Source organism: Leucopleurus acutus (assembly GCF_964270905.1).
Source record: "Leucopleurus acutus genome assembly, chromosome: 19".
NCBI classification, from domain to species: domain Eukaryota; kingdom Metazoa; phylum Chordata; class Mammalia; order Artiodactyla; family Delphinidae; genus Leucopleurus; species Leucopleurus acutus.
Window position 1 is genome coordinate 19,469,580 of NC_139161.1, and position 58,421 is coordinate 19,528,000.

At 54.9% G+C, this 58,421-nt stretch overlaps 4 protein-coding genes across 6 annotated transcripts; 3 read left to right on the forward strand and 1 right to left on the reverse strand.

Moving 5' to 3' along the window:
* Window positions 1-399: 399 nt before the first annotated feature.
* Window positions 400-22,563, forward strand: RAB5C (RAB5C, member RAS oncogene family). Its single transcript, XM_082860227.1, has 6 exons — window positions 400-498; window positions 18,126-18,378; window positions 19,822-19,973; window positions 20,180-20,302; window positions 21,161-21,254; window positions 21,778-22,563. The coding sequence occupies exons 2-6, from the start codon at window positions 18,213-18,215 to the stop codon at window positions 21,891-21,893; spliced, it is 651 nt and encodes a 216-aa protein (XP_082716353.1). The 5' UTR covers window positions 400-498; window positions 18,126-18,212; the 3' UTR covers window positions 21,894-22,563.
* Window positions 22,564-23,518: 955 nt separating this feature from the next.
* On the reverse strand, window positions 23,519-23,982 carry HSPB9 (heat shock protein family B (small) member 9; the record flags this gene model as incomplete). The annotated part of the gene is given in 2 exon segments (XM_082860286.1): window positions 23,519-23,865; window positions 23,868-23,982. Coding segments are annotated over 2 exon segments (462 nt in total).
* A 1,334-nt stretch (window positions 23,983-25,316) lies between these two features.
* On the forward strand, window positions 25,317-33,279 carry KAT2A (lysine acetyltransferase 2A; the record flags this gene model as incomplete). 2 transcript variants are annotated; one of them, XM_082860555.1, is made up of 18 exons in its annotated part: window positions 25,317-25,670; window positions 25,810-25,933; window positions 26,268-26,413; window positions 26,516-26,605; window positions 26,921-27,102; window positions 27,193-27,384; window positions 28,232-28,338; window positions 28,536-28,646; window positions 28,736-28,875; window positions 28,970-29,178; window positions 29,395-29,521; window positions 31,387-31,497; window positions 31,819-31,962; window positions 32,218-32,332; window positions 32,424-32,460; window positions 32,543-32,606; window positions 32,740-32,824; window positions 32,923-33,279. In XM_082860555.1, the coding sequence occupies 18 exons, from the start codon at window positions 25,332-25,334 to the stop codon at window positions 33,114-33,116; spliced, it is 2,517 nt and encodes an 838-aa protein (XP_082716681.1). In that variant the 3' UTR covers window positions 33,117-33,279. The 2 variants fall into 2 exon arrangements, with proteins under 2 accessions (XP_082716681.1, XP_082716682.1); XM_082860556.1 differs by having other exon boundaries at window positions 25,332-25,670; window positions 28,739-28,875.
* Window positions 33,280-34,171: 892 nt separating this feature from the next.
* On the forward strand, window positions 34,172-43,378 carry DHX58 (DExH-box helicase 58). Of its 2 annotated transcripts, XM_082860811.1 has the most exons (13): window positions 34,172-34,199; window positions 34,445-34,613; window positions 34,824-35,025; window positions 35,409-35,599; window positions 37,177-37,290; window positions 37,895-38,021; window positions 38,174-38,365; window positions 39,042-39,304; window positions 39,844-39,993; window positions 40,086-40,247; window positions 40,965-41,155; window positions 42,445-42,541; window positions 42,837-43,378. In XM_082860811.1, exons 2-13 carry the CDS (start codon window positions 34,446-34,448, stop codon window positions 43,020-43,022), a joined length of 2,043 nt encoding a protein of 680 aa, XP_082716937.1. In that variant the 5' UTR covers window positions 34,172-34,199; window position 34,445; the 3' UTR covers window positions 43,023-43,378. The 2 variants fall into 2 exon arrangements, with proteins under 2 accessions (XP_082716937.1, XP_082716938.1); XM_082860812.1 differs by lacking the exon at window positions 40,965-41,155 and having other exon boundaries at window positions 34,194-34,613; window positions 42,837-42,963.
* Window positions 43,379-58,421: the final 15,043 nt, after the last annotated feature.

Sequence of the window (58,421 nt, forward strand, 5' to 3'; positions counted from 1 at the left end):
CATATTCATTCACACCATGTTTTTCCTTTCCCAATTCTGCACACACAGCCTTCTGCACTCTTGCAACGCTCCGCCAAACGCCTCCCCTCGGGGCGCCTGGAATCCGTGATGACGCGGTCGGCAGGCCTGGCCTTAAAGAGTTCCCGGCCGGGCTCCGCCTAGCCGGCCGCCGGCTCCACCCTAAGCCTAAATCCCAGGCGGCCACCGGCTCCTCCCAACGCTGCGAACTACAAGTCCCGCCGTCCTTCGCGCGCGCTCTCCCGCCTCTCCCGCACCCCACGCCGGGACCGCCTGTGAGTCGGCCAAGAGTGCCTCCCATTGGTCTCTCCGCCCTGTCAGTCGCCTGGGAGTATTGAGGGGCGGGTTGGAGGTGGAGATCCGGATCCGGAGCGGCTGAAAGGCGGAAGTGGAGGCCGGAGCCTGGGACACCGCTGGGGGGAGAGGAGCGGAGCCTGTCCGAGCCCCGGCCCCAAGTAACGCCGCCGCCCCGGAGCCGCCGTGAGTGTGCCTGTCCTGGGACGCAGTGTCTCGTTCGTGTTGAAGCCTCTCCGGGGCGGCCCTTCCTCCCGCCCAACCCTGGCTTAGGGGGATACTGACCCCTCCCCCGACCCGTAGCCCCCTCTTAAGGGGCTCCCCAGGCGTCGAGCCAAAGCGGGGGAGATCTTTTCTTTCCTTCCCTTCCCTGCCCTTCGTGAGCCTTGGGAAACTCCTATGGCTCTCCTCTGGCCTGTCCCGGTCCGGTTGTGGGAGGGAGAGACCCTAAGTTCCCCTCCCTCTGCTCCCAGAATTGGAGGAATCTTTGTCAGGTGTGAAGGAGCCTGTCCCCCTTCTCTTTTAGAGGTAGCCAGGAGTGTTGTCTGTCGCCTCTCTTGTCCCCAGCCCGTCCCCCCCACCCCGCCCCGCCCCGTCCCGTCCCACAAAAACAGTTGTCGCTCCAGCCCTAGAGGAATTTTATCTCGATTTCCTGGGGCTGGGGCGGGGTGGGGTGGGGGGGTCCTGGCTGAGACGGCTCCCACAACTCCTTAACTTCCTCTCTTTCCTCAAGCCAGAGAGCCACCCAGGATCTCAGCAGAGTTTAAAGTCTGGGTCACTCTTTTGGAATGAGCTGTCTTCTCCGTGCCTTGCCCCCTGAGCCCCCAGCCCTGTCCTCTGGTTGTGTTGTGTCGTTCTCTGAGTGTATCTCTGGCTCTTCCTGCCTCTGAACAATTTAGCTGAGGTTTGCTCGATCCTAGCTACAGATCACATAGATCAGGATAGATCTGCCCATTCATTATCATCTCTCTCCCCTCCTCCTCCCCCCTTGCTGGAGTCTCAGCCCTGTCCTCCCAGAGCCCGTGAGTGGTTCCAGGCTTTTTCAGAGGGACTGCTTCTCTTGGGACTGCTGTCTGTTGGTCCTTAGAGAAGAGAAAAAAGACCAAAAATAAGGAGTCTGGAACTGAAGAGTCCTGGGCTATCTCTTTCCCACCCTAAACACACATGCTCACCTCCCTGATCAACAGGTCACACCACTTTTAGTCCTAGGGTCTATCTCCATTCCCTTCTGGGCTTGATCAAGTAAGTTGTAGATTGCAGAGGATTAACTTGATGCCACTGTGGTGGCACCTCTGGGTCCTTAATGTGCAAATTTTTGTGGCCCAAGGAATTCCCACACATGCCACAAAGTGCTGATGCTCCCCACCTTTTCCGAGAGGCAGCCGGTACTGACATCTGATCCTTGTCCCTTGCTTGGGACTTAGGTGTGTGAAATGGCTGCTGTCTCAGACCAGGCTGGGAGGTTCTTTGTTATGTGGCCAAAGTACAGGCCAGAGACTGCACCTTAATGAGAGCAGCCTGACTCTGAGGCCATGACTGACCCTTGCTATCTACAGTGGAGGAAGGGAGGGAAGGCCATGCAATCTTTGGGAATTTCTGTATCTCTTCAGTGTTCTGGGCCATCTTTACTGCCCTTGGATGCTACTTATAAGTGTTAAAGTTGTTTCGTCTTGAGAGCTTTTTGACCTCTTCTGGACAATCACAAGTGTCTGACTCCTGCAAACTTTTGAGCTGGGCCTGGGATGCACTCCTTTCATTTTTTATGGGACAACAAAAAAAGTTTCTTGTCAGAGTCAGCAGTAGAATCACAAGCTCTTTCTCTGTGGACTTCTTTGGAGGGTTGTTGGAGACTTCTGTGGCCAACCTGGTTTCTCTAATCTGGTCAGTCTGTGCCCCTACTCACCGGCCATTGGTCTCTGACCAAACTTACCTCCTCAGTAGTGGGCTGTAGTTTCTGGAACTCTTTGGGAGTCCCAGGATGAGGCTGGCCAGCCTTCCGAGGGGACCTTCTTTGTCTGGACTTGATCTCCCAGCTCTAATTCTAAAGCAAGCTTTTGAAGGAGAAGCTCTCCCTTTCAGTGAGACAGGAAGGCGCCAGTGCCCTGACTGGTTAGGTGGCCACTTCTGGCATGCACAGATTATAGAGTCCAAGCAGAGATCTGCCACTGCTTGGCAGAGAGGGGGACGGCTGTGTGTGGGACAGAAGCCCCTCCCCTCTGATGCCCTTCCTCTCCTGCTTGCCTCTTACAACCAGTGGGTCTTTTTCTGCCTTTATACTATAGAAGGGTGGTAACAACTGATTTTTATAAATCAGTCTAAAGTTGCCAAGTTCTTTTCACATGTGTTCCTCACATGTGTTCCTGGGAGATTGTGGGAATTGTATCTCCACTTTAGAGTTGCTGCTGAAGGAATGGAAGTAGTTTGTCTTAGATCACACAGTTAGAAAATGGTAGAGCTGGGTCTTGGGATTAGATGTGCCTCATCTTGCCTGATAGCGGGTCCTCCTTTGGTCTGTTCGTGGAGGGAATGGACATGCGGGTGAGCAAGCAGTGGCGCAGGTGCAGATTCTTTAGCATCCTCATCAGTGGCACTCCTCCTCTGCTTCCGGTATTCTTCCCCAGCCCTACCGCACCCTCCTGTCTTCTTTCTCCTCTGCCTCTGGGGACCATGGCAGTTACGGGTCCCGAGTCAGTACTCTTCAGGGCCTGAGAGTTTGCTCACATCTGCATGCCATTAATTTCTTGGGAAACTGAAAGTCAGGATGGCTAGAAAATGAAAGTAAAAGTGAGTGGACTCAGGGGTCCCTCTGGGCAGGGTGAAGGGCACAGGGAACTGGTGGAGCTGGCCTCTGCTTAGCCCCCGCGATTCTCCTCTGGTGCTGCCTACTGCTTCTAGTGGGAAGGATGTGGCTATCTACCAGGTGCTCCTTTCACTAGAATTTACATGGAAACACAGAGTAAGGTCAGAAATTTAAATTCAGCCCCACCAACCAAGTACTTCTTAGACCCTTCTTCTTCTAACCCTTGCCTGGTAAACAGAGGCGGTGTGGTGGGGTGGAAGGCACGAGAGCCTTAGAGTCAACCAGGCCTGATTTGTCATCTGGACTCCCTCATTTACCAGTTGCGTGGCCTTGGGCTTGGTACTTGACCTCTCTGAGCCTCTCTTTCTTCCAGTGAAATGGAGATACAAAATATCTTGCTGAATTAGAAACAAAGGGTAAAGCTAGTCCATTCCCTGGCACAGGATAGATAATCACGAGGTCCATGGAGTTTTGAAGGTACATCATAATTCATCCCTAGGATTCTGATTCAACATTTCTGCCAGTTTTCACTGGGATGCTCGGTGGTTTGATGGATGGTTCCCATACTGTCTTGTTCCATAGATGGTAAACAGAATTGTTGTGGGTTCTATTCCCATTTTACTGAAGAGAACGCTAAGACCATGACTGTGCGCCTCCCGCTGGGGTTCTCAGACCCAGTGGATACTCAGAGCCACACATCTTTGCATCTTCTAGGCACTTCAGTCTTACTCGGTTTTCAACATTTTTATTCCAAAACAATCCTGGATCTGTTATAGATTGGAATGCAAAGTTTGCATGTATTTAAGCTAAAACAGGAAACTTGACAATATTTTGATTGCAGCAGGCTGCTTTGGGTTCGATTCCCAGATTCCTGGAAGTTTGCATTTTCTCTCCCCCAACTTGAGTCGGGATACTTCTGTTGGGGCCATTTCAGGTAGAATTTGTAAACTAGGATGTCCCCCAACCCAGGTAATAGTGCTTTCAAGAGCCTTGGCTGGGGAGAATTGGAATATTTCTTAAGGAGTTCTCTGCATTAATAGCTTGGTTCTATAAAAGATTAGTTTTCAGAGTAAACATCCCCATCTCTTGTATATAGGAACAATAATGCAAATAAAAGCTAAACTTTTTGAGTTTTGCTTCCGATGTGCCAGGCACTCTCCTTTGATCCTCGCAACAGCCCCAGGATGAAGGTACTGTGTTCAGTCCCCAGGTTACGGTGGGGACTCCATAGTGAGTGGCAGAGCCGGGGGAGAAAGTCTGTGCTCGGATCCCTCCTCACCCTGTCTCTAGGCTAACTGCATGCTCTTCCCTTTGCACGGAAGGCCCTTCTCCACCTCCTGCCTGGGAGCAGCATCTCCCAGCTTTTCTCTCAAAGCACAGTTGGAACATCACTTCCTCTGTGAAGCCTCCCCTCCCTTGAAGGAGGCTGAGGGCTTTTCTCTTCCCTGTACTTTCCTCTCATTGCTCCTTGTCTGCCTCCTTGTCTAGTGTGTGAGCCCTGTGGGGGCACCTGTCGTGTCCTGTTTTATCTCTGTGTCCAGTCCCACTGTGACACCCAGCATAGAAGGCTGTGGTTGTCCAAGGAAAGGGCAGACATTCAAACCTCCCCTTGAAGCAAACGCCTGCCCGTTTCCTCTAACATACACAGCACAGATGTGGTGAACCTGAGATTCACGCTCACGTCCCTCTGATCCCAAAGTCTGAACCGTTTCTTCGTCCATCCTCCGCAGAGTTGCTCATAGATAAGAGAGCGGACAGGTAAACAGGATGAACGCTACAGTACAGATGATATAGGGGGTGGAGACAGGTCACAAACTAAATTTCCAGAGGGTACAGCTCTCTGTCCGGCACACTTTCATCAGGAAAGGCAGCATGGCTTTGGCCACCCACGGTGTGCTGACCCCCTTCCAGCATACGTGTACCTGGTCAGTGTGCCCCCACAGCTGTGTGTGGTTGGCAGCACTGACCCCAGGTCAGGGCTGGGCAAGGGTCTATGGAAGTGGCCTCAGCTCTGGGCCCTGGGTGCTCCTTCGCATATCTGCACAAGGCTCATTCTTGAATAAGGGTGGGCCTAACAAGGGGGGTGCCAGCAGAAAAACTGCAAAGGTAGTAGAGTTTCCTCCCAAACCGCCACACCTGGTCTCCACTGTGATTAACGTCTTACATTATATTGTACATTTGTTGCAATTAATGAACCAGTTATGATACATTATTATTAACCAAAGTCCATACTTTATTCACATTTCCTTAGTTTCTGTCTAGCGTCCCTTTTCCGTTCCAGGATCCCATCCAGGACACCACGTTACCTTTTAGTTAGTCTTACCTTTAGTCATGTCTCCTTAGGCTCCTCTTGGCTGTGACAGTGTCTTAGGCTCTCCTTGATGATGATGACCTTGAGAGTTTTGAGGAGTATTGAGGAGTCATATTTTATAGCGTGTTTCTCAATTGGGATTTGTCTAATGTTTTTCTCGCGGTTACACTGGGGCTATGGGTTTGCGGGAGGAAGACCTCAGTGCCATTCTCACCACATCATATCAGGGGTGTGTACAGCCAACGTGACTTAGCGCTGTCAGCGTCAGCGTTGGTCACCCGGCTGAGGCGATTTTTTTTTTGACTGAGCTGGGTCTTCATTGCGGTGCGTGGGCTTCTCAATGCGGTGGCTTCTCTTGTTACAGAGCACGGGCTCTAGGTGCATGGGCTTCAGTAGTTGTGGCACACGTGCTTAGTTGCCTTGACGTATGTGGGATCTTCCCGGACCAGGGCTCGAACCCGTGTCCCTGGCATTGGCAGATGGATTCTTAACCACTGGACCTCCAGGGGAGTCCTGAGGCGATGTTTGTCAGTCTTCTCTACTGTCTCCCCTCCCCCATTTTGTGCTGTCCTCCTTGGAAGGCAGTCCCTCTGTGTAGCCCACACTTGAGGGGTGGGGAGTTAGGCTCCTCTCCTCCAGGGCAGGGTATCTACGTGAATTACTTGGAGTTCTTGTACACAAAAGATTTGTCTTATCCTCCCCCATTTATATATTCAATTATTTATATCACTATGAACTCGTGGGCATTTATTTTACACTTTGGTTTATAATCCAGTACTACTTCATTTTATTGTTCAAATTGTTCCAACTTCGGTCATTGGGAGCTTTTTCAGCTCCCTTTGACCTACCCCCATCATCTTGGGGTTTTTTCGTTTTCATTTTTGTTAGCACTTCCTTACTTTTTGGCACTACAAGATGCTCCAGGCTTACCTTGTGTATTTCCTGCCCTGGTCCTGGAATCAGCTGGCTCTCCAAGGCCACTCCCTTTTTAGCAAACGCTTCCTCTCAGTTATGTTGATATGGAGTTTTGTGGTTGGAGTTATGTTATTTCTCCTCTTGATGGTTAGTTGTAGTCACCAAAGCCTCCAGAGGTAGGTGAGGTGGAGCTGCGCCTGGGAAATCCACCCCTGGAGACTCCTGGGAGCTGACCCCAATGGCAGGCAGTTGCTTCTCCATACTTCTGCTACCCCTGCCTCATGCTTTTTGACTGATCCCAAAATGGTCGGATTTGGTATTTACTCTGGAGTTTACTATCCAGTTGGGAAGGTGAGGTACATAATCATTGAGTATGTCAGGTGCTAAGTTCTCCAGCTAAACCTTCCAGGTCTGGTAGGCGAGTCCATGTGGTCTGGGCCAGCGTTCTTTTGCTGCCATTCAAAAATGGACCTCCCCTTTGGGAGGGTTCGTGCAGGGTTTGTGGCTCCAGGCAGGCTCAGGGCAGGCTGTCACTTTGAGCTGTGATCCTGAATCATTGAATAGCTCAAATCCTTCCGTTGTACTGTCATCCTTATGAAGATGTGTAACTTGAGCCCTGCTGGAAACACTAACTTGGGATCTTAGCAGGAGTTGGTTTACAAGCCTCTGGCCTTCTATTCATAGCTCCGTGTGTGTCCCCTTCAGGTGGCTCTGTCGGAAGCATCCTGGGCGTGGGGGAGGGCGTGGGGGAGGGTGTGGGTGGCCTCCCTAACCCTGGCTGCTCTCCTAGTCATCAAATTGCTCTCCGAGCCGCTCCAAAGGCTGTGGTGATTAATGACACCAATTTCCAAACCTCTAGCATTTGCAGCCTGTTTTTTAAAAGGAACTCTGGTGTCTTTGTCAGCTGTCCTAGTCCTGTCCCCTCCCCCTCTCCACCACGGAACTCCTTCTTCCCTTTCCTGAAAGAGGCTTTGAAATGGAAGGAACGGCATTTGGGCTTTAAGATGTTTTGTGTTGTAGGGTTTTTTGTTTTTTGTTTTTTTTAAGAGTTCATGACTTGCCTGGTTAGGGGCTTTAACGCACTGTTGATTTTTTTTGGTTGGTGGTGGTCGTCCCCACCCTCCATTCTTGTGGCTTTGGAAGCCAGTCTCTAGAGAATAGAAGGTTCTGGTTGTTGACAGGACATAGGACATCAGCTGTGAGCTGCTCCTTTTTCTAGGGCACTGGTGAAAGTTGTTGTCTTCGTCTGTTTGGGCTGCTATACAAAATTACAACAGACTGGGTGGCTTATAAACGAGGAAATTTATTTCTCACAGTTCTGGAGGCTGGAAGTCCAGGATCAGGGGGCCAGCATGGTTGGGTTCTGGTGGAAGCCCTCTTCCGGGTTGCAGATTGCCGACTTCTTGCTGTGTCCTCACATGATGAAAGGGGCAAGGGCGCTCTGGGATTCTCTTTTAAAAGGGCACTAATTCCAGTCATGAGAGCTCTGCCCTTATGGCCTCACCTCCCAAAGGTCCCACCTCCAAATACCATCACAGTGGGGATTAGGATTTCAACATAGGCATTTGGGAGAGGGACAAATATATTCAGACTAGAGCTGTTGTCCTACTCAGCATTCTCTCCAGATGAGGGGCACTGAGGAATGGGGTTCAGGGAAACTGGAAGCAAAAGCAATATGTGAATAAATAGTGTTTGAACGTTTACTCGAGGAATCCACTTCACAGGGACTTCCCCGCCGCGAACACTTATTTATCGAGAGCTTGCTCTGAGCCAGGCCCTTTGCTGGGAGTCTTCGATGCATCCTTTACCCAGCAGCCCTGGGAGGTGGGTGATGCTAATCTCTCTGTTTTACACGGGAGGAGATGGGTTTAGTGACACAACACAGAGTCACCCTAGGAAGTGGTGGCTCCAGGACTTGAACTGCAGTTTGACTCCAGCACTTGTGCTCTTCACCCCTGTGTAGAAGGAACCTAAGAGGTCCTGTCTGGGGTGGCGAGGTGTCCCCTTCACTGGGCTATGGCTCTGTTAGGGGATCCAAACTGTCTGGCAGATGGATGTGTATTGAAGCCTTCAGCTGCCCCCGTTCACTTGCCAGACCTAACCAGGCTGTACTACATCGCAGGCTCGGTTCACCACATTTATGAACACCCACTGTGTGTCAGGTTTGATGTTATGTGCTGTTAAAGGGAAACCCATAGTCTGCCTTTGCGAATTTTGTAGCATGATCGTTTCATCTGCAACATGCCCTTAGCTTCTCTCACTTTCTCCCTCCCAACCCTCAAGCCCCCAAGTTGTCCAACCTCTTGCCACCCGCAACAGTCGTGAAAATTTGGGGCTATGAAGTAGAAGCGTGATTCATTCATCGAAACCTGTTGAAACCCATTCATTGCCTGATTTCTTCACTTCACCCTTCTACATTTTGTTCGACAAAAATTTAATAAAGAGGGCTTCCCTGGTGGCGCAGTGGTTGAGAGTCCCACCTGCCGATGCAGGGGACGTGGGCTCCTGCCCCAGTCCGGGAGGATCCCGTGTGCCGCAGAGCGGCTGGGCCCGTGAGCCATGGCCGCTGAGCCTGCGCGTCCGGAGCCTGTGCTCCGCAACGGGAGAGGCCACAACAGTGAGAGGCCCGCGTAACCAAAAAAAAAAAAATTTAAGAAAGAAAAAATCAGCCTAAAATATTGTTCTTTGGCACCAGGGCTCCTGAGAGCAGCCATCATCCCTCAGATCCCACAGCAGGAACTTTGACCTTGTTTCTCGTTGGTTGGGCAGCCTCTGACCATAGCGTGTGTGGTGTCTGAGCAGGAGGAATTTGGTTTTGCCAGATCTGATACCTGACTCTCTTTTCCCCTGCTTGCCTCTGAAGCATGACCTCTGCCCTCTGCTCTCTGTTTAGGAGCTGAGGGCAAAACAAAGAGGGTGGTAACTTAAACTGACTTTCTGTTTTTTTGTAAAGACAGGAAGGGTTTGTGAGAGGTGTCAGTTGTTGGCATGAGTAGCTCGATCAACAGGTGTTGCTGATGATCCTGACTTTCAGCAGAGGTTCTTGGAGTCTTTCTGGGCCTGGGGCAGCAGCAGAAGCAGCAGCTGTTCAGGCAGGTACTCCTGGCCCCTGCAGAGACCTTCCCAAGACAGAGGGATCAATGGGCCCTGTATTGTTGAGATCCTAGTTAGCACCGTCTGGGGAAATAGTAACTGCATGAGCATAAACAGCTCAAACACAGAGTAATGGTGAGGCTTGTGGGTCAGCTGGTCTCCTACAAGTGTCCTGACTGGCTTCCGCATGACCTGTGCTCCATCCTGGGGCCGTGGCAGGTATAGGTTGTGGCCAGGGAAGAAGCTGAGCCTTGTCCAGCTATCTTTGTGTTCTACCTGGCACCAGCAGGTGAAGAGCTGGGGCGGTGGGGGGGAGGTGAGCCACCACACAGCCTTGGTCCCATTCCCCCCACACCCCGTACCCCGTACCCTGTAGCTGGATGCGTGTGTGGGTTTGTGCCACCGAAAGTGCCAGACTTCAGATTGGGCTTTCGCTTGAGGCTTCTTAGAGAGCTGCCCCGCATGGGCCTGGACAGTCTGCCACAGCCTTGCTGGCTGAGGTGCGCTGAGCCGGAGGCCAGGCCCTCTTAGGGAGATGGTCTCTTAGGAGTAGCACTCGTAGGGCCGAGAGCCCCACCGGTGCTTCTTCGAATCAGTAGGCAGCACGAGCCTTGCCTGGTGCAGCTGTAGGCAGACCGCTGTCTGGCTGGCTTTCCCCATGACCCCACCACCCAAGCGCCTGGCTCCTCTGTGGCCAGCAGGGCCGGTGAATGAGAACCCTAGAGCTGCCCCTGAATCCCGGGGCCCTTCCACAGATGGTATGGGCAGCCACAACGGCCAGCCTGTGTCAGCAGATCCCTGTAGATAAGCCCCTGCCCCCACCAGCAGCCTTCCTCCCCATGGGCACAGGAAGAGAGGGACTGGAGGTTTTCATCCTGGGCCTGAAAGTTAGCGCTGACTCTGCTTCTCCTCCTCTCCAGGGAGCCCGTCTGTGGTTGAGAGCTGAGAAAGCAGCTTGGAGATCGGAGAAGGATTTCTTGGTGCTCTTGCTGGGGCAGGGCCGCGGGAGGCTGGGGGTCTGTCCTCAAGAGTGGCTTCCACCCAACTCGGCCTGGCATCTATGCTGAGCGACACAGCCGGTCTTCCCAACAAGGGAGAGGGCTGCAGGGGCAGCTGTGCTCTGGCTGGCTGCTCCTGGCACAGTTCCAGGTTCAGCCCGGACACCGGGCAAGGGCCACTCGGTCATGTGTATCCAGGGTTTAAGCCTCTTGGTGCCCCTGCACACTGGCCCCTTTTGCAGGTGTTGGTGGAGTTCATGGACTCCATGCTCACAGGCGTCACTGTGGTGCAGGAGTCTAGGCACTCAGCCCCAGTAGAGTCTTACTGTTGAAAGGGGAGTGAAGTGAAACTGCTCCCAGTTAAGGGAGTTGGGCGGGCTGGGGCAGATTTAAGGGCCTGCCCCAGCGGTAGGGGGCCCCCTCTCACTCTCAGGCCCCCTCTGGGATGATTTCCCTCCCTTCCCCCTGGAAAGGGAGTTGTCTTGCTGTGGCTCTGTAAAGGCAGCATACCCTTCCTCTCCTGCTGCCATCTCCCCTCAGCCCCCTACTTACTGGTGGGAAGAGGCTACAGCCCTGGCCTGACACACCCTGTCAGCATCTCCCCGAATCTCAACCTGCACCGTTAAGCTTCTGGCTTCCAGGGCCCAGCTTCTTCTGTGACACGCTCCAGGTGAGAGACAGGCTCTCTGTGTGGCAATTCCATAGTCCTGGTCACACAGGGAAGACACCCCTCTCTTTGATTCCACCCCTAAACCCCTTTTCCCTCTGCAGATACGCTCTGGACTGGTGGGGGAGTGCAGAGCATCACACCATCATAACCTCTTTCTCCCTGCTGAAAAGACAAGCGTCAGCTTCTCTTTTTACTATCGTGAAGCTTTAAACAACTTTAAAATTCTTTAGCTCACAGTTAAGTACAAACAATAAATATGTTCTTAATATGTATGCAGCAGGCACATTTGTTTATGGTGAATCCTGCTCTCTTGCCCCTTATTTGTTTGGGTATCTTTGTTCTCTTTTGGCCCTCTTCTAATTCAGACAGCATCTTTTTCATAGTCTTTTTTTTTTTTTTTTAATTTATTTATGACTGCGTTGGGTCTTCGTTGCTGCGCGTGGGCTTTCTCTAGTTGCGGCGAGCGGGGGCTACTCTTTGTTGCGGTGCACGGGCTTCTCACTGCAGTGGCTTCTCTTGTTGCGGAGCACGGGCTCTAGGCGCGCGGGCTTCAGTAGTTGCGGCACACGGGCTCAGTAGTTGTGGCTTGTGGGCTCTAGCGCGCAGGCTTCAGTAGTTGTGGCGCACTGGCTTAGTCGCTCCGCGGCATGTGGGATCTTCCTGGACCAGGGCTCGAACCCGTGTCTCCTGCATTGGCAGGTGGATTCTTGACCACTGCGCCACCAGGGAAGCCCCTTTTTCATAGTCTTTACTCTGAATTGTTTTATACTAAGACAGAAAATATTTTATGTACAGGGGAGCTAGATTGGTATCATATTTCTAAGCTTTAATTTTTCATTGCTGTATGCAAAATTCTATACCAGCAGCATTTTTAACGTTTTTATTGACATGTAACTTACATACAGTGAAGCTTACAAATCTTTTTTTTTTAAAATAAATAAATGTATTTATTTATTTTTGGCTGCGTTGGGTCTTTGTTGCTGCGCGCAGGCTTTCTCTAGTTGTGGTGAGCAGGGGCTGCTCTTCCTTGCGGTGTGCGGGCTTCTCACTGCAGTGGCTTCTCTTGTTGTGTGGCACGGGCTCTAGGCGCGCACGGGCTTCAGTAGTTGTGGCTCGCAGGCTCTAGAGTGCAGCCTCTGTAGTTGTGGCTCACGGGCTTAGTTGTCCTGCGGCATGTGGGATCTTCCCGGACCAGGGCTCGAACCCGTGTCCCCTGCATTGGCAGACGGATTCTTAACCACTGTGCCACCAGGGAAGTCCCGAAGCTTACAAATCTTAAGTGCATTTTTACATTTGTAGACGTCCATGTATGTACTTCCCAAATCAAGATATAGAACTTTTCCATCCAGCAGTGTGTTTTTTAAATTTGATACAAACTCCTTTTCCCATAGTTAAAAGCCATATTTTATTAAAGCATAGACAGAAGGTGGTGGCCCCATTATTCTTAGTGGATGTGATGACGTTATTAATGTTCTTGGGTTTTCTATCTCTGATGGTGGAGCCTTTCTGGAGTTATGAGTCCTGGGCTTGGGCTCTGCCACCACCTGGCTGTGACCCTGGGCAGGTCACCTTGCCTCACCTCCATCTCCTTCTCTGTAATTATGAGGAGGAGTTTTGAGCTTTGACAACCAGTGAGTCAAAGCTACTTAGTTAGGCTCTTAGTAGTATAACAACCCTGCCGTTCGTTAGAACCTCACCTTCAGGAGGGCACTGTACCATGCACACCATGTGTTGTTTCATTTAACAACTCTGTGTGACTGGTATTAAGTAATGCCATTTTATAGATAAGGGACTGAAGCTGACAGCGGTCACTCATCTGCCTTGGCCAAGGTCACTCAACTAATAAACGGTGGAGCCAGGCTTTAACCAAACCCAGTTCAGCCTCCCACGTCCTGACTGCTAGTTGTGCTGGGAAGGAGCGTGGGGACCTCATGGGGCTCTTGGCTTCTGTTGCTTCAGATTCTTCTTTCCTCTGTCTCTGCAACCAGCCCGAGGCCTGCGTAGTCCTGCTGTGAGTCTTCCCTGTGGTCCTGGGTGCCAGTAGTGGTGGTTTTCCCTTTGAGGACGAGCTGTGTTCTTGAGTCTAGGGGTAAATCATCTCCCCTGCTGTTCTGAGCGTTTTAATGTCTTCTACCTTAGCTTTTGAACCTAATTACCTCTCCCGTGTCCCCTGATTTTTTCATTTATTCTCTTTAAGCTAACAGGTTGCTTCTGATGTCCTCTTGCCCAACTCTCGGGGTGTTAAATATTCAGGAATGCTTTCATCCAGAGTAAAGTGTAGCTGGAGAGCCACCGGCCAGAACCGCCTCCAGGGGCCCTGGGCGGGCTTGCTGGGTTCCCTGCACCACGCCCTCCCACTCCTCTCCCTGTCCTGGTCCCAGGGGGCCCCAGGCTAACCTTGAGTGAGCCAGTCTAGAGCAGACCAGCCTCTGGCCAAAACAAAATCTGGTTGGTTTCCTTAATCTGCTCACTATCCGAGCTGTGCCGGGACTCTCAGCTAGAGGAAGTCTCCGAAGCAAACAGGAAGCACGAGAGAGACACCCACCAGCTGGAATTGCTCACTCTTTACCAGAAGGACAAAGAGTATGAAGTGGGTGACTTCATGGATTAGAGGAGAGAAAGGTGAACATTTCGAGTGGAGGCTGGGGGGAGGGGCAACATTCCAGCAGGATCTCGCATCTTGGAGAAGGCTTCAGGTGTTGAATAAAGCCAGGAACCAGTCTCCACCGCCAGCCTGATCCACCTGTATTGTCCACGGTACCCATCTGGGGGGCGCCTTTCTCACATTCCTCCCTCCTTCCTGTGTCAACTGCAGCTCTTGGGCTTAAATCAGCCTCCTAGAATCACTTGGGGATTATTTTGTTTTATTATTTTATTTTTTTGGCCAAGCCGCACGGCTTGTGGGATCTTAGTTCCCTGACCAGGGATTGGACCCGGGCCCCCAGCAGTGAAAGCACCCAGTCCTAACCACTGGACCACCAGGGCATTCCTGGGGAACTTGTTTTAAAAACATTGATTTCTGGACTGCACCTCTAGAGATTCTAGATTCAGTTGGTCAGGCTTATTTTCTAAACGCCCTGGGTGATTCTGATGAAGAAAAGTTTTGAGACCCACTGACCTACAGTGTCCAGAGCAAGGAAGAGCAGCGTCCCGCTCTTCTTTCCTCTTTCTCTCCCCGCTTGGCCCCAGGATGGGCTGGGTGTGTGCCCATTATGCCTGTTCACGGGCCAGAGTGTTTAGGAGCTCCGATCCCTTCTGCCCTTTTATGTGCCCCGTGGGGAAAGGTGTAGGATGCCCCCGTCCTCGAATTCTCTCCCGTTTCCTGTGAAGACGTGAGGTTGGGAGTGGTGCTTGTTCTCGTGGCCTCTGAAGAAACCAGGTTTCTGATTTGGAGCGTGGCGGAGGGGGTCACAGCAAGGAGGGGCCCTCGAGGTGCTGCTCTACCCATTTCAGCAGCTTCATGAAAATATCCAGGAGGAAATTCATTCATCCCACTTGTGTTTTTCCTGGTGCTGGAGAAACTGGTTTTTAAAAATATATATATATTTTTGGCCTATTCTGTATCTTATAAGGAACTTTGACCACAGCTTTAGCTCTTAAAGGGAATTGGATTTTGGTCTGAAAGAAGGCTTTTACTGGGGACTTCCCTGGCGGTCCAGTGGTTAAGGCTCCGTGCTCCCAATGCAGGGGGCACGGGTTCGATCCCTGGTCGGGGAACAAAGATCCCTACAAGCCACGTGGTGTGGCCAAAAAAATTATTAAAAAACCAGAAGACTTTTACTGTGCCATTTTGGGTTATAATTCCATCATTTTACTGTGCCTGTGGGTAATTCTAGCTGCTGGTTCAGGAGGAAAGATTCCCACAGTGGGCTTGCCTCCCCCAGACAGCAGGCAAGCTCAGTGAATTCACCTTTACCACCTGCCAGGGGCTCCGTCTCTGATTTCCCAGTCTTGGGAGGAGAGGGCATAGGGCTTCCTGGGGCTCAGAGTGTGGCCTTTGCCTGTCTGAGGCACCTCCATGTCTCCATGTGCCCTTCATGGCACAATCAGCTTCCTCTGTGCTTTATTGTCTGGGAAGGTTCAAGACCTCTGCTCATGTGATCACTAAGTGGGTCCAGGTAATCCACGAGGCAACAGGCCATAAAAAAATGCTGTGTGTGCCTGCTCAGGTGTCTGTGGAGGGCAGGACCAGCATCCAGGCAGAACATGTCACCAGGCGGTTTGCGCCAGGTGGAGCACCCAACAGCGCTTAAGAAATGCAGACACAGGCCCTTCTCCAAACCTTCATCGGATCTCCGGGGGCTGGCTGCACAGGTGATTTTGTTGTGCAGACACGGTTGAGAACTGAGAACCACTGCATGAAAGTTATTTGTCTCTCCTGGCTTGTTTAAAAAAATCAGATTCTGTCTGGGCAGGTTTGGAAACCCACTGGTTTGATAGGATCGAGACTTAGATGTTACCTCTGTTTTTCTTGACTTGTAGATGCTGGTTACCTCCTACCCCAGTGGCCCTCAGCCCCAGCTGCTTTGGTTTTCTTGGAATCAGAGTCTTCACCTCTGTTCCCGTCACCCCACTCATTCATACCTCCTTCTCCAGTGCCCCAGCCACACTCTGTTGCCTGGCCAAGATTTTGTGTCACGTGGATTCGTGGTAATAACCAACCTGTAATTCCATCGTGGTTTCCCATCATTGCTGTTGCCTGGCCCGGCCCTGGGCGACTCCTCCCACTGGTGGCAGGAATACACAGGGACTACAAGATCACTGTGACTGTCAGCCAGAGCCAGCCCTTGCTGGGCCAGCAAAGCTGCTGCCACTAAAAGAGTCTCTCATTCACCCAGCAGCCCGAAACCAAACACAGAGGGTGGGCGTTGCCTCCACCGTTCTTCCTACAGCCGGGAGGATGGCTGGCGTCCAGGCACCGTCATCATGTGCTGGGTGGCCTTGAGCAGGGCATTTAACACCTGAGCGCAGGCTGTTTATCTGAAAAATGGGAGGTGGTTTTAAAGCTTAAAGGAGATAATCGTTGTGCAGGCGTTCAGTAAATGTTAGCTGTCTCTGAAAATCATTTCATTTGGTGAGCGCTCTTTGAATTCCCTGTGTGTCCAGAACATAGAGAGGAAGGCAGCAAAGAAGCCAAAAGCACGGCCCTCACCTCAAGGGCCATAGTGTAGAATCTTGCCAACATCACTGACTGGGGTGAAAAGAGAAAGCATCTTAAACTAAAATATTTCAAAACTGGCGTTTCTTGTCACTAATTGAGATTCCCCCCCCCATGCTTCCTTCCTTGTACTCTTGGGGAATAGGTGGCCCCCGCTTCAAACCTCTTTTCCTTTAGTGCCGTCCAGAAAGGAAACTGTTGTTCCTGGTTAGTGAATCACTCTTCCTGAAGCTCACTTTTTAAATGAGTTGCTGGGAGAACTTGGACGTGGAGAAACGATTTGAGGTTGCACAAAGCAAGCCCTCTGTGCCTGCTTCTCGCATGAGCACAGACCATTGCTTCCCACAAATGTTCCCCTCTTCGTTCACACCCCGTCCTTTGACTGTCAGGGAACGCGCTCCCTGCGTTCAGGGGCAGGTCAGGGCTGTCTTGCTCCGAAGAGCCTTCCTGCAATAGACTCTATTCTGCACAGGGCATTCTCATCCAAACCTTTTCTTCTCAGCTTAGGTTCAAATGCCGCACAGCGTGTTTAGGACACAGTACCTACTCACAGTGCTCGTTTGTCAAACATTCTGTGTACGTTCTGATACCTTTTAGTATAAGTCTTCTAGAGGCTTCTGGAGATAGCCTCCTCATCCTTCTTTGCAGTTCCAAAACTTAAAAAAAAAAAAAAAAGTTGGCGCCTCCGAGGGTACCACTGACAGAGTGACTAAGATGTCAGTGCAGGGGCTTCCTTGGTGGTGCACTGTTTGAGAGTACGCCTGCAGATGCAGGGGACACAGGTTCGTGCCCCAGTCCGGGAAGATCCCACGTGCCGCGGAGCGGCTGGGCCCGTGAGCCGTGGCCGCTGAGCCTGCGCGTCCGGAGCCTGTGCTCCGCAACGGGAGAGGCCACAACAGTGAGAAGCCCGCGTACCGCAAAAAAAAAAAAAAAAGATGTCAGTGCAGGAACACCAGCTGCCGGGTGTGCAGGTCTTGGTCTTGGTACCCGTGTTTGTCTCCGCCCTCCCACACCTCCCCCTCGTCCTCCCTCAGCCCTGCCTCTGCCAGTGGAGAATGGAACTGAGGTCTCTATTTAAAAGGGAGCTTTGGCAGCTGTCTGACTGCCGGCAGAGCTCGCTGGCTGTGGTGTGTGTTTGGTTTTTTAATGTGTGTGAGACTTCTGGCCCATCAAAAACGAGAGCGCTGGGGGGAAGAGGCTCAGGATGAGGGAGTGAAATAAGGCTTTGATTCCAGCCTCACACTGAGACTGGAGATGGCAGGACAAAACAGCTCTTTTGATAACGACTTGCACCTGGCCAGGCCCTGGTCCCTGAGTGCCCGGGAGGTTGGCTGAGCACCTTGTCTGAGGAGCTTGCCACCGGGACTCCCCGTTCCCCGGTTGGCCTCACCACCCACTCTGGCTTTGCACAGAGGCAGGCTGTGATCTGAGCTACCAGACCGCATGCAGGTCAACTGTTTGTTGAGCTAGATCCTAGTGTCCGCTGAGCCATTTTCTGGTGCCCTGTGTTGCCTGTTGACTTAACTGTCACCAGGCTGGCATATGCCCATTCCTCTCCTGTGGGTGTTTATTTGTATGTGAATGTTCGTATCTGGGGATGGGAGGTCAGTGTGTTTGCCCAGAACTGTGAGCCCAGAGTTGGGGGACCACTTTTCCCTTAACTGTCGGACGGCTGTAGGGCCAGGAGATGTGTGGTACAGCCTAGTTAGGGCTCGTGTCCTGACTTGCGGAGAAGCCGGGCAGGGGGTTAGGGAGAGGGGAGGCAGTCAGCCAGGTCATCAGGGCGGGGCAGTGACCTGTGGTTTAGGGAGGGCTCACTGGGTGGCAGTCTTTGGCCTAACCCAGCACTTCCGATTTCTCCCTTGCAGTTGGAGGCCCCTCCCCACTAAGTGCCTCTTTGCACAGCACTGGCCCCCGCCCCCACGCTCACCGGCACCACTGCAGCGGGACGGGCCATGGCGGGTCGGGGAGGTGCAGCGCGACCCAACGGACCAGCTGCTGGGAACAAGATCTGTCAGTTTAAGCTGGTCCTGCTGGGGGAGTCGGCAGTGGGCAAATCCAGCCTCGTCCTCCGCTTTGTCAAGGGTCAATTCCACGAGTACCAGGAGAGCACAATTGGAGGTGAGTGGGCCCGAGGGAGAGGGGGTGGCCTCAGGGAAGTGGAAGAAATGCCTTGGCGTGGAGGAGAAGGGAAGCTGACTGCCCAGAGGCTAAGCATGCCTGGGGCAGCAGCACCTTGCCTCATCTGGACCCTGGAATCAAACCCAGCAGCTGGTCTCCAAGTCAGAGTCCCAACAAGCATCTAGTAGGAATTAGCTGATATTTGAAAACTGCCTTCCTCTCCTGGTTCCGTCTCTTGATTTCTTTGTGTGGCCCCGGGTACACCCTTCCATTGGCCTGGGGAGGGAGAGGCTGCGTCTGCCTCTCTGAGGGTTCTTACCGCTACCAGGCAGTGCATCTACCCCGGCCTCCCCCACGTTCCAGAATGGGGAAATGGCCTCGTAAGTGGGCTGGTGTTTCTGAAGCTGACCTTTACCCCTTCTTGAGCTCAGAGCCCGTCATTGATTTCTCAGTGGTCAGCATTTAGCACATGAGGGTCTGGACCCAGCCTCCTGCCTCAGTGGCCAGTACACACCCCGAGGGCCTGGGGCCGACCTTGGGCTTGAGTCATCCTTTTTCTACCCTCTTGGTCGGCAGGAGGTTTCCAGGCAGCTGGAAACAAAGTAGGCCGTGTCAGCAGTCTTCTGTGCCTCTGCAGCACTGGAGTCAGGAGCTGGAGAGGGGAAGTGAGGCGGTGCCCCAGGCCCCTCAGGGAGGAGGGGGGAGGGCTGGGCAGGAGAGCGGGCTTCCTGCACAGAGCCGTCGGGATCCTCTGCTGCGACTCCCACCTGCCAGCCCCAGCTGCGAGACTCCTTTGAAGCACGTGCACAAGTGCCGTGTGTTCCCCTGCCTCCTCAGGCCAGAGATGGGGTCACTGTGTTCCCTGAAGGTCGAGCCAATCAGGAATAAAGTCGAGGGCAAAGCCGAGGGTGGCGGCTAGCCAGCGTGCCTGGAGGTGGCAGGGGTAGCGGGAAGCCGGCCACCCAGCCCCCGCCTGGCAGTAGCACGGCGTGTACTTCAGTCTCCCCAGCGTGGCTGAGTGTGTGTGAGAGTGTCCTCAGGACACCGAAGGCCAGCCGTGCCCCTGGGCTGGAGCAGACGGAGGGGCTAGGACTGTTCTCTGAGGGGAGGGAGGGGAGGAGGAGCGTGGGCCCACCCTTTTGTGCTTGGAGCCAGGCTTCTCCTAGACTTTCCCTGTCCTGCCCCTCGCCGCTGTCCTTCAGAGAGGGCTCCTGAAATGGCTGAAGTACAAGCAGGCTTCCCTTCTCCTCCCACTCTTGCCTGGCTGGGTCTGTAAAGCCTGTGCAACCCCCAGCCCCCTCGACTCACAGAAGCGCCCGCTCCACCTGCCTTGTTCGGCTTCTCTGGCCGCCGGGTTGGGGGTTTTCGGGTTTCTAAGCGCAGATACGTGAGGGTGTCTCCTCGGCCCCTCTGCGCCTGGTAACACTGCCCTCCCTCTTCCAGCGGCCTTCCTCACACAGACCGTCTGCTTGGACGACACAACAGTCAAGTTTGAGATCTGGGACACAGCTGGACAGGAGCGGTATCACAGCCTGGCCCCCATGTACTATCGGGGGGCCCAGGCTGCCATCGTGGTCTACGACATCACCAACACAGTAAAGATTTTCCCTTGCTTCTCGACCCTTTGTTCCTGAATGGGGGGGTGGGCACATTTCCTCTGGTGTTTGGGGGTGTCTCGCCAGAATCTTCAGGGTGATGACATCTTAGACACCTCGGCTCTGCCAGCGCCAGCTTCTCCAGTGAACAGCCCTGGGCAGAATGCCTGCTCCGTCCAGTTGACGCTCTGGCCCTGTCTCCCCAGGATACGTTTGCACGGGCCAAGAACTGGGTGAAGGAGTTGCAGAGGCAGGCCAGCCCCAACATCGTCATCGCGCTCGCGGGCAACAAGGCCGACCTGGCCAGCAAGAGAGCCGTGGAGTTCCAGGTGGGGGGCGGACCAGGCCCCGGGGGAGGACGAGCCAGCTCCACTCGGCTTCCCCAGGCTGCTCGGGCTTTGCGAAGGGCTGCGTTGGGTGGCAGCAGGGGAGCTTCTGTTTGCTCTCCCCTCACGGCTCGAGCATGGGCCTAAAGGGGATGCCGTCCACCACTCCGCCTTCTCTGTCAGTGGTGGTGGGGTGTGTGTGCATATGGATAGCAGAAGCTTCGGCTAATTTTTTCTATGAACTGGCTTTTTAACGAAACGGTGAAAAAGACAGACTTTTTCAGGTAATATGTGCACATAGGAGATTGTAAACAGTACAAGAAGGTATACAGGATGAAATTTGGGTCTCTGACCCTAGAAACTCAATCTCCCTTCCCCCAAGTTCCTCGCAGTTTCTTGTCCTTCTGGAAACATGCAGAAGCGTATGAATCCCTTTCTTTACATACTATATACTTAACTTTTTTACCACTCCCCACCCGATGGACTTCTAGGTCGTGTGTAATTGCAAAAGACTGGAAACAGTGCCGTAGTCGACATCCACATACTTTTGTCCAAATGTGCAAGTGTATTTGTAGGATAGCTTTCTAGAGATATTTCCTAGCCTAGTGATTTTGAAGAGCAAGAAGGCAGAATGGGCCTATGGAGACCCGAGTCAAACTTCTGCCGACGTGTGTGAGCTGAGAGGTGCTGTATGTGAAGTGGGGGAGCTCAGAGCAGGGGAGCCTTAGGCCTGAACACCCCTGTGTTGTCTCTGTTGTGTGGAAGACACTGTGATCAGGGAAGATTTTTATCCTGGGCCTCAGCCCCTGCCAACTGTCAGTGTTTCCCTCCCACCCACTTTCTCACCTCCATCCAAATCAGGAAGCACAAGCCTATGCAGAGGACAACAGTTTGCTGTTTATGGAGACATCAGCAAAGACTGCGATGAACGTGAATGAAATTTTCATGGCAATAGGTAAGTTGCCTCGGCTCCCCTCCCCCAACCAGGGTGTGTTACTTGCCTGCTGTTCTGTGTAGGTCTGTGGGGTCCCTTCACCAACAGATCTTTTACCATTTTTGATACTTTGATAAAATTGTTTTCTTTTTCATCTGACTCTCAGATATAGATCGCTCACTCCAGAGGTTTCTAAAGCCTGGGCAAAGTCTCACCCTTCACTTCCTGACCCTGCAGCGTACCACCCACCTAAAGCTGTACATCACCGGCCCCCTACCCACTTAGGATTTTGGGGGTCATTTGGCTCTAGAGTCATCCTGTGTGGGTTTGAATCCTCGCTCTACCACTTACGAACCCTGTGGTCCTGGGCAAGTTATTTAACCCCTTTGCCTCAGTTTCCTGAAAGACCCAAAATATACTTGGCACGTAGAACACACACCCATCAGGATGTTGGTTATCACTGACTGGGTGGCACCCAAATGGACTTGGGAGAGTACTAGGGTTCCCTCACAAACACCCATCTTCCCCCTCGTCTCCCAAACAGCTAAGAAGCTTCCCAAGAACGAGCCCCAGAATACAGCTTGTGCTCCGGGCCGGAACCGAGGAGTGGACCTCCAGGAGAACAACCCTGCCAGCCGGAGCCAGTGCTGCAGCAACTGAGCCCCCCTTACCTGCCCACTGCCCCCACCTCCTCCGCCTCAACGACCCGACTGGAATCCACTCTAACCAATCGCACTTACCGACTCGGGCCACCACTGGGGGGCAGGGGGAGGGGCCCACCATGGTTTCTCCATATCATTTTGATCATAGGCCGGAGTGAGTTATTCCACCTGCACCTTTCTGTACAAATACTAATTCAATTTTAAGTCTTAAGTCACTTTTTTAATATATATGATCTGCTCTTCCCACTTCTGCCCTTTCTACTGCTCTCCCACTCTTCCTTTGCCGGTAGTAGCCACGTGCCCCTGTTCCCCCCACCCTGGTGCATGGGGAGGCGGGGGTTGGAGCAGTTCCCCTTCTTTCCCTCTTGCTGATTAGCGGGCTCAGCAAGAGCATCCGTATCCTTAACTGTGTTTGGAGTGCGCTTCGTTCTGGGTGACGGGGCAGGCCCTAGGGGCCAGGGAAGGGGGAGGCAGCTCTTCCCTCAGCTGGCTGTCATCAGGCTGCAGCGTCCCCTCCCCACCGCCTGACTCACAGCTGGGAGAGAACCCACAGCATTACCACAGCATTATTGTGACAGCCACGAACCCATTGCCCACAGCCCCCTTCCCCCTCGTCCTTGGTCACCCTGACCTCTGGCTCTGAGCCCTGTTCTGACCAAATCACAATGATGAGTATTTGGGGGTGGGTGGGTAAGGGGGGGTAGTGGGAGGGGATGGAACCAACTTTTTCTGTATTTTGTATTGTATGTTTTCTTCAACATGTAACCAATCAGTATCTTGTCAATATAGTCAGCCGATCGATCGACCTCCCGCTTGTCTTCCTTGTCTTTCTCTGGCAGAGTTTATCAGACCGTAGCCTCTCTAGCTTACTTGAAGTTAATTTAAAATGAACCTCTAAATCTTGTTAAACAAAAGCTTTCTTCCCCCCCGCCCCCAAAGTGAGGGGATGTTGGTGGTCATGGTAACCAAGAGAAAGAGGCCAGCTGTTACTGCTCTAACTGGGTGGAGTGGGGTGAGAGTGAGCTGGGGCTGAACCTCACCAAGGTTGAAGTTGAGGGCCTTGCATTTGCCTCTCCCCCAGCCCCTCCAGGTTATATTGGGGTATGTGCAGTCTGTATTTGAAAATAGTTGGGTCTCTGAACACCAGAAACAACCTCTTTGGGGTTTTCTGATTAGTCTGTACTAGGCTCGTGAGAGATGGGGTCCTCTCACCCTCTTCTCTGAAGAGGAAGGAACACCGACGACCTCTGGAACCTTGGACTGGTCATAAGGCCAAGACGGCAGCCCCACACTGGGTCCAAGCTGTCTGCTCCCTAGTCTCTGGGGGGCCCTCTGCTGGTTCTGGAGTCAAGTGATGCTGGGGCCCTTTTGGCCCTCTGCTGCTCCCTGCTGGTCCAAGCAGTGAGCTGAGCTGAGTAAAGCAACACTGCCCACTCTTCCCCCAGCTTCCCAGGGGCCAGATTTATCGTGGACCACCACCTTGAGGTGCCTTTCCTGCCCCTCTGGGCCCTCCACCTGGCCTCCCTCTACCTTTGTTCTACCTCCCCCTCTGACCCCAGCCCCAAGAAACGACCGCAGACTCTGAAGCTGTTGTGTTGCTCACTACGGTGGTGGTTTACTGGGTCAGGCTAGTTTGGAACCCTTCTTAGAGGCACGGCTCCTGAGTCTCGAGGCGGGTCCTGTTTGGGCTTCAGGGGAAGGCAGCACCCGGCACTGGCCACGGACGCACAGCTGGCCAGAGGGGGTCAGGCAGCAGGTCACGGCGGCGGGATCCAGGTCCGGTGGTAATGACATTTGCTGGTGCACCTTCTGCGCCACGCGGAAGCCGCTCCCATCCGGGTCACAGCCCTCCAGTTGCCGCTGGCCAGTCACCATCAGGCATCCGCCGTCCACTTGAACCACCAGCTCCTCAGGGGTGAAGCCGTGGGCATACATCTTCATCTGGAAGCCACCCCGTACAGCTGCCACTCTTCCGCGAGCTGCCGCACCGGCAGGGTGGTCACCTGGTTCTGTTCAGTAAAGGCCACGCTGGGACATCGGGACGCCGACTGGCTCCCGTTGGGGAGACTGCTACCGACCCGCTGCATCCGAGTGAGCAACTGCTGTCGAAGGGCGCGAGGCTCCGAATGCAGCGCTCGGCGCTGGGCCGGGGGGCGGACGCCGGGAGCGGGGGCCCTCGTGGCCCCGCGTGGCTCCGCTCCTGCTCGCGCGACGCCTCCCCGCTCAGGGGGCTCCCTTGGCTTCCGCCGAGGTTGGCTTCCACAGAGTATGGGGTCAGCTGTGCACGTCCTACCTCCATGGGTCAGGTTGGCAGCCGCCCTGGCGCCCCCTGCTGCTGCTTTTATCTCGGATCCGGCCGCTTTCTCGGGCCCTTCCCCACCTTAGTCAGAGGGCCCGGCCGGGGCTGAGACCCAACCGGATAGGCCAAAAGGGGCTAGTGGCGCTCAAGCCCAACACTGGAGCTGTCACCAGTACGGAGCAGAGATGAGATTGAGCCGCCGGGCTCTTGCCCTTCTGAGAATCGGGTCTGGGGGGAAGGAGGACTGTCCCCTGAACAGAGCCATCAGGGTGACCGTGGGGTCATCCATTCTTGGAACGTCCTGCAGTTCTCTGACCACGCACAATCCTGCGACACATGGGGACTGGGAGGTGGAGGCGCCTTCCTGGTTTCCTTCATTCCATCCCGGGCCTATTGTGGCAGCTCAGAGCTGGGCTCTGGGACCACAATGATGAAGACTTGGGCCCTGCGTGGGAGGTGCCCACCGTGTGGGCGGGAGAGCCGTTCCACCCTCCTCTGCCTCTACTCCATCTCCACCTTGGGAGCCTTTTACCTGACCACGGCCATTACTGTGGCGCTCAGTGCTTATAAAATAAACCCTTTTTGTTGAAGTATAATGTACGCAGAGAAAAGTGCGCAAAGAGAACACACCCGTGTAACCACTTAACAGGTCAAGAAATAGAACAGCTGCTATTTAATCGCCACACTGGGTGCAACTCTGTGTCCCGAGACGTGTGGGATAGGGCCAGGGTGGGGGCAGGAGGGAGATGCGCAAGAAGCCAACTCGACTCCAGGCCCCAGGCCTGCATTTTCACCCTTGGGCTTGGGAGGTGATTCCCCAAACAGAAGCCTGTGTTCTGGGGTACTTCTCCCTGTCCCAAGAGCAGCAATCTTTACTATCTTGGAAGCCTTCAATAGAGATTACAAGTGAGGAGGAGTCAATCTGGGGTGCTCCCTCGGGCCTCACTTGTCTGTCCGACATCAAGAGACAGGACAGAAAAGCCTGGAAGCTGGAGGCAAAGGGAGCGACCGTGAAAGACTACAATTCCCATCATGCTCCGGGGCATGGACGCCTGCGCACTGAACGCCGGTTGCCCATGCGGCCCTAGGTCTGGGAGCGCCGCGCCGCGCTGCGCCGCGCTCCGCTGCGGGGAGGCCATGACGGAACCTTCTCAGGCCTCGACCCCGGCCCCGGCCGCGCAGCCCCGTCCTCTTCAGTCCCCAGCCCCCGCCCCAACTCCGACTCCTACCCTCAGCCCGGCTTCGGCCCCGACTCCGGCTCCCACTCCGGCATCAGCCCCAGCCCCAGCTACAGCCCCAGCCGGGAGCACAGGGACTGGGGGGCCCGGGGTAGGAAGTGGGGGTACCGGGAGCGGGGGTGATCCGGCTCGACCTGGCCTGAGCCAGCAGCAGCGCGCCAGCCAGAGGAAGGCGCAAGTCCGGGGGCTGCCGCGCGCCAAGAAGCTTGAGAAGCTAGGGGTCTTCTCGGCTTGCAAGGTGGGGGCGGGGCCTGGGGTGAGAGGGGGCGGGGTTTGGGGCATCCTAGGACTTGGGTGGGAATGGGGGCAGAGTTCTGGCTGGGGAACGGCTTCTCACCCCGGGTTACAGGGTTATTGACTGATTCTTCTGCCTCCAGGCCAATGAAACCTGCAAGTGTAATGGCTGGAAAAACCCCAAGCCCCCCACTGCACCCCGCATGGACCTGCAGCAGCCAGCTGCCAACCTGAGCGAGCTGTGCCGCAGCTGTGAGCACCCTTTGGGTAAGGCAGGTAGTGCCCTTGGAGCTGGGGGTGGGGGTGGAGGTGCCGGGTCTTACTCGGACAGGATGACTTAATGCCACATAGTTGCATCTCTGAAAGACCGAAGATGCCTCCTAAAGAGGAATTGGTCTGGGAGTGTGTATGCCCCAGGGGAGGAGAAAGGAAATCTGCCAGCCAGAGAGACAAGAGGCCACCCAGATAGGAGCAGCCAGTCTCGTCGCCGGTCACGCTGATTGGAGGGACTGAGGGTGTGTCTTGGCTGGCGATGAAAAGGAGTAGGAAGCCCTGTTGATTTTTTCTGTTTCTTTTTCCCAAATGCCATTTATCCGTACAGCCGACCACGTGTCCCACCTGGAGAATGTGTCAGAGGATGAGATTAACCGACTCTTGGGGATGGTGGTGGACGTGGAGAATCTGTTCATGTCTGTTCACAAGGAGGAGGATACGGACACCAAGCAGGTCTACTTCTACCTCTTCAAGGTGAGCTTCTTCCAAGTGAGTGTGCGTGGGCGAAGGAGGGAGGCTGGGGGCCCTGCAGCTCTGTATTCCGCTGACCTCTACTCCTCCCTCCTCTCCTTCCAGCTCCTGCGGAAATGCATCCTGCAGATGACTCGGCCCGTGGTGGAGGGGTCCCTGGGCAGCCCCCCATTTGAGAAGCCTAATATTGAGCAGGTGGGATGAGGCAGGTGGTAAGAGGATTGGGGGCATCTTGGAGGAATGGGGAGGCTGTGTTATCCATTCCCCCCCCCCCCCCACCGCCCAAGCTGAGAACAGGGGAGAGGTTCAGAGAAAGGAGGATGCTTTGGGCTAACCTCAGGTGGGCATGGAGGTGGGAGGCGGTATAATTTCTCCTCACAGACAGCTCCAGAGCAAAAGCCGCAGAGAGCCCTCTGCCCTCAGGAAGCACCTACCTTTGAATAATTAGAAGGCCCTGCTGGCTGCCCACACCTCCTCCCGTTTTGTCCCCTACCTACCTCCCCTTCTCAGGGTGTGCTGAACTTTGTGCAGTACAAGTTTAGTCATCTGGCTCCCCGGGAGCGGCAGACGATGTTCGAGCTCTCGAAGATGTTCCTGCTCTGCCTTAACTACTGGAAGCTTGAGACGCCTGCCCAATTTCGGCAGAGGTCTCAGGCCGAGGACGTGGCTACCTACAAGGTCAATTATACCAGGTAGGTCCAGCCAGGGACAGCATGGGGGAGGCTTGTAGGCCCAGCCTGGGCTTTCATTTGCCACCTCCCTGCTCCTCATCTGCTCTGCAGATGGCTCTGTTACTGCCACGTGCCCCAGAGCTGCGATAGCCTTCCCCGGTACGAGACCACTCACGTCTTTGGGCGGAGCCTTCTCCGCTCCATCTTCACCGTTACCCGGCGACAGCTGCTGGAGAAGTTCCGGGTGGAGAAGGACAAGCTGGTGCCCGAGAAGAGGACCCTCATCCTCACCCACTTCCCCAAGTAAGGCTTATTCTGGCCTGTCAGGATCTTGCACCACGTTCACATCCTCCCTGTGGTCCCCTGTTTTCCAGGAGGACTTCCTGGATTGGTCCTTCCTCTCACTCCATGAATCTTCTGGGATGGATCTGGGCCTCTACCTGGGAGACTTGCCCAAGGCCCAGATATAATTTGCTAGCTCCTTGCCTTTTCTTGTACTAGTCTGGGGATGACAGGTACATGGCCCGAGTGCTAACACTGCCCACGCCCCTGGTAGACATGACTAACTGTTTCCCATGGGGTGTGGACGCAGCTCAGAATCCTTCTCACCACAGCACTCCTCAAGAGCTTACACTTGAGGTGAAACTGCTCTTCACCCCTGTCCTAGCCCTTTCTGTAAGATTTTTCTCTGTTCTGCCACGCCATCTCTTCATTTTAAAGCTGGCTTACAGCCACCCAGTTCAAGAAGCCTTTCCCAACTAATGCAGGCCCTCATGTGCTTCTCTTGCCACCAGGTGGCAGTAAGAGGCGGCAGGAGAGGGTGGAATCACATTTTGATACTGAGGCCCAGGGTGACTGGGTGCCCCGCCTGGCACACAGCACAGGATGGCTTTGGTTCAGACGCTGTCTCCCTGTGCTGTTCACCGTGGCGTACTGGGCTTCTAGTCTCTGTTCTGGATCATCCTGTCCTCCTACCTTCAACGAGGGGCTCCCAGAAGACAGGGAGCTGTGCCTCTTCCTTGTCTGAAGGCAGAGGCTGTCTCTGTCTCCCAGTTCCCTGAGGGCAGCCTCCAGGCCTTCCCATGTCTGGCCCAGGCTGCTCCCTCGGTTGGAGGACAGAGCTGTGGGACAGACTCTACCCTCCCCGCAGATTCCTGTCTATGCTGGAGGAGGAGATCTACGGGGCAAACTCTCCAATCTGGGAGTCGGGCTTCACCATGCCGCCCTCAGAGGGAACCCAGCTGGTGCCCCGGCCGGGTATGTGCCACACACAGTAGGCTTTCTGCTTGGCCCTCCTGGCTGACCTTAGCCCCGCAGTGGAGGAGGGGCTGCGAATGGCAGCAGTGGGGAAGTACAGGAGGGCTCAGCTGGGGGTGAGAAAGCCTGGATCCCTTAGAGGGACACACCAGCACCTTCAACCTCCATCCCCTGATTTTTTCGTCTCTCTCTCTCAGCTACAGTCAGCGCTGCGGTTGTTCCCAGCGCCCCCATCTTCAGTCCCACCATGGCTGGGGGCAGCAACAGCTCCTTGAGCCTCGATTCCGGAGGGGCTGAGCCCATGCCAGGTGGGTGCTTGACCCCTGACCTCTACCCCTCATTCACCCCTCCCCCGGCCCCTCTTGCTGTCCCTGGGAGACTTTGCCAGCTTCCTCAGCAGGTGAGAAGAGGAAGCTCCCAGAGAACCTGACCCTGGAGGATGCCAAACGGCTCCGTGTGATGGGCGACATCCCCATGGAGCTCGTCAATGAGGTCATGCTCACCATCACGGATCCCGCGGCCATGCTGGGGCCTGAGGTGGGCAGCCCAGCTTATGGGCCAGTTGTGCTGGGGGTGGGGTGGTGGCTCACCACCTGAGACCCCAGCTCAACACCCCTCCTCTGGTGCCCAGACGAGCTTGCTGTCGGCCAACGCCGCCCGGGATGAGACTGCCCGCCTGGAGGAGCGCCGCGGCATCATCGAGTTCCACGTCATCGGCAACTCGCTCACACCCAAGGCCAACCGGCGGGTGTTGCTGTGGCTCGTGGGGCTGCAGAACGTCTTCTCCCACCAGCTGCCACGCATGCCCAAGGAGTACATCGCCCGTCTCGTCTTTGACCCGTATGTCCCCAGGAGAGCCCAGCCCGAGGCCACCACACCCGGGCACCTCCTCCTTGGCCTCCCCACTGCTCCCCAGGCCTCTTCCTCCAACCCTGGGCGATTCTTGCTCCTTAGTTCCCAGCACCATGTACAGCTCAGGCCTCCGGGGTTGTTGTGGGCTCCTGGGGAGCATTTGGGGGACAGGTAGGGCCTGTGACCTGACCCCTCTCCCCTCAGGAAGCACAAGACTCTGGCCTTGATCAAGGACGGGCGGGTCATTGGTGGGATCTGCTTCCGCATGTTTCCCACCCAGGGCTTCACGGAGATTGTTTTCTGCGCTGTCACCTCAAATGAGCAGGTCAAGGTGAGTCCATGCCCCTGGTCCCAGCTCCATCCCACCCCCTGCTTCTGCTCTGGACGAGGTCAGAGCAGCACAATAGTGACACAGCTGCCCCCAACCCTTCTTTTAGTGGCCAGACAGTTCTTCACACCCCCACAAGGTGGCAGTTGTACTTTGATAACTGGATTAAGGAAACACCTGTTGACAAATGGCACGCCAGAATCAGTAACACTTTTATTTTGTTTTCTTCTAGTTTTATTGAGATATAACTGACATGTAGGACTGTGTAAGTTTAAGGTGTACAGCCTGATGATTTGACTTACATACGTCGTGAAATGATGACCACAGTAAGTTTAGTGAACATCCGTTATCTCATATAGTTACAAAATTAAAGGAATAGGAAAAAAATGCTTTTTCTTTGTGATGAGAACTCTCCAGATTTACAGTAACACTTTTAAACGGACCTGTGTTTCTTTCATCACAAGAATGTTCACGTACGTTGGGGAGTTAACTTTTATAACAGCAGCCTGTGCTGGGTGATAGTCCTGGTTTCTGTCCTTTAATTGTTACAGTAGACCCACTAGTAAGGTCCCGGGTTGTCCTGTTTTATTTATTTATTTTTTATAAATTTATTTTACTTATTTTATTTTTGGCTGAGTTGGGTCTTCGTTGGTGCGCGCAGGCTTTCTCTGGTTGCGGCGAGCGGCAGCTACTCTGCATTGTGGTGCGCGGGGTCCTCATTGCGGTGGCTTCCCTTATTGCGGAGCACGGGCTCTAGGTGTGCGGGCTTCAGTAGTTGTGGCGCACGGGCTTAGTTGCTCCATGGCTTGTGGGATCTTCCCAGACCAGGGCTCGAACCCGTGTCCCCTGCATTGGCAGGTGGATTCTTAACCACTGCACCATCAGGGAAGCCCAATTTATTTATTTATTTATTTATTTTTTAATACTCTTTTTAAAAAATGTTTATTTATTTTTTGTTTATTTGGCTGTGTCGGGTCTTAGTTGAAGCACGCGGGATCTTCGTTGTGGCATGCGAACTCTTAGCTGCGGCATGTGGGATCTAGTTCCCTGACCAGGGATCAAACCCGGGCCCCCTGCATTGGGAGCGTGGAGTCTTAGCCACTGGACCACCGGGCAAGTCCCTTGTCCTGTTTTGTTTTTATTTATTTACTTTGTAAAATGATGCAGCCACTTTATTTATTTTTGGCCTCGCTGTGCAGCTTGCAGGATTTTAGTTCCCCAGGATCAAACCCGCACCCTCTGCAGTGAAAGTTTCGGGTCCTAACCACTGGGCTGACAGACACTTCCACCGTTGTCCTGTTTTACATAACCCATATCTGCATGGTGCCTCTTTGGTCCTGACGTGTGTGGAAGACAGTCTCTTTGGGGTTCAGATATTGTGATGAGTGGGGCCCTTGTGATTCCCCCTCCCCTCTCCTCCAATTCTGAGGCCCAGGGACTGGGAACTAGCCGCCTGAGGACCACAGCTTCCTGGTTGGGTTTAGATGCAGGCCCTCCCTGCCATAGCTGGCCACCTGACTTGGACACATTTCCTAACATAGCTGAGTTTCAGGTGTTTTTCTGTAAAATGGAGGTAACGATAGCTGTTTCATGGGTTAACTTGAGGATTACTCTGTAAAGAACCAAGCACCACACCTGTTCCAGAGTAAGCTCTTAGAAATCCAGCATCCTTCGCTTTTCTCCCCATAAACTCCCCTTCCTCTGCCAGTCGCCTTTCCTCCTACCTGACTTGGATCCCCTGGCTATTCCCACCTCCTTTCCAGTCTGCTCCCTCCTGTCCCTGCCCTCCCCTCCCTGCCCTCCTGAGACCTCTCTAGCCACAGGCCTGCCCCCTGCCCCCTGAAAAGCCCTGCCCCCTTCCCCTGCAGGGCTATGGGACTCACCTGATGAACCACCTGAAGGAGTATCACATCAAACACAACATTCTCTACTTCCTCACCTACGCCGACGAGTACGCCATTGGCTACTTCAAAAAGCAGGTGACCCTCACCTCACCCCGTTTGCCCACTGCCTGGGGACAGGGGTCATTCTGTCTCATCCCCAACGTGGATGGAGTAGGAGTCCTTCGTCTCCCCTGTTCCATCCCACACCTGCGGGGGAGTCCTTCACGCCTGTATTCCTCCCTCCTGCTGCTGCTCCAGGGAAGGATAGGGTTCTCTAGGGCAGTTGGGCAGGCTGGGGGAGCTGGGAGGTTCTGGGGGTGAGTCGGGGGGTGGGTAGCCAGCCTGGAAACATGCCAGGGACAGATTCAGGTTGGAAAAGGCTTGCTGATGGATTGGCCGTAACTCTCCACGCCTTAGGGCTTCTCCAAGGACATCAAGGTGCCCAAGAGCCGCTACTTGGGCTACATTAAGGACTATGAGGGCGCGACACTGATGGAGTGTGAGCTGAACCCGCGAATTCCCTACACGGAGCTGTCCCACATCATCAAGAAGCAGAAGGAGGTGTGTGTGCATGTGTGTGCGTGTACTCGCACACAAATGCACGTCTCCATGGGGCTTTTCATGAACGTGCACTTGAGGGTGAACACGTGTGGATGTGCACCACGTGTACACGCATGTGCGCACGCACGTGAAGAAGGATGGGCCAGGGTCTTGGTTCCTGCTCTGCCTCTTAGGGGAAATTAGGGGGGCCTGACTGTGGCCTGGGAGGGTGGTTGCTGGAGCTGGGCTGGCCCCTCAGACCCTTCCTTCCCTCAGATCATCAAGAAGCTGATTGAGCGCAAACAGGCACAGATCCGAAAGGTCTACCCCGGGCTCAGTTGCTTCAAGGAGGGTGTGAGGCAGATCCCTGTGGAGAGCGTCCCCGGCATTCGTGAGCAGGGGTCTTGGCTGGGGAGGGGGTGTACTGCTTGGGGTGTGGACAGGCATTCTTAGGGGTATTCTCCCCACTCCCCACTTTGCAGGAGAAACGGGCTGGAAGCCGCTGGGGAAGGAGAAGGGGTGAGTGTTGTGTGGAGGGAAGGGAGGAAGGAGGGGGAGGCAGAGGGCCCAGGAGCCTCAGACTCGGCCTCTCTTGCCCCAGGAAGGAGCTGAAGGACCCAGACCAGCTCTACACGACCCTCAAAAACCTGCTGGCCCAGATCAAGGTGGGGAGACCAGGCGCCCTTCTGGGGGTCCCTGTGCCAATGGCTGCGGCTTTCTGACCCAGGGTGGGGGGTGGCTGTCTCGAGCTGGGCGGGGGCACAGTGGGCCTGGCCTCAGCCCGGCTCTCCTCTGCAGTCCCACCCCAGTGCCTGGCCCTTCATGGAGCCCGTGAAGAAGTCGGAGGCTCCAGACTACTACGAGGTCATCCGCTTCCCCATCGGTGAGGACCCTCCGTGCCAACTCCTTCCTCCCACACCTGCTCCGGCTCCCTGGGCCGTGCAGCCTCTGAAAACAGTGCCCTTCTCTCCTGTTGCCCAGACCTGAAGACCATGACGGAGAGGCTGCGCAGCCGCTACTATGTGACCCGGAAGCTCTTTGTAGCTGACCTGCAGCGGGTCATCGCTAACTGCCGCGAGTACAACCCCCCGGATAGCGAGTACTGCCGCTGCGCCAGCGCCCTGGAGAAGTTCTTTTACTTCAAGCTCAAGGAGGGCGGGCTCATTGACAAGTAGTCTGGCTTTGGACCTCGGCCTCAACCTGGAATGCCTCCACCTCGGCTTCTGATCTAATCCCTGGGGTGCCCTTGTGCCCGGGTCTGCCTCAGTTTGAGACACTCCAGCCCGGGGCCCTCCAGCCCCTGATCCTGCAGCCGTTTCAGGGCCCTGGGACACCCCCAAGCCTGCAGCTCTGTCCCACCCTTCATTGTGTCTGACCTTGGGAAGGGGTCTCTCAGGTCTGGGGTTCAGCCCCTCTAAGAGTGGCTGGTGGCCAGAGGATGAACCCTGTCCAGCCCTGGTGGCCCCCAGTCCTGCCTGATCCCCCCTTCTCCCCACCCCCACCCCCCAACACACACACACACACACACACACACACACACTCCCCCAAGCTATGGAGTTTTGGAGTCCTGGCCCTGGCCCAGGTCACTGTTTCCTCAAGGGCAGGATTGCCAACTTTAGCTTGAGTGAGGGGGCTTCAGGGGTTGGAAGTTCAACCTGGACTGGAGGGGCCGTGCCTCACCCTGCACTGTTCTGTTTGTCCCCCAGGGGTGGGGGGCATGGGGACCATTCATTTCCTGGCATTAATCCCTTGGAGGGAACAATAAAGTTCTGGGGTTTTTATTCTCAGTGTGATTGTTTCTTCAGTAGAATCCTGGCCTTAGCAGGCTGACCCTGTTCTGCCAATACTGCCTGCAGGCTGGGGCTGCTCTTCTCAGCAAGCCTCATGCCTGTCCCGCGCCCCCGGGGCGATGGGGCTTGCTGGGCTGCAGCCCCCCACTTCTCCCTGCTGTCTGCTCCTGGTCCAGGTGAAGACTCCACTCCTGGGGGAGGGGCTAGCAGCACCCAGGAGGAAAGAGAGGGTGCCTTGCTGTCAGCAGCACTTCTCCCCCTCCCTCCACCCCTCACCCTCTCACTCCCCCCTCACCCACCACATCCCCCCACCCGGGCCCCCTGGAGCGCACAAAGTTTTTTCTGTGGGGCAGCGAAGGGAGATTCCTAGGTTGATCTCTGCAGGGCTGGCTCCTCCCCTCAGTTTCAGTTTCCATTTCCTGCTCAGCGGAGCGCAGCAGCATCTGGGCTAAGCCTGCAGGGCTGCAGGTGAGACCCGGGCTGGCACGGGGCAAGTGTGGTCTGTGGTACTCAGCCTTTCCCCTGCCCAGATCGGTTTCCGGTAGGTCCCACCGTTGCCCTGCTCCCTTCTCCCTCAAGCTGGATGGAGTCCGGGGCACAGGGAGTTCCCTACGCAAGACTGAGCTGGCCAGGAGTGGAGAGTGGCTCTGAGGGGTGCCGGGCCTGGGAGGGAGCCAGGAGGAACAGTGGTCTGAGCTCCCTGCCATTTCCAGAATGGAGCTGCGACCCTACCAGTGGGAGGTGATCATGCCTGCCCTGGAGGGCAAGAATATCATCATTTGGCTGCCCACGGGCTCCGGGAAGACCAGGGCAGCTGCTTATTTGGCCAAGAGGCATCTAGAGACTGTAGACGGAGCCAAGGTGGTTGTACTGGTCAACAGGGTGAGTGTCCTGCCCTCCCCCCAGCGGCGTCTCAACTCCTCGGGTGCCTCTCAGGACCCTCCGGAACTCCAAAGCGGCTGTGACCGTCTCTAAGCTCACCTGTCTTTTCACCCATTCCAGAACTCAGCCATGTCCTGGGGGTCACCTTACTCCCCCTATTCCCCAGGCCCTGATCCAGCTTCCTCTCCCCATCTCATTCTCCACCCCCAGGTGCACCTGGTGACCCAGCATTGTGAGGAGTTCAGCCGCATGCTGGGCAAACGCTGGACCATTACAACCCTGAGTGGGGACATGGGGCCACGAGCTGGCTTTGGCCACGTGGCCCAGAGGCACGACCTGCTCATCTGCACAGCTGAGCTGCTGCAGAAGGCACTGACCAGCCTGGAGGAGGGGGAGCATGTGGAGCTCAACGGTGAGGGCTGGGGGCAGGGGGAAAGGGTGCACCCCTGAGGCCCCCTGCCTGCCAACCCCAGGGCTCCTGTTCTAGTAAAGGTGTTGGGACATTTCATGGGATGAGGGGTTCCCCATTCACCAAACCCCAGCATACACCCCAGTAGAAACAGACCTGGCTAGAGTGCAGGGTCTTGGGCAAGTACCTTCCCCCAGCTGAGCCTCAGTTTACTAACCTGTAAAATGGAGGTAAATCGGCCCTGCCTGGCGCATTCTCTGGGGCCTCGCTGCAAGCCGTGAAGGGAGGAAGGAATTCTCAGATGAGTTGTGGGGACTACATGAAACAGCTTATGGGAGGAAGGGCTTTGCAAACTTAGGTAATAACCTTCTCTTGTGTGCCTCCAGCCTTCTCCCTGCTGGTGGTGGATGAGTGTCACCACACGCACAAAGACACCGTCTACAACGTCATCCTGAGCCGGTACCTGGAGCTTAAACTCCGGAGGACCCGGCCGCTGCCGCAGGTGCTGGGTCTCACAGCCTCGCCCGGCACTGGCGGGGCCTCCACGCTCGATGGGGCCATTGACCACGTCCTGCAGGTCAGCTTGGCCCCTGTGACCCTCCCACCAGAAACCTCCCTAACCTGTCCTGCCTTACGCCATGCCCATCAGCCCTCTCCAGACTCCCCCAGGCAGGGTTCAAGCCGCTTCCCCACCTAAGCTCCAGCCTCGAATGACTTCTTGTCACACTTATTCTATCTCCCAAGTCCACTCTGGCTTACGAAGTCCCACGTGACCTAGGCCTTGCCTACCTCCCACCCTCATTTCCTGCGCCCTTCCCCTCACTCCCACTATTCTGGCCTTCTCTCTGTATCTTGAGCACGTCAGGCTTGTCGTGTCTCAGGACCTTTGCACTTGCCATTTCTTCTGCCCTGAATGCCTTTACCCTGCACTTTACTTGTCAGGCTCTTTCTTGTCATTCAGGGAGCAGCTTAAATGTCACGTCTTCAGAGTTTTCCCTGATCATCACTGCATTCTTATTTTTTTTTAATTATTTATTTAATTATTTATTTTTGGCTGCGTTGGGTCTTCATTGGTGCACATGGGTTTTCTCTAGTTCCGGTGAGCGAGGGCTACTCTTCGTTGCGGTGCGCGGGCTTCTCTTTGCAGTGGCTTCTCTTGTTGCGGAGCACGGGCTCTAGGTGCACGGGCTTCAGTAGTTGTGGCACGCAGGCTCAGTAGTTGTGATGCATAGGCTTAGTTGCTCTGCGGCAACTAGTGGGATCTTCCTGGACCAGAGATCGAACCTGTGTCCCCTGCATTGGCAGGCGGATTCTTAACCACAACGCCACCAGGGAAGTCCCACTGCACTCTTTCATATCATCCAGTTTTATTTTTTCAGAGCTAGTTAACACTACGTGAAATTCTCTCATTCTATTACTCTTTTTTTTTCAATTTTTTTTTTTTTTTTTTTTTTTTTGCGGTACGCGGGCCTCTCGCTGTCGTGGCCTCTCCCATTGCGGAGCACAGGCTCTGGACGCGCAGGCTCAGCAGCCATGGCTCACGGGCCTAGCCGCTCCGTGGCATGTGGGATCCTCCCAGACTGGGGCACGAACCCGCGTCCCCTGCATCGGCAGGCGGACTCTCAACCACGGCGCCACCAGGGAAGCCCTTAAATTTTAATTTTAATTTATTTATTTGGCTGTGTCAGGTCTTAGCTGCGGCACACGGGATCTTCGCTGCGGCATGCGGGATCTTTCATTGCAATGGGCAGGATTGTCTCTAGTTTTGGGGCACGGGCTCCAGAGCACGCGGGCTCAGTAGTTGTGGCGTGCAGGCTTAACTGCCCCGCGGCATGTGGGAATCTTAGTTGTGGGGCCAGGGATCGAACCCGTGTCCCCTGCACTGGAAGGCGGATTCTTAACCGCTGGACCACCAGGGAAGTCCCTCATTCTGTTACTCTTGTTTATCACCTGTCTCCCCAACTCCAATGTAAGATGCTCTGTATCCCTGGTAACTAGAACAGCACTGGGCATAGAGAAGGAGGTCAATAGCTATTTGTTGAATACATGAGTCTCCACTCCCAATGGCCCTGCCTCAGCCCATCCTGCCCCAAAGCTCTGCCCATTGTCCCCACAGAACCCCCCATTCCAGTGAATCCCTCTCTGTTGCCCCAGCTCTGTGCCAACCTGGACACGTGGCGCATCATGTCATCCCGGGACTACCGCTCCCAGCTGCAGCACAGCCGCCAGCCCTGCAAACAGTACGACCTCTGCCACAGACGCACCCAGGTGCGTGGGGGGAGGGCCGTGGCAAGGGGTGGGGTCTGGTGTGAAGTTAGAGCACCTGGGGTTGAGCTCTGACTCCACCCTCACTAGCTCTGTGGTTTCAGGTTATTTGCTTTTGTCCCAGCCTCCATTTCCCGTTTTTGTGAAATGGGGCAGATACAGCCCATGCCCTCAGCCTGCTGTTTCGTTGGACTCAGATGCCACCGTGGGCATCTCTCAAAACCCTGGGCACGCTTTGCAAACCGTAAAGCTGGGCCACTTTGTGCTGAGGCTGTTCCAAGCTCTCTCCTGCGGTGCAGACACTGTCTGGTGTCTGCTATGACAGGGCTGGACAAGGACTAGACATCACTGTGCTCAGGCCAGAAGTCAAGGATTCCGACGTAGCAGGAGCGGGGGGGGGGGGGGGGGCGGTGCAGGACCCCGACCTCTGCCTCCAGCCAGGACTCCTTTCACACCCCAGCCGGCCTCCCTCGGGGGCTCCCTCCTGTCCAGCTCCGATGTGCCGGCAGTAGCGGCGCAGCTTCACCCGGAGATCAGCGTCCCCTCTGGGTGCCCATTCCCCCGATGTGTGTGGGAAACCCCTCACACCTTCACTCTTCTCGTCCAGGATCCGTTTGGCGACATGCTGAAGGAGCTCATGGACCAAATCCACGACCATCTGGAGATGCCCGAGTTGAGACGGGACTTCGGGACGCAGACCTACGAGCAACAAGTGGTGGAGCTGAGCCGGGATGGTGCGAGGGGCGGTTCTAGGGAAGGGGTGTGCGGCCGGGACGGGCCGGGGCGGGGCCAGCCTGGGCGGAGCCTTTCGGGGGCCGTAGTCTAGGCGGAAGTGGGCCCTGGAGGGGCGTGGCCACTCAGGCCCTGCGAACCTGCGCTCCCTCAGCGGCTGAGGCGGGGCTCCAGGAGCGGCGGGTGTACGCGCTTCACCTGCGTCGCTACAACGACGCACTGCTCATCCACGACACGGTCCGTGCGGTGGATGCCCTGGCCACTCTGCAGGATTTCTACGACAGGGAGCGCACCACTAAGACCCAGATCCTGCGTGCCGAGCGCTGGCTGCTGGCGCTGTTTGATGGTGAGGCTCGCAACTGAACTAAAGGTCAGAGGCCAGCCAGGACGCAGGTGTCAACGTGGGTGGGGAAGGTGCCAACGAGGGTACTGGGGCCCGAATTTTCTAACCAAAAGTCAAGGCCGTGGATATGACAAAAGATAATATGCCCTCATTTGTGAAGGTTTGCATAGATATAAAAACGAATTCATGTTTTTGACAGAGATTTTTAAAAAACCATTTAATCGGGACGGTCCTTGAAGGTTTGGGATGTGTGGTACCTTTCAACTGGGAAAGTGAGGTGGTCAGAGGATGAAATGTAAGGCTAGAGGAGGCCTCAGCACAGGCTGGAGGGCAGGGATCTTTCTGAAGAGACCTGAGTTGAGTCAGACCCCAGGAGCAAAGATTAGCATGAAAATGTCCAGGGTCATCCTGGTAGCTGGGTTGAAGAGGGGTACTGGATGAGGTGTGTGAGCAAAGGATTCTACACTGTAGGCCCCCGACCTAAGGCTGGGCAGGCAGAGGGTATCCTTAAATGTGCTTTTGGTGCTGTTCAGGGGAATTAGGCAGGAGCAGGTGTCGTCAGGCACCCCCGGACCCCAAACTCCTGTAATCTTATCCCCATGAGTCCCCCACGCCCAACCCACGCCTTGCCCACCTCCAGACCTGAGTCCTGCGCTTCTGCTTTGGGCTTTTCTGGCAGACCACAAGAATAAGCTGGCCCACCTGGCAACTCGTGGCCCAGAGAACCCGAAACTGGAGGTGCTGGAAGAGATCCTGCAGAAGCAGTTCAGGAGCCCTGACAGCCCCCAGGGCATCATCTTCACCCGGACCCGCCAGAGTGCTCACTCCCTCCTGCTCTGGCTCCAGCAGCAGCCAGGCCTGCAGACAGTGGCCATCAGGCCCCAGCTGTTGATTGGGGCTGGGAACAGCAGCCAGAGCGCTCAGATGATCCCGATGACCCAGGTGTGGGTTCTGGGCAAAGGCGCTGAGGGTGGGGCTTCCCTAGTGGAGAAAGGGAAGGGACAGGATCTTCAGCACAGAGCAATGGGGGACTGATTAGCTCCAGGCAGAGGGCAGAGAGCTGGGGGGAAGAGGTAGACACTGAGATCCCCAGTGTCGAAGGTTCCCCCAATCTGGAGATCTCTGGGGGAAGAGAGGCAGAGGCTTGGGGATCTGCAGGGAGAGGCGAGTGATGTCCTCAGGACAGGGAATCAGGGGTCTGGGGTCCCTTGCATGAGAAGAATAGGTCCATGAGAGCTCCTAGAGTAGAGGGGCAGGGACCTTTAGGGACTCCTAAGGGAGACGGGGGTTAGATGGGTACCTGGGAAGATGAGCAAGGTCCTGGGGCTACTTGAAGATAGAGGTGGGGACGCAGGGTTCCTAGGGAAAGGGGACAAGATTGTGAGTAAAAGGGCTAAACCAGGAGAGGCTGGGCTGGCAGGAAGATAGGCCTCAACCTACCTCATTTACCATCCTCTTTCTCCTCCCCCACTTCCCCCCAGAGGGACCAGCAAGAAGTGATCCAGAAGTTCCGGACTGGTACCCTGAACCTCCTGGTGGCTACGAGTGTGGCAGAGGAGGGGCTGGACATCCCCCAGTGCAAGGTGGTGGTGCGCTATGGGCTCCTGACCAATGAGATCTCCATGGTCCAGGTGCCCAGAGCATCCCTCCCCAAAACAGCCCTCAAAGGATGCTGTGTGGGACCCCAGCCCCACTCAGGCCCCTCTGTTTTCTCTTTTCCCAGGCAAGGGGCCGTGCCCGGGCCAGCCAAAGTGTATACTCATTTGTGGCGGCCCAAGGTAGTCGGGAGCTGAAGCGGGAGCTGACCAATGAGGCGCTAGAGACTCTGATGGAACGGGCAGTAGCTGCTGTGCAGGAGATGGACCGGGCCAAGTACCAGGACAAGGTTTGTGGGCAGCCTGAGTACGCTACGGGGAAGGGGACTGAAGACACTCTGCCTAGAAGGTCTCTGACTGCCACACACATGCACTCCCCTGGTCCCCCTTCCTCTGGGGGCTAGCCTGGCCCACCTGGGGAAGATCTGAATGAAGGGAAAGGTAGAGGCTGGGGTGGGGCTTCCAGGGAAGGCAATGGCTGTTCTCCAAAATGCCTTGGAAACAGGCCTTATCCAGGGCTTTGAATTTATCCTCATCACCAAATATTTTGGGTATCTGTGAGAGCCGCCTTACAGCCCTTCTGGAACCAGGCAGCAGGGAAACAAACAGACACATCCACAAAATAAGCCCAGAACCAGGGCTTAAGTCAGTTCCCCTGAGGCAGGGTCACTATCGTCCAGCCTTGTTCAGGATGGTCCCTATTTACTCCTGTTGTCCCAGCATAATTATTAATGATGCCCCATGTTAGATTAAAAGAAGCCACTTTGCACAAAATCCTCCAAAGAGGGAGTAAAGATTCAGCAAAAAGACTTGCCTTCCTCTCATATTTTTTTCCACCCCATATTTTTTTCCACAGAGCTGCTTCTAAAAAGTCCAGGGATGGTTGAGGAAGTCCCTTCTGGGTGCTAATAATCTGAGGTCTTTGGGAGCCCTTTGTCCCCCTGGGAGCATTCCTGGGGTCAGGTCTCTCAGGCCCCAACCATGCCCCATGTCCCCTCCCACCCCAGATCCAGGCTCTGCAGCGGGCAGCCTTGGTCAAGCGGGCAGCCCAGGCGGCCCAGCGGGAGAGTCACCAGCACAAGTTCCTGGCAGAGCACGTGCGGCTCCTCTGTGTCAACTGCACGGTGCCCGTGGGCTATGGGAGTGACCTACGGAGGGTGGAGGGTACCCACCACGTCAATGTGAACCCCAACTTCTTGTGAGAACTGTAGAAGGGGCTGTCGGGATGGGAGGCGGGGAGAGAAGAAGGGTATGATGGGAGATGGAGAATCCCTCCCATCCAGACAGTGCTTTGAGGGTTTGGGAGGTTAAAGAGCATTTTAACAACTACCAAGTATGCATTTTCACGGTAGTCTGAGTAGACAGGTCTTATCATCACCCCACTTTACAGGTGAGGAAACAGAGGCTCAGGCTAAGTGACTTGCCCAAGCTCCCACAGCCCCTATGTGGTTGAGCAAGAGCTGGAATTCAGGACGCCAAATGCTGAGGGGCCACAGACTGGCCCCCTGGTCCTACCTACTTTGTTTTTTAATATTTATTTATTTTTGGCTGCATTGGGTCTTAGTCGCGGCACTCAGGATCTTTCGTTGCAGTGTGTGGGTTCTTCGTTGTGGCGCGCGGGCTTCTCTCTAGTTGTGGCACGTGGGCTCATTAGCTGCAGCACATGGGCTCTGTAGTTGAGGCGCACGGGCTCAGTAGTTACAGCACCTGGGCCTAATTGCCCCGCAGCATGTGGGATCTTGGTTCCCCAACCAGGTGGTCCTACCTACTTTGAAGACATCAAGAGAGGCTAGTTATCCCTGAGCCATCCCCTCATCTTCCACCCTCTAGAGGGTAAACTTTCCCTATCCTCCATCCCTTCATTATTTATTAGGTACCTGCTATGCCAAGGATCTTCACACAGGTTCTCTCATTTGAGGAGGTAGCATTTCAACTAGGACTTGTCTTGAAGGATGCACTGGGTTGGAATGTGAGATGAGGAGAGGCAGGGATGATGCAACGGGAATAATTCTGGTTGACTTGAGTGGAAGAGATGGTGAAGGATGAGATTCTGAAGGAACACAGACTGGCCTGTGGAGGACCTTGAAGGTCGGGCTTGAAAGTTCAGCCTTTGTCCTGTAGGCAATGAGGAGTCTTGGAGGGATTTTGAGCAAGGGAATGTCAGGGTCAGATGTACATTTGTAGAGGGTCACTCTGACAGTTGGTGGAAGGATGATGTAGGGGTGAGAGTAAGGATGGAATGGGATGGAAGGATGGGGCAGGGAGAGCTGTTGGGGGACTGTTGAAATCATCCAGGTGGGTAGTGCTGAGGCCTGAGCTTGGCAGAAGAAGGTGCCGTGAAGGCAGCACAGGCAGAGTGTAGCCTCTCGACAGGCAGGAAGGCCCAAGGCCCAGGCGCAGGCTCAGCAGGCAGGAGGGCATGAGATCTGGGGCTGGGGTTGGGGGGTGTGGTCCATGAGGGCTGTGGCCACGCCCATTCTTCTCCAGGATCTACTACAACGTCTCCCAGGAGCCTGTGGTCATCAACAGAGTCTTCAAGGACTGGAGGCCTGGAGGTGTCATTAGCTGCAGGAAATGTGGGGAGGTAAGTGCTGGGGCCGTGGCCCTTAGCACATCTTGAGAAGTCCTCGGTCTGAGAGAGGAAGCCCAGCCTCTGCCATCAGGGTGCCCTCACTGGGATGGGGGAGGCAGCCCTGCCCCAGGAGCTCCCAATCTGAGGAGTTCCACCCCTGTCTTAGGGAGCCCACAGTGTGATGGGGGAGATGGCTCTCAGGCTGAGGTGGGAGACATAGGCCCAGCATTCATGAACTCCGACCTGAGGAGAGAAGCCCAGTCTGAGGACAGAGGTGCAGACCTGGTCATCTCTGTCCCACCCACAGGGCTGGGGTCTGCAGATGATCTACAAGTCAGTGAAGCTGCCAGTACTCAAAGTCCGTAGCTTGCTGCTGGAGACACCGCAAGGGCGGGTCCAGTCCAAGAAGTGGTCCCGCGTGCCCTTCACCGTGCCTGACTTCGACTACGTGCAGCACTGTGCCCAGAGCCTGGCAGACTTCTCCCTGGACTGACCATCTTGTCCCTGCAGTGCCTGCTGTAGCCTGCAGGGGGCGGGAGAATCCACAGCAGCCACCATCTCCTGGGCAGAGCCTGGGTCCAGCCCCTCCCTCCCGAGTCACCAGCTCCAGGCTCCCGGCTGACCAGCCACAGAGGAACCCTGGGCACCCAGGCTGGCTTGGACTCCCACACTGAGGAAGCAGCTGGAGAGCCACAGCTCATCCCAGACCCCCCTTGCACGTACACAGACACCTTCGTATGCAATGGATGGAGCTGGTGGGGGGAAACTGAGGCAGAGGAATGGCCCCACTGTACTAGGCATCGCCAGTTTCCCTTGGCTTCAACATTCCTTCCCTGCCAAGGCCACTTGTAGGCTTTGAGATTCTCCATAAATTAAAAATAAAGAAGTAGAACTCACGTAGAAAGTGGGTGGTATTTTTAAAACAGATGTGTTGAGGTATAATTGACATAACTGTACATATTTATGGTGTGCAATTTGATAAGTTTAACGTATGTATGCGCTTCCACAATCAAGATAATGAACGTCACCATCACCCTCAAAACTTCCTTGCTCCCAATGTAATCCTCTTCCCCTTCCCCATCCACCAACCTGCTTTGTGCTGTATTTCTCCCTTTTTTTTTAGTTAGTTTTGTTTTAATTAATTAATTTATGTTTTGGCTGTGTCAGGTCTTGGTTACGGCATGCAGGTTTCTTTCTAGTTGTGGCACGTGGGCTTCTCTCTAGTTGTGGCTTAACTGCCCGTGACGCGTGGGATCTTAGTTCCCCGACCAGAGATCGAACCTGCGTCCCCTGCATTGGAAGGCAGATTCTTAACCAGTGGACCACCAGGGAAGTCCCTGTGCTGTATTTCTAATGTTCAAAGCTTTTTAAAAAAAATTTTTTTAACACCCCTCTTTATGGCTATCATGTAACCTTGATTTGGAGAGAGCATGAAAAGTCTAAATTTGAGAGCCACTGAGAATGCGAGGCCTTTCTGCCTCCTCCACCCCATAATAGGCTCATACCCCAGTGCCCCCCTCTCCATCCTCTCCTAACCCCCAGGTCATCTCCCCTGGGCTGAGGAGAGGCTGAGATCCAGGATTTGAGGAGTAGGGCTCAGGTAGGCCTGGGGGGTGGGAGAAGTTGTAAAGGCCTAAATTTTCTGTTCTCGTTTTAACAAGAAAGGAAGAAAAAGAAAGGCAAGATCTAGGTTGATTCTTCAGGGAAAGGGCTATTTCTGTAGTAAGCAGCCCAGCAGGCAGGAGTCACCTTCAAGAGGAAGGGAGGGGGCTAGGGCAGAGATTTGAGAGCAGGATGGCAGTCCTTCCTGCCATCTAACCTCCTTCCCTCTGGCTACATCCCTGGTCCTGCCTAAGGGTAGATGGGAAATAATGTGCACTCCCTTCTCCCAGCATCTTTCTTCATCTTCTGATTGAAGGCTGACATTTCAGTACCAGTCTTTTTGGCCTCCACTCCCCCAGAGAGTGTACCCCTCTTTCCTAGGGCCTCTCTTCCTGCTATTCTCCATGGCTCCAGGAGTCACCCTTCTCCTCCCTCCTGTCCTATCTCTGCCTCCCGGGGCCCCTTCTTCTGCCCCTCTGCTCCCCCACTTCACCTTCACTTGTGATCTCTCCTGCCAGCAACGTGCCTTTTACAGGTCAATAAAATTAGCGACTGGGGGCAGAGGGAGGGGGGCAGGGGCCCAGGGGTGCTAAGCTCAATGGCCTTGAGTGTGGCTGGATGCGCGGAGTCCAGATGCCTGTCATTCCAGGGCTAAACAGTGACAGCTGAGGGACCTGAGCTGGTGTTGAGGGCAGGGGTGGGGGTGGCGTGGGGTGTGTGTGTGTGTGTGTGTGTGTGTGTGTGGCTGTGTTGATGGGAGAGAGATGGACTGAGGATAAAGATGACCTGGGCACCTAATGGTCCCCTCGGTGGCCTGAGCCCCCACACAGCTGACCCCTGGATGGGGGGGCCCTGACTTTAGAGGACGTGTCCTATCGCGCACCCACCTTGCCAGGCTGGGAGAGCTTTCCTGAGCTCAGATGGAAGGGGGAACGCAGACGAGGAGGGGTTCCCGGGCTTGCTTCTTCGTGTGAGGGGGTCTTCATGCGGAGCCACTGCCTCCTGGGCACTTGGGTAAGGCTGCCTGAAGGCGGGCACTTCATGAGGTCCTCAGGACCCAGGAATCCTAATCCCAGCCCTCAGAATAGCTAGAGCTCCAGAGCCTCCCTAGTGGCCCGGATGCTCCCCCCCTTTATGCCCACCTGAATAAACCGGCCCGCTCCTCCCCGCGGAGACTCGGGGAGGGGCTCGGTCGCCGCTCCCCCAGGCCCCGCCCCCGCCCCGGCCCCGCCTCCGCCTCGGCAAGCGCGAAGCCGCTGCGCTACGGAGCGCGGTGAGAGCAGGTGGCCGCGACGGGCTCGTCTGTGCCCCGCAGGTAAGTCAGCGACGCAGGCTGATCCACGCTGAGGACCTCGAGGGCAGTGCGGGAGAACAAGGCAGCCCCTTCCACCTGTCCTGTGCCGTCGCCTCAAAACTGGGGGACCCCAAGGGGCAGGGAGGATATCCCTATTGGCTCTAAGCACTGATGCTGGGCATCTAGGTAGCGGGTGAGACTAAACTCTGGAGAAGTTTAGAGGGTCACGGCTGGCGTTCCTTGATGCCGAGGCAGGCTGTGAGGGACAGAAAGGGACAGAGCCGGACCTGAGGCACGCAGCTTTCTGGAGGAGAGCAGGTTACGGGTGGTGACTGCGGGGCTCCGGGTGAGGAACCTCACTGACTCCGAGTGCCCCGTGCCTCATTCAGTGAAGCATCCTACTCCCTCCTCCCACTTAGGGGGTGATGGGGTGACCCAAACGGCCTCTGGGGAAAATGCGGTAAGAGACACTGCACACCTGAGTTGGAGCCTGGGTTTTCTGGTGTGCCCCAGGGCACCTGCATCATTTCTTTACACCCTGGAAACAGATGTGTGGGGGTGAAGGGGAAGAGGGAGCAGGGGCTGGTCCAGATGGCCTGGGGAACCCAGAGAGCCTGGGGACTGAATAGATCTTCTCTGCGTCCATGTCCCAGAGCCGGATGGGGGAGGTGATCACAGAAGTGGGCGTTATTGTAGACGTGGGTGCGTTTGCACCTTCTGTGTTGGGATTTGGGCTGCAGGGAAGGGGTCCTGCCTCCTAGGACCTCGAGGAAGGCTTCCTGGAAAAAGAGGTCCTGAGTTGACAGCTCAGATGGGATGCTTAGAGCTCTGAGCCACAAAGGAGAGTCAGACTTTGGGTCTAGCTGCTGTGTTAGGGTAGAGCAGAGGACCCCAGCTAGTAGAACGGAGGGAGGTCAGGGTGCTTCTGTCTGGATCCAGCCAGCACCCCATGGACCTTCTAGAGATATCACAAGCCAACAGACAGACCAAGACCCAACTCAGGTGGCGGGGCTTTCTGTGTCTGTCTGGTTTCCCCATTCCATTGTCTCCTCTCACCACATACACTGTCACTGTCAGGAAGTTCTCTCTCCTATCTGACCTTCATCCCTTCTGCTTCTGTGCCAGCTTCTTGCTTCTGGGAGGCAATGTGCTATGGTGGAAAGAGTGGGGACTCTGGGGTCACTTAGACTTGGGTTCTGTCGCCTCTACCTACCGTGTGACCTTAGGCGAGTTAGTTCACCTATGAGTTCGCTTCCCCACCTGTAAAATGGGGATAATAATAGAACCCACCTCATAGGGTGGCTGCAAGGATTAAATGAGAATGTGGGCATAGAGTGCTTAGCACAGTGCCTGGCGCCTGGTGAGGGCTCAACAAGTGCAAGTGTCCCCTCCTGGGTAGGACAGCAAAGCTGATCCGCCAGGGGTAGGGGTGGGGTTGGAAATTCTTCTTTAAACTTGGCCAGAGAGAGCCGTGCCCTTCACCCCCACCCCCACCCAGCCCCTGCTGGTCCCTGGATCTTGACTGGGTCTGTCTGGGCTGCCCAGGTCCCCTCACCACCTTCTCCTTAGTCACCCTGTTTTTTGTCTCCAGGGTGAGAAGACAGGGCGGGGACCAGCAGCAGCCCACTTGGGGAGGGCTGTGCCCCAGGGGGACAAACTGGCTTAGAGACCCAACCAAAAAAAAAAAAAAAGCCCCGTTGTCATTACCTCTCCGCCCTCCCCACATCCAGAAATCCACAAGTTGGAATCAAGCTGCACTAAATTTTTCCAGGAAGATAAATAATACAAGTGACTGAGAGTCCTGTTTGGGGATTGTCCAAGCTGCCCTCCAATGGAAAGACAGCTCCCGTTCCTGGCCCGAGTTCTGGAGGCTGCCAGGGAAGTCTGGGTCTAATGAGCACCCTTAAACCTGGGCGAGGGAGGGGTGGCCCATACCCTGGCTGGGTGCTTTCAAGGTCTCTGCTCTGGCCCTCCTCTTGCCATCCCTCTCCCTGTCGGGTGAGGAGTAGTCAGCAGGGCCAAGGGGATGAGCCTGGGTATCCCCTTCAACACCACAGGCGCCATACCTGTGACTCCGGAGGTCCCTGCCCAGAAGGTCGCTGGCTTGCTCCCAGCACATGCAAGCCTCTTCCCTGGGCCTGTTCTCCTCAGGGCAGGTCATGCCACTAGTGTGTGCACCCCTAGACCTGAAGGACACCTGAAGATGGCTAAGGGACAGCTGTTTGCAGGGCATGAAGATGGAACCAGGATGTGAGTTGAGGCTGGGTGTCGACCTCCATGCCTATGAGTCCCTTGCAGTGTAGAAAGGAGCTGGCAGTAGGAAGGGGGGCTGCTGGCGGGGCGCAGGGTGGGAGTGGAGCTGTCTCTCCCTATACAGAGTTGTTCTGCAAAACTCCCAGGGGTCAGAGACATCTAGATTGGAAACTGGTCTTCCAGGACATTATGAAAGTGTATTTGTCGAGGTGGGAGGTTAGAACTTATTTCTTTATTTTATTTGGTTTGCTTTTGGGCCGCACCACGCAGCTTGCAGGATCTTATTTCCCCAACCAGGGATCAGACCCGGGCCCTGGCAGTGAGAGCGCTGAGTCCTAACCACGGGACCGCCAGGGAATTCCCAGAACATATTTTAATTAGCAGTTTACTAGCTTGATTTATAACTTTTGAATATTTAGACATGGGCAGGTGGGCCCCCATTTGTCCTCCTGCTCCAGGCCCTGCAAATGTTAGAGGTGGGCCTGGCAGCATCTGTGACCGAAACCGCTATTTGGTGAATTCCCTTCCTGCTCTCTCTGTCCCCCAATAGCACCCCTGTAAAACTGGGCTTAGGACACGCCCACCTGGACCAGGAAGGAGCTGCAAGGTGAAATGAAGACTGTCAGCTGCCACTGACAAGCAGTCCCCCCTTGGGCCTGCTGACCTCATTCTCCATGCCAAAACTGGGACATTTAAAAAATGTCCTGTGATGCTTAAGAGGGAAGGGATGAGAGGGAGAGAGGTTGCTAATCTCCTGACTGTAGGGCGGGTGTGGGCACTCACCGGACCCAAGGAGCAGGCAGGGAGTTCAGAGGGGCTGCAGCAGCAGGTGGGATGGAGGTCAGACTGGAGCAAGATCAGGGCTGGACATTTCTCCAGCTGCCCTTCTCAGAGGGCGTGGGGCCCGCAGCCAAGAAGGGGGCCGTGTGCCTGGAATGCGGGTCCTCCTCTAAGTTTGGATCTTGGGCTTTGGATGAGGAAGAGTGTGGGGGCCAGCTGGCCGGGCAGTGGGGTCATCCCCAGCCGGAAGGAATGGCACGTTGGTCTCGACTGGAGCTGAGTGCCCTGTGGCACCTGAACACACCGTCTGTTCAGAACGAGAGGCGCGCAGCCTTCTCGTGGCCGCCTCCGACTCACTCACGGGTCCTGATTGGGCTGCTTGAGGATCAAACCTGCTGCCTTGGCCTCATTAGCGCTGTGAAGTGCTTGGTTGAACCGGACACACACACACACTCGCATTCAGACACACACCCAGGCAAGCATGCCCACCTACACTAACCCACAGACGTCACTGAACGGTGGCGCACCCCTAATCACCACTGCAAGTGCAATCTGAGATACAGATCCCCCGCGGACCCATCCTGACACGTGCACTACACCAGCTCCTTTGCCTTCATTACAGTTCACATTCCCTCTCCCCTATTGGTGACTTCTCATTCACCTTGGGTGACCCACCAGCTCCAGTGGCCAGGGCTTGGCTTACTTGAGGGTGGTTGGGGGCCAGATGCCTGCAGGGGTTCAGCGTTAGGGACAGGAGGCAGCCATGCCGCCCTCCTGGGACTCCCTGCAAACCCCGCCAGGCTCAACAATCGGCCCCTCTGTTCCCCCGCGGCTCGCAGGGAGTGTCTCCAGGTCCCTGTGTAGTTCTGGAAGCCTCTCAGCCTGTACGGGTGTCTGTCCCTGTGTCCCGTGTGCTCTCTGGGCGGCCCTCCCCCTGCTCCTGTGCCTGTCATTTTCTGTCCTTCTCTGAGTCTCTCTTTTTCTGTGTGTCTTTCTTTGTTCCTCTCCCCTTTTCTCTGTACATCTGTCTCTGTCTCTCTTAGTCTCTTTCTGTGTGTGGCTCTGCCCTTCCGTCTGTCTCTCTGGCACGGACACATGCCGCCTCACTCTCAGTCTCCTTCCTTGTCCGTTGGCTCTGTGTCTCTGGTCGTGTGGCATCTCACTAGTTCATCTTTCTGTGTCTGTTTGTCTTTGCCTCTCCCCATCTTTGCCGCTAAGTCTAGGTCTCTGTCTCTCCAGTCTCTTTTCCTCTCATGAGGCGTCCCAGGGAACAGGACAGCCAGGTGTCTCTGAGTGCATGAAAAGGTGATAAATCGTCCCCAGGCACTGCCATCACCTCTGGCCCCTCCAACTGCCAGGAAGGAGGAGGACTATCAGGTTCTGGGGAGGACGGATGTCGGCCCACCCGCCCCAGCTCCTCTGTTGAGAACTTGAGAATTTGGGGGCTTTGGCTCCAGACAGAAATATTCAGCATCTTCCTCTGCAACAAGGCCCCGGGTCACAGGCCTGGGAGCAGGGCTGGGGGTTCAGAGTGACGAGGGAGAGAGCCCCTTGTCTGTGGCCTTGAGCCGAGGGAAAGGTCTTGGGGGCTACGAGTCTTCCTCAGAAGCGTCACTGACCAGAAACGTCGCTGACCACTGACGCTTTTCTTTTTCCTCGAAGCAGCCCAGCTCAGCGCGCCCACCCCAGGCCCCAGTGGATCCAAACCACCACTGCGCTCCCCGCCCTGTTCCAAACATTTCTGCCAACTGCCCCAGGGCCGCGGGGCCTGTTCAAACAGCCTCCCTGCCCTCTCCCACAGCCTCCCCACTTCAGGGGGCCTCTCCTCACTGCCACGGTTTCTTGGCTTCTCTTACAGGAGCGGCTGTGTTGGCTGTTTGTTTATTTGACTAAGGTTTCCTTGGGTGGGGTGAGGACCGACTCCATAGGTGCTTTCTTCCCCCACTTCAGATGCCCAGGCCAGAGGCCAGGCCGGGCCCTGCCACGCTCCAGCCGCCCTCACTGCCCTCCCCCAGCACCCCCATCAGCCTCTCCTACCTCCCCAGGCCCCAGACATCTCTACCCTCCTGATCTCAGGTCTGTTCGTTCCTACATCTGATGCCAGCGACCCCCTTCCCACTGGCCGGGCAGGAGAGGGAGCTACGACACAGCCCTGCAACCCCCATCCCTCACCTGGGGTTGGCGGAAATACCCTGAGAAGGTGTTGGGAACTGGATCCCTTGGGTTCTCTGGGGGTTCCCAAAGAGAACACATGGGGTCTAGTTTTCAGAATGTGGGAGACGTCTGCCCACCTGCCTACCCACCCTCACTGGCTGAGCGTGGAGCCAGCGGTAGAACAAGACTTCAGTGGAGGAATATTTCTCTAATGGGTTTGGGGCCCTTCCCACGATTCATCCCAGAATGATCTCCCTTGGACCCCAAGGGTTATTCTGTCCCTGGATTTTGTATGGTACTGTACTGGGTACAGAACTGCCACATCCCACCCTATGAAACCTGGAGAGGTCATGAAGTCCCCATCCAGGCAGAGTGTGGACTCGACGCCAGGTCTCCTCATTCCGCACAGCTAGGCCTCCTCCCCGGGCTGAGCCAGAACTGCTCTGTGGGCAAAAAGGAGCCCAGGCTGACTTGGCACTCCCTGCATCTCACCCTCACCCACGCCTCCTCCATCTTCACGGGCTGCACTGGAGACTCCCGTGTCTCCAGCTGGGGAGGGAGTGTAGGGGCACGAGTCTTGTGACCTTGTTCCGAGATCTGCTGTCCTAGTTAGCGGCTTCCTGAGGGGAGAGGGACACGAGAAGCTTTTAGAGATGGTAGCAACCATCTGGGTGCTAATTGAGAATGCGACTGTCCCTAGGTTGAGGCCGGGGACAGCTATTCCGGGGCTGTGGGATGAGGTGTGGGAGCAGAGAGGCCAGAGGGGGGATCAGGAAGTTTCCCCAAATAGCCTGGCCAACAGCCAAATGTGGGAGCCAGGCCTGGGGGGGGCAGGGTGACTAGCCCAGCTGGGGTGGGGGTGGGGCAGCTGGCCAGTTGGCACATGGGCTTGGACCTTGGGAGGCTGGGCAAGGGGCAGAAATGAAGCAGAACTGGTACTGTCCCCTCCTTTCTGCTGAAACGGGCTTCTCCAGAACCTGGTGTCATGAGTAAGAGGGGGTTAGAGGTGGAAGACTGTTCCCTTGCCCTGTCTCTTTGCTCTCCCGGGGCTTTTGTAAGCCCTAACCCATCCCCCCGCCCCTCACCCTGGTGCTACTGATTTATTCATTCATTCAACAAATATTTATTGGGACTTCCCTGGCGGTCCAGTGGTTAAGAATCCACACTTCCATTGCTGGGGGCACGGGTTCGATCCCTGGATGGGGAACTGAGATCCTGTAAGCCGTGTGGCACAACCAAACAAACAACTATTTATTGAGCACCTACTATATGTTACAATTTGGTAGGCCCTGCCCTGGGAATTTAAGGAGGAATAAGACAGGGGGAATAAGAGAGCACATGAGGAGGCAGGAAGGACATCTACCTTAAAGAGGGCAAGGAAGGAAGGCCTCTCAATGGTATTTCAGCATCAGCCATGAGAAAGAGAGGTAGGAGCCAGGGGGAAAAGAGCATTGCAGGCAGTAAGAACAGGTTCTGAGACCCTCCGGGGTGAGGGAGAGCTTGCTGTGCTCCGGGGAGAGAAAGAGCCCAGTGTGGCTGGAGTATCATAAGAAAGGCAGGGAGAGGTACGAAAACAGATCCGAGGGGCACAGGATATTTTGACCTGGACGTTTTGACCCAAAGGATGTTTTGAATGCAAACATTTTAAATCAAAACATACCAACACTGAAGACTTTTAGAAAGTGTTTTCCAGTTTGAACCCTATTCATCCAGCTTAACTCCTTGATCAGATTTTTCCATTTTTCCCCTACAATTAAACAAATTTCCTTTTTTTTTCCATTCTATTTTAATTTTACTGAAATTATTTTCACTGGCATCGATTCTGTGTAGATTTTGCCACCGAGATTTGATTCACTGATCAAGTTCACAACGATCAAAGACCCCCAACCCTAGTCTCTGCCATTGCGTGAGTGACTGGGTAAACTCCAATTTTGGAAGATTCGAAAGTAAAAAGAGATTTGTGGTCAAGATTAGATTCCTGTGTCCACTTTAGTCAATAACGAGTCTTCCTGTATCTGGTTCCTAGCTGTTACCAGTGTTACTTCTACCAGCCATAGCCTTAAGTGGAGGGTTGCATTTATATCTCAGTTAATCTGTGGGCAGGATGGTGGGTTGCAGAGGAGAAGGGTTTTGGGGAGACGGGTAGGGGCCAGATCTTCCAGGCGGTAAGGATTCTCTTAAAGTGAAGGAGGGACTTCCCTGGTGGTCCAGCGGTTGGGACTCTGCACTTTCACTGCCATGGCCCAGGTTCAATCCCTGGAGGGGGAACTGAGATCCCGCAAGCCGCAGAGTGCGGCCAAAATAAAAAATAATAATATAATAAGATAAAAATCAGGGAGTTCCCTGGTGGCGCAGTGGTTTAGAATCCGCCTGCCAATGCAGGGGACACAGGTTCAAGCCCTGGTCCAGGAATCCCACGTGCCGCGGAGCAACTCAGCCCATGCGCCACAACTACTGAGCCTGCGTTCTACAGCCCGTAAGCCACAACTACGGGGCCCTCATGCCTAGAGCCTGTGTTCCGCAGCAAAGAGTAACCCCCGCTCACCGCAGCTAGAGAAGCCCACGTGCAGCAAAGAAGACCCAATGCAGCCAAATAAATAAATAAGTAAATAAAATTTTTAAAATAAAAATCAGATTTGATATTTAAAAAATAATAATAATAAAGTGAAGGAGAAGCCTTTGGAGGTTTTGGGCAGGAGAGTGACAAGTTCAGATCTGCCTTTTTTTTTGCGGTACGCGGGCCTCTCACTGTTGTGGCCTCTCCTGTTGCAGAGCACAGGCTCCAGACGCGCAGGCTCAGCGGCCATGGCTCATGGGCCCAGCCGCTCCACGGCATGTGGGATCTTCCCGGACCGGGGCACGAACCTGTGTCCCCTGCATCGGCAGGCGGACTCTCAACCACTACACCACCAGGGAAGATTTGCCTTTTAAAAAGGCTCTTCTGGCCATGTGGAGAATAGACTGGGAGTGTGGGAGGTGGAGGAGTGGAGGCAGGGAGGCTGGTGAGGAGGCTATGGTGCTAATCCAGGTGGTAAAGAGAAGTGAACAGATTGAAGACAGGTTAGGGAGGTAGAAAGGGCCAGGTAATCCCATCTCACTCCCCGGATCCCACCATGGCCCTCCCCACTCCCCCAGAGTGACCTCCATGTCATTCCTCACACCCTCAGCTCCTGCCCCTCCCTTCCTCTGAAGCCCCAGACATCCCAGGGTCCGACCACTTGAAGTTTGCACAAGATAGAGACCGAGAACTAGGGTGTTTTCCTCGGGGCTCCCTCCCAGTCTGTCTCCTGGCTGAATGTGGCGAGGGAGGGTGAAGGATGCCCTGCTGAAGTTGGGGTGGGGGGCTGGGAGGGGTGGGGATGGCCCTCAGACCCACCTGCCCAGAGCACATGGCTGGAGCAGCCAGGGTGACCACAGATCTGGCCGTGAAACAGACCCAGACACAAGGCGCTTGTCTGGTCCGTGGCTCCGAGCTCTGGGTGTGACCCTGGGCAGGGGTACAAAGGGGCCTCTGTCGGTGCAGGGCACAGAGCCCACCTGGGCCAGGCCAGGCGCCTGAGGAGTAAGGGAGGTGGGCCTTGGGGTGCTTGAAGGGAGAAGGCTTGAAGTAACTGACCTGATCCTCAGTCTCCTCGCCTGTAAAATGGAATCTTAATCCCAGCCTCCCAGAACTAGCGCATCGTCAGGACCCACTTTGTTGACTGACTAAAGCATCACCTTCCTGGAATCGTGTATTTTTAAAAATTAATTAATTAATTAATTTATTTATTTTTTGACCATGTTGGGTCTTCATTGCTGCGTGTGGGCTTTCTCTAGTTGCGGCGAGTGAGGGCTACTCTTTGTTGCAGTGCGAGGGCTTTCTTGTTGCAGTGGCTTCTCTTGTTGTGGAGCACGGGCTCTAGGCTTGCGGACTTCAGTAGCTGCAGCACACAGGCTCAGTAGTTGTGGTGCACGGACTTAGTTGTTCCACAGCATGTGGGATCCTCCTGGACCAGGGCTCGAACCTGTGTCCCCTACATTGACAAGCGGATTCTTAACCACTGCACCATCAGGGAAGCCCGTGGAATCATATATTTTTAAATATTATTTAACAAACACACATAATGTACGATGTACCTGTTTGCTAAACACTGTACAAATATTGACTCATTTAATCCCCATAACAACTCTCTAAGAAAGATACTATTTATCCTTATCTTACAGATGGGGAAACTATGGCACAGAGGTGGCCAAGGTCCCACAGTTGGGAAGTGGCAGGGGCAGGATTTGAACCCAGTGTGGGGATATGGCTATACTATGCTGCTTCCCTAAAGGGTGAGCATCCCTTAGGCCAGGCAGCTAAAGCATGAGGCGGGGCGGGGACCTGATTCTTCAGCAGGGATGTAAGGGGATTCTCTCCCATCCCAGGGCATGGTCCTTAGGGCAGGGCTGAGAGTGTAGTGGGAGGGAGAGAAGTCAGACTCCACGGGAGGAGTCCTGGGATCAGAGACCCAGGACAGGAGAAGGGGGTGGAGCAGGGATTTCCAGGAGCAGGTCACAACCCTGCCGCCTTTGGCCCAGTTGTGGGAGCAGCTGTGTCCAGCAGAGGCTGGGGTAGGTTTGGTACTCCTTCAACCAGGACGAGTCCTACCTGTGGGGCGCCAGACTTGGAGCCACATGGTTGGACATGAAACGTGGACATGGAACAGAATGGCGTGGGGGCTTCGGCCAAGAGGCTGAGGAAACAGAGTCCAAGCCCACAGCGGTGGGGACCTTCCGTCTTCACGGTTAAGCCTAGGAGCATGCGCAGAACTTGACTGCCTGAGAAAGGAGGCGGGGCTTCCCAGGCTGAGGTCAGACAGGTGGGTCCTTTTGCTCCTAAGCAGCAGGGCGTGGCTCTGGACAGGACAGTGCTGGAATCCCAGACACATCTCTAGGCCTGTCTGCTCTTCAGAATCACCTGGGTGCTTGTTAAAAAGGCAGACGCTGAACCTCACGCCAGCCCCTGAATCTGAACCCCTGGAATTGGGGCCCAGCCCAGGATGGCCAACAAGCTCCCAGGTAATGTTCAAGGGACCAGCCATTGGGGAAAACTGCAGGGTGAGGGGTTCTCACCCTTAGCTGCACATGGGAATCACCTGGGCAGTATTGAAAAGTCCTGGTGCCCAGGATGCACCCTGGACCAAGTTCATCGGAATCCCTGGGGAGGGGCCCCAGCGTCATTTTCAAAGCTGCCCAGGTGATTCCAGTAAGCAGCTACAGTTGAGGACCCTCAAGCAGGCCTGTCCCTCACATCAGCCAGCTCTGGGCTGAACCGTCCTGTCCTCAGAGAGGCCTTTCCTGGCCTCTTGTTCTCCCCGACCTTGTGTGTTTGTCTGCGTATTGACCTGACCATCTCCCTAGATTGCAAGCCCCATGAGGGACCCTTAGGACTTTTGTTCACTGCTGGATCCCCAGGGCATAGAATGGAGGGACTGGCATAGAGTAGGTATTCAATGAATGTTTATTGAGTGAGTTTATCGAGCCCCTACTCTACGCCAGGCCCAAAGGGAGACACTCTCCATATATATCCCTTAATTTTCCCAACAACCCTGCAAGGTAGTTTCTATTGTGCCCATTTTACAGATCAGAGGGGTGAAGCGACTTGCCCAAGGTCTGATGGCTCCAGAGCCCAGGCTCTGTCCTGGGCCCCAGGCTGTCTCCCAGCCAAGGCCTTCTGGCAGCCTCTACTGTGGGAAGCAGCCTGGCAGCCTGGAGGCTGAGCGGAGGGCCTGGGGGGCATAGGGCATGTTGACACAGCCCATCCCCAGGGCGTTTCTTGGAGCCTCTCTGCTGGTTTTGAAAGGCTTCCTTCATGGCCTGCAACGGCCACGTGCTTCCACCCACCCGACTGATTTGAGAGGAGGACTCCTTGTGGTCGGCTGCTGCTCCCTGGCCAGCAAGGTGGACCGCGGCCACCCCACCATCTCCCTCAGCCAGTGGGCTTGGAGTCTCTCCCCCACCTCGTGCCCCAGGTGACCCCAGATTCTCAGCCTCCCCCTGCCTCCATCCTTCTGAGGTTAGGATGCGTTAAGTTCAGTTACTTATACTGAGGAAGAGGAGAGGACCTCAGGGTCCGGTGGGGTGGGAGCATTCTGCTGGACAAACTAACTAAATAAAAGCATCAGGAAATGAAGGGTGGGTTGGGGAAACTCAAAGATCTTAATTTCCTCAGGGTTGATCCTGGCTGGTAGTCAGGGCCTCTCCCGGCCTCTTCTGAATACAGCTCTTTAAGTAAGAGGGAAGGTAGCCAAGGTCCCAGTGAGGACCCCTGGGCCCTCAGCCTTTCCTTCTCTTCTATGGGGCAGTATGGGGAAGTCCCCCCAGTAAGCTGACTGCCTTCTAGACTGCTGCTGTTGCAATGAATATTCTGGGGAGGGGGCTACCCCTGCTGTGGACACGTCAGTTCCCAGCCTCCTCTCCTCCAGCTTCGGCCTCTCCTACACAACACAGGCAGCTTTGCCAAGCTGAGTGAGGAGGTTGAAATAATTTCCATTGCGTTGGTAACAAAAACAAGTTGGATATAGCTCTGGGCTGGGAAAGCCTGGGGACGGGCTGATAGCCTTGTGAGGCAAGATGACAGGCAGGAGGGGAGGGGTCTAGTCTGGGTATGCGGAAGGGCACCCTGTGTTGGGAAAGGGGATCATTGGTGAGGTTTTGGGGGTTCTGCCCAGGCCCGTTTGTCTTCCCTCTCTTTTGCCCCATTAGTTTCCATTGCACAGCTGTGAGGAAGTTCTTTCTGCAGTCTTACCACTGTCCCTCCTGCTTTAGCTAACAATGTCATCCCCTCACATCACAATGGCTCTCTATAGCCTGCAGGGTATTTTCTCTTTGTTATCTTATTTAATCTTCTTAGCTGCCAGCCTTGGGTTAGGGGAGTTATTATTAGTTATTATTATTGTCATCCCCATTTCACAGATCAGGAAACTGAGATGTGGGGAAAAGGGCGTGTTCCCAGTCACAGGTCAGTATGTGGCAGAGTCGTACTTAAATGCATGTTTCCCTGATTCCAACTTACTCCGGTTCTCATGAGACTCCCCCAGATTACTTTCACAGACACACACTTATCCCCTCCCCTGGCTCCTCCCCTTTCCATCTCACCACAACTCAGAAGCAGCCCAGGCCTGGAAAGGTCGTCCTGTCCATCCTACTGCCTCTAAGCCAGTGCAATGGAGCCTCCGTGTGGCCCGTATTTGGAGCTCATCTGGCCATGTTTCCAGGAGTGGGTGATGGTGGCAAAGTCGAGGGAGTCGAAGGCGTCAGCTGCTGCTGCTTCTTTCTATTGTTTGTTTGTTTTATTTTATTTATTTATTTTCTTATTAGTTATCTATTTTATATGTATTAGTGCATACATGTCAATCCCAATCTCCCAGTTCATCACACTACTACCACCACCGCCCGCCACGTTCCCCCCTTGGTGTCCATACGTTTGTTCTCTATATCTGTGTCTCTATTTCTGCCTTGCAAACCGGTTCATCTGTACCACTTTTCTAGATTCCACATATATGCGTTAATATATGATATTTGTTTTTCCCTTTCTGACTTCACGCTGCTGCTTCTTTTTGAGCAAAGACTTTTAAAGTTTAATGTGAGAATCTCATCCTGATTACTGAAAACTGAGGACCTCTTGCGCGTCCAAGAATCCACTACTGACCATGCGCGAGGAGCAGGGAGGCTGTGCTGGGCCCTCCCCGCCTCCCCACCCCTATCCTCATGCATGTTGAGGTGGCTGAGACCTTTGGTTTTGTGTTCTGTTTTGTTTTTGTTCTTAGCGGAAAGAGGTATTTTTAG

Bases quoted from the DNA above. Each gene is read 5' to 3' on its own strand.
- RAB5C (XM_082860227.1), top strand. From the start codon at position 18,213: ATGGCGGGTCGGGGAGGTGCAGCGCGACCCAACGGACCAGCTGCTGGG. The intron at 18,379-19,821 runs GTGAGTGGGCCC...TCCCTCTTCCAG, and splicing joins CCAGGAGAGCACAATTGGAG to CGGCCTTCCTCACACAGACC. The intron at 21,255-21,777 runs GTAAGTTGCCTC...TCTCCCAAACAG, and splicing joins TGAAATTTTCATGGCAATAG to CTAAGAAGCTTCCCAAGAAC.
- DHX58 (XM_082860811.1), top strand. From the start codon at position 34,446: ATGGAGCTGCGACCCTACCAGTGGGAGGTGATCATGCCTGCCCTGGAG. The intron at 35,600-37,176 runs GTCAGCTTGGCC...CTGTTGCCCCAG, and splicing joins CCATTGACCACGTCCTGCAG to CTCTGTGCCAACCTGGACAC. The intron at 40,248-40,964 runs GTTTGTGGGCAG...CTCCCACCCCAG, and splicing joins GGGCCAAGTACCAGGACAAG to ATCCAGGCTCTGCAGCGGGC.